This window comes from Schistocerca gregaria, chromosome 3 (assembly GCF_023897955.1).
Source record: "Schistocerca gregaria isolate iqSchGreg1 chromosome 3, iqSchGreg1.2, whole genome shotgun sequence".
Classification (NCBI taxonomy): domain Eukaryota; kingdom Metazoa; phylum Arthropoda; class Insecta; order Orthoptera; family Acrididae; genus Schistocerca; species Schistocerca gregaria.
The window spans coordinates 315,396,874-315,468,962 of NC_064922.1; the positions used below are offsets into that span (position 1 = coordinate 315,396,874).

A 72,089-nucleotide genomic window follows, 5' to 3' on the forward strand; every position below is an offset into this window, starting at 1 on the left:
TGTTGTCAGTATCGTCTCATTAGCTTCTGTCGTTCATTATGTTGTCAGCTATGGTGCGTCAGTTTCTTCTGTTCGTGTTGAAAGACTTGAGGGAAGGGAAACCGTTCCGCACCCCTCTAGAACCAGAACCGAAACCGCGACGTGGAAGTTACATGGAAAGAAGCAGTGGCTCACGAAGGTTCCGTAGCGCCAGTAGTTTCGGAGTACTGGAAGGAATTTCGGATAGGACGGATGGGAGTCCGTCTCCTGGCAGGGTACCTGTTACGCGGCGGAACCCGAAAAAGAAGCAGAGAAGTTCGCAACGACTGTCGCCCCGCACCGACATTGCCTCGGCGCAGGTGTCAGATTCCGGCCGCCGTCAGCAGCAAAAGGAAATTGCGGCGGAAAGCCAACGTGGAGTTACTGTTCGTCAGTTGAAGAAAATTTTAAATAAAGGAGTACAGGAAAATGGACAGGTCGCCGAAATTCACAGTGACAGTGTTCCAACTATGCATTCTACACAGCCATCTGCGAAAGGGACGACTGAGGATTCTTATGAAAGGCGTACGCACCCACAAGAACCTTTTCCTGGATCGGAGGCTACCTCCGGACAAGTCAGTACTAGGAGTGCGTAACCTGTAGTTCCACTTGATACGGATATGGAGGTGAGGCCTCCCCGTCCTGAGTTAAGGACGCCAATGAACAGGTCCGATGATATAGAATAAGCGACGGGCATCAAACCCCCTCGTAGCCCATGTTTTCATATACTTTATGGTAGCGTATCCACTATCAGTTGTCGCTACAATTAACATTAACAGAATTGAGTCAAACGTTGAAATTTTAGGGTTGGTTGCCTTTTTCAATTTGTTCTTGCAGACATCGTTTTCCTACTGTAAGGGGTCTCTGATTTGATTCACACGGTGCCAGGATACCAGATTTTGGTGTATTTTGATCCCGAATTTAGTTGTGGCACAGCGATTCTCGTTCGACTGGGGCGTGATATCTCAAACATCGCGGAAATTCCAAACGATAGAGGTGTTGCATGCACAGTCAACAAAGTCCGTTACGTGAATGTGTGTGCTCCTTCTGGGGCTGATGCGAAGCTGTTACTGAGTGTTTTTATGGCAGTGAAGTATGATCTCTTACAAGGTCCCCACCTCGCTGTGGTATTAGGTGACTATTTGAATTGTGTGCTACACGAGAGCGATCAGGAGCCGCGAGCTTACAAATGTCTAACTGCAGGACTTGGTAACGGAACTTTAATTGACTGATTCGTGGCGGTATTTACATCAGCATCCCACTGGTATTGGCCCGCTTGACAGGATATATATACAGGGTGTTACAAAAAGGTACGCCAAACTGTCAGGAAACATTCCTCACACACAAATAAAGTAAAGATGTTATGTGGACATGTGTCCGGAAACGCTTAATTTCCATGTTAGAGCTCATTTTAGTTTCGTCAGAATGCACTGTACTTCCTCGATTCACCACCAGTTTGCCCAATTGAAGGAAAATAATGTTGACTTCGGTGCTTGTGTTGACATGCGACTCATTGCTCTATAGTACTAGCATCAAGCACATCAGTACGTAATAACAGGTTAGTGTTCATCACAAACGTGGTTTTGCAGTCAGTGCAATGTTTACAAATGCGGAGTTGGCAGATGTCCATTTGATATATGGATTAGCACGGGGCAATAGCCGCGGCGCGGTGCGTTTCTATCGAGGCAGATTTCCAGGACGAAGCTGTCCCGACAGGAAGACGTTCGAAGCAATTGATCGGCGTCTTAGGGAGCACGGGACATTCTAGCCTACGACTCGCGACTGGGGAAGACCTAGAACGACGAGGACACCTGCAATGGACGAGGCAATTCTTCGTGCAGTTGACGATAACCCTCATGTCAGCGTCAGAGAAGTTGCTGCTGTACAAGGTAACGTTGACCACGTCACTGTATGGAGAGTGCAACGGGAGAACCAGTTGTTTCCGTACCTTCCACAGCGTGTGCAGGCAGAATCAGCAACTGACTGGCCTCAACGGGTACAGTTCAGCGAATGGTTCATCCAACAATCTGTCAATCCACATTTCAGTGCAAATGTTCTCTTTACGGATGAGGCTTCATTCCAACGTGATCAAATTGTAAATTTTCACAATCAAGATGTGTGGGATGACGACAATCTGCACGCAATTGTGCAATCACGTCATCGACACAGCTTTTCCCTGAACGTTTGGGCAAGCATTGTTGGCGATGTCTTGATTGGGCCCCATGTTATTCCACCTATGCTCTATGAAGCACATTATCATGATTGCATACGGTATACTCTACCTGTGCTGCTAGAACATGTGCCTTTGCAAGTACAACAACATGTGGTTCATGCACGATGGAGCTCCTGCACATTTCAGTCGAAATGTTCGTACGCTTCTCAACAGATACGGTGACCGATGGATTGGTAGAGGCGGACCAATACCATGGCCTCCACGCTCTCCTGACCTCAACCGTTTTGACTTTCATTTATGGGGGCATTTGAAAGCTCTTGTCTACGCAACCCCGGTACCAAATGTAGACACTCTTCGTGCTCGTATTGTGGACGGCTGTGATACAATACACCATTCTCCAGGGCTGCATCAGCGCATCAGCGATTCCATGCGACGGAGGGTGGATGCATGTATCCTCGCTAACGGAGGACATTTTGAACATTTCCTGGAAGTGTGTTTGACGTCACGCTGGTACGTTCTGTTGCTGTGTGTTTCCATTCCATTCCACGATTAATGTGATTTGAAGAGAAGTAATAAAATGAGCTCTAACATGGAAGTATGCGTTTCCGGACACATGTCCACATAACATTTTCTTTCTTTGTGTGTGATGAAAGTTTCCTGAAAGTTTTGCCGTACCTTTTTGTAACACCCTGTGTATGTATATCCAGTGACCGGAAGAATTGTATCCTGACGTCAGTGGTTCACCCCGTAACTTTCTCTGACCACTGCCCTTATGTTTGTCACTTCCACTCTCTGTTACCACCACCCACCACCCACCACCACCTCGCGTGTGACGCCTTTGGAAAATTAATACCCGTCGCTTGTCTGATACTACTTTACAACCCATAATTGCAAATGTGTGGCGGCGAGACCTGCAATATCGCGCCCTATACGTAAAAACTGTCTTGGTGTATGTGATATGCAAAGCCAGCTCTGCGGAAAACTCTAGGAATTTAGTTCCAGCTTCGCACTCTGGAAAAAATTCACGCTTGAATTTTATAAGCTCTGTTTGCAAGATGTTATTAACATGCAGACCTATGACCCTGCTCTCAGGGCAGCGCGAATTCACAAAATTAGGGGGCTTCTGTCAGCGGCTAGTGGTCTTGCGGGAGCGTTCTCGCTTCCCGCGCACGGGGTCCCGGTTTCGATTCCCGGCGGGGTCAGGGATTCTCTCTACTTCGATATGACAGTGTTGTGTGTCTTTCATCATAATTTCATCCTCCTTCACTCTGAAGTCGCCGTAGTAGAGTTAAAGAACTTGAGGAGTGGCGGCCGAACAGCCCCGCGAGGGGTCTCCCTGCCACTAATGCCATACGCTTATTGCAGGGGGCTTCTTATGAAACTGCAAACGTTGTCACTTTAGGGGTCGGTTGTGCTTTGCCAGGCTCCTGGATCCTCGACAACTTAAAGATGAAACACCTTCAATGTTCCACTTGCTACGGGAACGTCGGCGTGCCGGGCGCAGTTGCATAACGGAACTTCGATCAGCTATTGGTGAGCGACTCCGCACACTGTCAGTAATCCATAATCAAGTGCATCGTCACTTCGCGGATTTATTTAGCGACAAACGCAGTGATGCTGCAGTTCTTGCAGATCTTTTACAAGTGACATCACATAATGAAACAGCTACTGATTGCTGCCATCTTAATGCCCCCTTTACAGTGGAGGAAGTATGTCATGGTTTTAAGTCGTGTTCCAAAAATAAATCCCTAGGTGGCAGATGGTCAGCCGCCAGAAATTTATCTTAGATTTTGGCCTTTACTTCGTAGAACTATCACCGACATTTGTAATGAAATTTTAAACGGTTACTGTGACCTTCCTTGAAGGGATTATTATACTGGCACCGAAGGCCAGGGTGAAGTATAGGATGTCAAATCTACACCCCATTACTTGCCTCAGTGGGGATTACCAACTTTTCACGAAATGTGTTGCAGCACGTTTACACATCGCACTGTCCAATGTCATCAGTGACCTTCAGAATTGCTCAGTGCCGCATAGAACAATTTATGAAACTTAACTTAGACGTCAATGCTCACGCCACAGTGGCGGAAATCCGTTTCGGAATTCTGTCTATTGACTTCACTACGGCTTTTGATCGTGTCAGCCATACTTACCTTCGGCGAATCGTACATAAATTTGGTTTCGGCACAAAATTTGTGACGAAGGTTTTCAGTCTGTTTGAAGTCTCAACTTCTCGTGCTTATGTTAATGGATCAGGCAGTATTGACCTGAAATGTTCGGTTACAAGTGTGCCCGTTGTCCTCTACGTTATTGACCATTTCGTTAGATCCACTCTTACAAAAGTTGGACAGCTCCTGCATGGGAATACGCATCGCGGGAGTAAAACACGTTTGTCGGTCCTATGCCGATGACCTGGGTCTTTCCTGTCTTCGCCCTTCGATCTTTGATCTGGACACCAGCCACTCTGTTTTCATGCTCTATGTGCTCACTTCGGGGACTGAGATCAACCCCTACAAAACTGTTGTTCTGCCAATTTATAGCGAAATTCGTGGCTTCAAGCGCCCTTGGCTCGCTGTCAAACAGGAACAGATGATTTTTAGGTATCCATTTCCAAGCTAACCTTTTGGAAACGGCTGTTTACAATCGGCGTCTCACTTTACATGGAATTCGAGCGATGGTTCATTTGCTTGCCACCCGATACTTAACCCTGAAACAACGTTTTCTTTTGATAAATTCTTTCGTCCTCAGCAAAGCGTGACACCTCGCTCAGATTTTTCGTATGTCGAAGAAATTGGGGAGGGCCATCACACAGGCGGTGTACTGGCTCCTGTGGAGGAGAGAAATTTTTGACGTCTTGTACGCAACGTGTACTCTGCTGTGAGAAGAAGGGGCGGTTGGCCTGATTCACTGTGCTACGGAAGCTGCAGAATTACCCATTCATCGTACATGTCTCAGTTTTACGTGCAGGAAAGTAACCTCGACATTGACGATCTGGACCCACGATCGCGAACTGCACGAGTGGTATACCAAGGGGCAACCAGCCACACACAAAATGGAGGGTCTTTACCCCACGTGTACGTGGAAGGTGGTGTGGGCGAATATTCATGCTCCGTATCTGTCATCGGCAGTGAGCAGCTTCTGGTAAACGCTGGTCAACCGTCTTCTTCCCACCAATGCCATAATGAAACATCCATTTAATGTAATCCAGCCAGTGTGACAGCTGTCCGTAGGAAGACACCTTGCGGCATCGTTTTACTTGTGCACGTTCTACGTCGGTTTGGCAAGTTGCTGTGCGGATTCTCGCGCTGGTCAACAGGACTACCGTTGACTGATTTAGCGCTGCCATTGCACTCATCTCGGACTTCAGCCCCTTTCCTGCAACAGTATAAGACACCACCACTTGATTCTGGCACACACCATATATGCCATATATCACTTGCAAATTATGGACGCTGATCTGTATTTCGCGTATCTGTCTGCTGAACACGGTAAGACGCAACTGAAGAAGTAGTGCCATCAAACATTCGCCATTCTTTTTTCACGTCGACTTAGCTTAAGCGTCTCACAGACTGCTTTAACAGTGGACTGCGTACTCCACTTTTCTAGCAGTTCTCCGCATCTTTATGTGGTGTTAAGAAACGCACATAGGACTGATCCGCACACTGTAAAATTAATGTGGTGGTGGTGGTTGTTGGGATGTTTAAGGGGGACTAAACAGCTAAGGTCATCATTCCCCATTCAAAATACAGGCGAGACGAAACTGTGCAGAGCAGGTAAAACCCCAAGAGGAAGGAGACTCCCCCCAGTCACTGAAAGAACACAAATGCGGCAACAAACACTACAGACAAGAAGAGGACAGATGAACACCAGACAGAAACAGAAGAAAAGAAGAGGGCCGGAGACTGTTGACTGACCATGAGAACAAAAAGAGGGAAAGAGTCAACCATCCGACTACACACTTAAGTCTGCAACCAATGATGAGAGACTCGAGGACAAGAGACACAGAAAGGGAAAGGTGCAAGATCTCCCTAAATGGAACCATAAAAAGGACTACCACGGATAAAATTTACAACATCATCAGTCATGGAAGCATCGTCGCGTAAAACCAAAGGCAAAGTGCCCGGCAGATTAAAAGATTGCCGGAGGGTACGCAATCGGGGACACTAACAAAATGTGGGCGACCGTCAGCCGGGACCGACACCGACACAGGAGGGGATCCTCCTGACGCAAAAGATAGCCGTGCGTCAGTTAGGTATAGCCGATGCGGAGCCGACACAGAACAGCAGAGTCCCTACGAGAAGGCCGCAGGGAGGACCGCCACACATCGGTCGTCTCCTTAACAGCCCGCAGTTTATTCGGCGGTGTCAGGCTACGCCACTTATCATGCCACAGCCCAAGCACCTTACGGCGCAACACCAGCTGCAGATCATGAGCCGGGAGGCCGATCTCCAAAGCGGGGGCGTCGATCGCCCCTTTGGCCAGCCTGTCGACACGTTCGTTCCCCTGGATGCCAAAGTGACCTGGCGTCCAAACAAAGACCACCATATCACCAGAGAGGGTAATGGCAAAAACAGACTCCTGAATAAAGGATACCAGAGGAGAAGAGGTATAGCATCGGTCGATAGCCTGGAGGCTGCTCAGGGTGTCACTGCAGATGCCTGAGCAGGAGCGCATATGCTCGAGAGCGCGCAATATGGCCACCAGCTCTGCAGTAAAAATACTGCAGCCAGCCGGCAAGGAGCGCTGTTCAACATGGGTAGCGTGAGCAAAAGCGTAGGCAGTACGACCATCAACCAGGGAACCATCAGTGCAGACAGGCTCACAGCCTGAAAATGAGGCGAGGAGCACAAGAAAACGGCGACGGAGGGCCACAGGCGGGACCGAGTCCTTGGCTCCCCGTGCCAAGTCCAGGCGGACGGACGGACGGACGGACGGGTCATACACCAGGGAGGCGTGGGTGCACAGGCCCGGAAGGGCGGCAGAAGAGGGAACGACCCCAGTTCCGACAGCAGGGACTAGACGCGGACAGCAATGGAAAGCCCAGACCTAGGTCGCCGGTCGGCAGAGGGAGGACCCTAGCAGGGAAAAGCAGGCGACGATTGGGATGGCCCGATGAGCAATTCACGTGGACAGCATAGTCGGCGAGCAGTCGGTGGCGGTGAATCCGCAGCGGGGGAACCCCGGCCTCCACCAGTAGACTATCAAGGGGGGCTCAAACGGAAAGCGCCAGTTGCAAGCCGAACCCCACAGTGGTGTATGGGGTCCAACAACGTCAACACTGAGGGCGATGCAGACCCATAGGCCAGGCTCCCGTAATCAAGCCTGGACTGCACAAGGGCTCTGTACAATCGCAACAGAGTGCAGCGATCTGCACCCCAAGACGCGTGGCTCAGGCAGCGGAGGGCGTTGAGGTGCCGCCAGCACTTTTGCTTCAGCTGAGTAATATGAGGAACCCATGTGAGCCGGGAATCAAAGACGAGTACTAAGAAGCGGCTAGTGTCCACTTCCAGTAGGTGGCCATCGAGGTAAATTTCAGGATGAGGGTGGACCGTCCGACGCCTGCAGAAGTGCAGAGCTCGAGTCTTGGCTGCAGAAAACTGAAAACCATGAGTCAGAGCTCATGACGCCGCCTTGCGAACGGCTACTTGCAGCCTGCGTTCGGCGACTCCCGTAGTCGTTGAGCTAAATGAGATGCAGAAGTCGTCGGCATACAAAGGAGACACCAACGACCCCACGGCTGCAGCCAGACCATTAATGGCCACTAGAAATAGAGAGACGCTTAACACCGAGCCCTGCGGGACCCCATTTTCCTGTATATAATATGAAATAGAGGCGGCACCGACTTGCACCTGGAAGGAGTGGCGCAATAAAAATGTTTGAATAAAAGCTGGGAACTGACCACGAAGACCCTACTCATGCAACATAGCAAGGATTTGATGCCTCCATGTGGTGTCATATGCCTTCCGCAGATCAAAAAATACAGCAACGAGATGCTGACGGCGGACAAAGGCCGTACGGATAGCAGATTAGAGCTGCACCAAATTGTCCGCAGCAGACCGGCCCCGACGGAAGCCACCCTGGCGGGGAGCGAGGAGACCGCGTGACTCAAGGACCCAACACAAACGCCGCCCCACCATACGTTCGAGCAATTTATACAGAACGTTGGTGAGGGTAATGGGATGATAGCTGTCCACCGCCGGAGGGCCACACCGGACTTCAAGATGGGGACAATAACACCCTCTCGCCATTGCGACGGGAACACGCTCTCGCTCCAAATGCGGTTCAAGATGGTGAGGATGTGTCTCTGGCAGTCCATGGAGAGATGCTTCAGCATCTGCGCGTGGGTGCAGTCTGGTCCTGGTGCTGTATCAGGGCAATCGGCGAAGGCAGCGAGGAATTCCCTCTCGCGGAAAGAAGCATTTTATTTTTCAGAACGACGCATGCGCAATGATAACGGTGTCCGCTCAGCTCGCTCCTTTAGAGAGCGAAAGGCGGAGGTTAAGTTACAGTCGCAGAGCTCGTAGCAAAGTGCACGGCAAGGTGGCCAGCAATGGCGGCAGCGTCCGTGCAGACAGCGCCGTCCAGGGAGATTCCAGGGACACCCATAGGTGTCTGGTATCCATAAATCCGCCGGATGCGGGACCACACGAACGTGGGGGAGACACAGGAGCATAAGGATGAGACATACCTTTCCCAGCACTCCTGCTTACGCCGTGCAATAAGACGACAGGCCAAGGCACGGAGCCTCTTAAAGGCGATGAGGGTCTCCAGAGACGGGTGCCGCCTATGATGCAGAAGAGCCTGCCTACGGTCGCGAATAGCCTCAGCTATCACCGGCGACCACCAGGGGACAGCCTTCCTCCGAGGGAGTCCAGAAGAGCGGGCGATGGCAGTCTCGGCCGCAGAAATAATTGATGTGGTCAAGACATGGACCACCTCGTCAATGTCACCCTGTGGGGGAGAAGCAATGGTGGCAGCGGAAGTAAAAGCCGGCCAGTCAGCCCTGTTGAGAGCCCAGCGGGACAGGCGCCCAGAAGAATGACATTGGGGCAGTGAAAAATAGATGGGAAATGGTCACTACCACACAGGTCAGGATGCACTCTCCAGTGAAGGGATGGGTGAAGTCCGGGGCTGGAAAGAGAGAGATTGATGGCCGATAACGAGCCATGGGCCACATTGAAATGCGTGGGAGCACCGTTGTTCAAGAGGCTAAGGTCGAGCTGAGCCAACACATGCTCCACGGCACGACCGCGGTCACCGGAGACAGTCCCACCCCATTGAGGGTTGTGGGCATTGAAATCGCCCAGAAGCAGCAATGGTGGCGGGAGTTGAGCCAGCAACGCATCGAAGACATGTCGGGGGGAGCTCCCCATCTGGAGGTATGTAAACAGAGCGAACAGTAATAGCCGGCGGGAACTCAACCCTGACAGCGACTGCCTCTAAAGGCGCCAGAAGGGGTACGGGCGAGCTACAGACAGAGTGGTGAACAAAGAGGCAAACTCCACCTGACACTCGTTGACAGGCAGCGAGGTTCTTATAGCATCCCCTATGACCGCGAAGGGCGGGGGTCCGCATTTCTGGAAACCAAGTTTCCTGAAGAGCAATGCAGAGAACAGGGGAAACACTCAGAAGCATCCGGAGCTCAGGCAGGTGGCGGAAATAACCGCCGCAATTCCACTGGAGAATGGAAGCAGGAAGGGACTGGGAGGGCGTGAAGGCGACTAAGAGGCAGACGGCGCCTCAGAGCCAATAGCCGCCACCAGGGGAGAGTCAGCTGCGTCCATAGGAAAGGCCTCCGAGGGTTCCGTGAGGGCGAGATCCGTGGCAGAGGCGAGGATCTCCACCTCATCTCCAGAGCCAGAACTATGTACAGCAGGCGGTACTGAAACCGCTGGAACGTCCTTCTTGGACATGTTCCGTTCCTCCTCCTCTCATCTGTCCTTAGGGTTAGAGGGCTGGGAGAGCTTCTCTGAAGGACCGTCGGAGGCTGACGACGACGCAGAAGCCCTACGACCAGCAGGTGGCGGAACCTTCTGCCACTGGCTGACATCCGGCTGGGTACGAGAAGAAACAAAGGCAGGGAGACCCCGAGGGACCCCTTCCACGAGGGGTAGGGATCGAGCCCCCCCCCCCGGTTTTTGAGCAGATGTCACTCCTGAAGTATGCGTGGGGGGGGGGGGGGGGGGTGACAGAAGAGGGTTTGCCCCCAACTGCTAAGGGGGCAACAGAGGAAGGCTTGCTCCCAGACACTTGGGGGCAGACAGAGATGCACAACCCCGAGGGCCCACTGAAGGCGGCACAGATGAGGCGACAACTGCCGCCCGCGAGGACGACAATAACGTGGCTGCAGCATAAGATGTTCGAAGGGGAACAGGATACAACCTTTCAAATTTCAGTTTTTTCTCGCGATAAGTAAGCCGGTCCAGGGTCTTAAATTCAATTATCTTCCGCTCCTTATGAAGAACGGGGCAATCCGTTGAGCACGGAGAGTGATGCTCCCCGCAGTTGACTTATACAGGCGGAGGTGCACTTGGAGAATCGGGGTTAGAGGGGCGTCCGCAATCTCGACATGTGGCACTGGATGGGCAACGGGAAGACATATGCCTAAACTTCTAGCACTGGAAGCACCGCATTGGGGGAGGGACGTATAGCTTGATGTCACAACAGTAAACCATTACCTTGACCTTCTCGGTCAATACAGCACCCTCAAAGGCCAAGATAAAGGCACCAGTGGCCACCCAGTTAGTCTTGGGTCCTCTATGAACACAACGGACAAAATCCACACCACGTCGTTCCACGTCGGCTCTCAGCTCGTCGTCGGATTGTAACAATAGGTCACGATGGTAAATAATCCCCTGGACCATATTTAAGCTACTGTGGGGAGTGACGGTAACAGGGACGTCACCAAGCTTATCACACGAGAGTAACGCCCGTGACTGGGCTGGGGAGGACGTCTTGAGGAGGAGGGACCCATTCCTCATTTTAGACAACCTTTCCACTTCCCCAAACGTATCCTCCAGGTGTTCCACAAAAAACTGAGGCTTTGTCGTAAGAAAGGAGTCACCATCAGTCCTCCATCAGACAAGGTATTGTGGTATGTAAGGCTCCCGCTTGGCACTAGATCCGCGTCCCTCCCATGGCACAGCCACCGAGTAGAACGACTGAGGGTCACATTGCGCAGCATCAAATTCAATTCTGCCTCGCTTAGAGACGCTGGTGGCCGTGCGACCACCAGCTTGGGGTGATTTATTGCGCCACATCCGCCCAAATGCCACCTACTCCGAACGAGGGCTCTCCACAAGGGCACCACCCAGCCAAAGCAACGGGTACATGGCCGATATCCCGCTGCCCGGAGTCCCCGTGCCCCAGACAAGATGGGCACATGATCCTTGGCATGCATGGGGAGGAAAAAGCTCTGGCATCTGTAGTGCGATCCCTGCGTGGTCAGGGGGCTACCACCAAGAGGTACATGACGACCCCACCACAACGTACTGGCTACCGTGCTGGATTTTAGGAGCTGAAAAGGTCCACAGTTGTCGTGGGCGCTAAGAAGGGGATTGCGTACAAGACAAGGAGGCAACCCAGAAGACGTTGGGTGTAAATCCTGTAACACGACAAGAGGTAGCATGCAAGATGGTGGTTCATGATGGACCAATAGAAAAACACCACGTTAGGCATCCTTCCCCAAATGGCACGCACAAACAACGGAAATTTGGAATAATGGAGGCCAAACCCAAGAGGGGACCATCACATAAGGCTGAAACGTTTGAGACTTCTTTTAGTCACCTGTTACGACAGGCAGGAATACCGCGGGCCTATTCTAACCCCCGAACCCGCAGGGGAGATGTAAAATTAAAAGACGAAATGTCTCTATCAATGGATGGAAATGATAATTATATTGGGAATCTTACTTTATTTTGAAATTTATTTATATTATTTTATAATTTTACTGTTTATGATGGATATGGTGTAAGACGAGCACGAGTATGAGGAATGTTGTGTGTTTCGCCTGTTTCTTCGCCGTTGGTCTGTCATTTTGTTTTCCACAGATGATGGTATACAATGATTTAGCTTGAGGAGTGGCACTGAAATTATCACATTTTTGGAGAAGGCCTCTATTTAGATACATATTATTCGAAGGCTCCTGTATGGAGGCCATTTCGGTTGTGTTATTTGTCTTTTTAACAGTTGCCGATAGCCAACTTCCTTAACATTATCAAAACTAAGTTGGTACTTTTTGAGTAGCTTTCACGGTGGTAGTGCAGGGTTATAAATGACCCATGTGCCGCGGGGAGTCAATTACGAAGGGTGTGTTTTCTTTCCCAAACATTACGGACTGCAACGTTTTGATTTCTCAGTATTTTATTTTTGTACTGTGAAACCGAACTCTGCTCTTTATCTGTTTCTAGCGCGCCACCGAATGGACTTAAAAAATTAAGTGCCCGTAGTTATTTTGAAGATCACTTGTTTCCTAGCTACTTTTAATCAGGACGAAATTACTTTTTGTAGAGAAAAACCTTTGAACTTCACGTTACCACAGGAAGAAGTATTTTACGGAGATTAGTGTTGCGACGCATTCAATAAACCTCAATAGGATTTTGTTACGACTGATTTCCTTTCCTTTTACATTTCACCAAGCCCACTTTCGTGGTTTACTGCAGTTTGTCTCGCCTTCAGGGACAGACATATTTATACTCAAAAGGATTTTAACGTACGGCAGTTTTCATTTTTCTTTCACATACGGAGAGCGTCAGAAGTGGATAATTTGTTTCATTCATGTCAATAACGGCCTCCGGATGGGATACGATTTCGTTTCGACTACAAGACGGAGCCAACAGCATCAGAACAACGGGTAAATGTTCAAATATTACAGCCAGAGAAGCTCGCCGAAGGAGACGTGGCCGAGCGATGTAAGGCGCTGGTTTAAGGAGCCAGCCTCTTCCGAGTCGTGCCTATCGCGCGCGCTCTATGACGCGTCGGGCGGTGTTTGTGAGTGCTACGTTGGTGGTTCGGTTTGGGCGTCTGTTTCTTCGCTCCTGTGTTCAGCTGCACTGTGAGTAAAGATGGAGTCTGAAGACCGCGAAAACAACACTCAGTGCGAATTTGATAGGAACTTAACTCTGACATCTGCCCTTGAAATATACACGTAGCTGAAGGAAGACATGAAAATTCCAGAAAGTAACCTATGCTTGCAACTGGACGTCCGGAAATGTTTGATACACTCTCAACTGCAAACGGTGGTGTACGGAAATTTAAGCATTCTGATGGGACTGTTAGTAATGTGACTGTCGAACGCTAGATTTGGTCTCAGAAATGTTATGGTTTTTAATCTGCCGTTTGAAACCAGAAATGGAAAGATAGCAAGTAGCCTTATGCCTTACTGCACTGTTTTATCATTTATGAAAGAAGAATGGTCCTCCGCTTACATTTATCAAGTTGAAAAAGGTATCCACAGTGTAAAGATGATTGTCAAGAAGTACGTTACTTCTCGCCTGGTTATGGCAGGCCATCGGGCTTCCATCTCCTACAGTGGACAACCGCAAACCTGTTATTGTAATGCAATGGGTCATGTTCGAAAAAATTGTCCTAGGCGTAGGCACCCTGTTCACCTGCCGCCCCGTGAGCAATGTCACGACGCGTCGTATTCGGCTGTTTTGTTAGGTGTTCCCATTCACCGGCACGCCACCGACAGATACAGAATCGACGGTAGTTGATGCGGTTGCGACGGATACTGCTATCAGCGTTCCTAGCATTGATTCTATCCACGAAATGCCTGCAACCTCTCAGTCACTTCCCGCTGTTGCTGCACGAATTCCAAAACAGGCTGTGTATTAAGTTCCGCAGCGGACCGAATCAGAAGTCTCTCAGGTGGATGCGTCACCGTATATGACTGAAATTCAAGGTGGCTAGGTCGGCGCTACTGCCCCTACACCCCTTCCCCCAGGAACCCAAGTCACGGCGTGAATGCGCTTCGGAGAGGCGTGGCATTACTGAAGTGTTTCACAGTGCGAGAATTTAGAAACACGGTCTTTTTCTCGCGGAGAGCGGAGCCAGTCACCGGAATGGTAGTCTGTTTAATGTGCCAAGTCGAAGCAAAAGTGAAAGTCTATGCAAACAACGGACGCAAACGCCACGCCCCGCCCCGCGACGCGTCCCAGTTGAATCCCGGCCGTTGGCAGCTGCAGGGCGTCGTCAACAATGTACTGCGGCCAGCAGTCAGCCCGCGCCTCCAACAAGGTAGTCCGACAATAAAGGATATTCTGCACCACCCTGATGTGAATTTAGCGAAGGACACAAACGGTTCAGGCAACAAACCCGGCCCAACTTTCGGTCAAGCGAAAAGCCGATGACACCCCTCAGAAGCCCACGCGTCCGCCGTTGCAGGATTCCGTATCTGCACCTCCTACACAGTAAAGACCTATGTCGGCTTCACCTTCTGCGCAAAGTGACCAGGTGGAAGATATGGAGGAGGCAGGTGGGTCTTTTAATTTGTCTCATTTGTTTATCATATAATGTATGGTAGCACGCCCACCATCCGTTGTTCCAATTGTCAGTCCTTGGTGCTCATTCAAGCTAATATCTACCTTTTTTTGCTTGGGCGGAAGACAGCATTACGCAGAACCATACAGGACTTCAGCCAAAATGTTGCTCACTGGGAGCGATCTACATTACAATTTTACGATAGCTGCTTAAATAATGCAGTCCACCTGCAAACCGATACGCCAGCTCTCCGGATGGCGACAATTCGTCAAATAAAAATCCGTCTTCTGGACTTTAAGACGTTGTCAGTACGCGGATCTGTCGTACGGAGTCGGGTGCTTGCACAGCTTAACGAGGAAGCGCCCTCCGTATTGTATCAGCTGCGCGAACGCTGGCACTCTGCGCGACGTTACGTCACATACATTCCTGGAAATTGAAATAAGAACACCGTGAATTCATTGTCCCAGGAAGGGGAAACTTTATTGACACATTCCTGGGGTCAGATACATCACATGATCTCACTGACAGAACCACAGGCACCTAGACACAGGCAACAGAGCATGCACAATGTCGGCACTAGTACAGTGTATATCCACCTTTCGCAGCAATGCAGGCTGCTATTCTCCCATGGAGACGATCGTAGAGATGCTGGATGTAGTCCTGTGGAACGGCTTGCCATGCCATTTCCACCTGGCGCCTCAGTTGGACCAGCGTTCGTGCTGGACGTGCAGACCGCGTGAGACGACGCTTCATCCAGTCCCAAACATGCTCAATTGGGGACAGATCCGGAGATCTTGCTGGCCAGGGTAGTTGACTTACACCTTCTAGAGCACGTTGAGTGGCACGGGATACATGCGGACTTGCATTGTCCTGTTGGAACAGCAAGTTCCCTTGCCGGTCTAGGAATGGTAGAACGATGGGTTCGATGACGGTTTGGATGTACCGTGCACTATTCAGTGTCCCCTCGACGATCACCAGAGGTGTACGGCCAGTGTAGGTGATCGCTCCCCGCACCATGATGCCGGGTGTTGGCCCTGTGTGCCTCGGTCGTATGCAGTCCTGATTGTGGCGCTCACCTACACGGCGCCAAACACGCATACGACCATCATTGGCACCAAGGCAGAAGCGACTCTCATCGCTGAAGACGACACGTCTCCATTCGTCCCTCCATTCACGCCTGTCAACACCACTGGAGGCGGGCTGCACGATGTTGGGGCGTGAGCAGAAGACTGCCTAACGGTGTGCGGGACCGTAGCGCAGCTTCATGGAGACGGTTGCGAATGGTCCTCGCCGATACCCCAGGAGCAACAGTGTGCCTAATTTGCTGGGAAGTGGCGGTGCCGTCCCCTACGGCACTGCGTAGGATCCTACATTCTTGGCGTGCATCCGTGCGTCGCTGCGGTCCGGTCCCAGGTCGACGGACACGTGCACCTTCCGCCGACCACTGGCGACAACATCGATGTACTGTGGAGACCTCACGCCCCACGTGTTGAGCAATTCGGCGGTACGTGCACCCAGCCTCCCGCATGCCCACTATACGCCCTCGCTCAAAGTCCGTCAACTGCACATACGGTTTACGTCCACGCTGTCGTGGCATGCTACCAGTGTTAAAGACTGCGATGGAGCTCCGTATACCACGGCAAACTGGCTGACACTGACGGCGGCGGTGCACAAATGCTGCGCAGCTAGCGCCATTCGACGGCCAACACCGCGGTTCCTGGTGTGTCCGCTGTGCCGTGCGTGTGATCATTGCTTGTACAGCCCTCTCACAGTGTCCGGAGCAAGTATGGTGGGTCTGACACACCGGTGACAATGTGTTCTTCTTTCCAGTTCCAGGAGTGTAGTTGGAATCATCTGACGGCGCGAGACTTCGCAGCCAGGCAAAAATTCTTGCCCAGGCACACCGTCACTTCGTCGAACTATTCACTGAGAAAAAACACGGACGCAATTTTCTATTTTCTCCACGTCGTTACATACGTCTTAACCGTAACGGATCGACGTCATCTCACTGCACAATTTCAATTTACCGTGGAGTAACTGTGTGATGTGTAAAACAGTGTTCCACGAATAAATCTCCAGGTGCTGATGGGCTGCCGCCAGAATTTTATCAGCATTTTTGGCATTTGTTTGGCAAAGTTCTGTTAGAGGTCTTTAATGAAATTTTAAGTGGAGTGGACATCCCTACTTCCTTTCTTGTGGGTGGTTTGATATTGGGCCCAAAAGTTAGACGTCACATAAAGCTGCGCAAACTTCGATAAATCACCCTTCTCAGTGGTGATAAGCTCTTTACTAAATGTGGAGCGACTCGCTTGAAGCTGGTTATGCCAAAACTAATTTTTTTCAATACTGTGTAGTGCCTCAACACACTTTCTATGGTGCTGAAGCTGTTGTACCGAGACGCCATTGCATATGTTACAACGAACAAAATTCGTTTTGTTACTTTATCCATCCATTTCGCCATGGAGTATGACAGAGTTAGCCATCAATATTTTCGGCGAGTGCTTCAGAAATTTGGTTTTGGTGCGAAGTTTATTACTGCGCCCTTTGTCAATGGCACTTTACACAATTTCCTTACACCATTTGTTGCTTAGGTTGCATGTTTCTTGCAGCGAAATGAGTAGTGGGGATGACAAGTTTGTCGAGCTTATGTTGACGACCTTGACCTCTTGGTCTCCTCGGCCACCTATTTCGACAAAATACGCCCTGTTCTCACCGAATAGGAATGTGCCTTGGTTGCGAGTATGAATACCCGTAAAACGGTCTGTCTGCTAATTTACGCAGCGTCATGGGGCTTCAAACGCCCTTGGTTTGCTGTGAAAGACTAACACACAAATTTTGGGTGTCCGTTCCAAAGCCATCCTCCTGCACACTGCGTCATAAAACTGGAGCATTGTGAAAAATGGAATACGATCCATGGTCACTTGTTCACTACTCGCACCCTCGCTTTGACACAGAGTATGCTTTTAATGTTTTCTTGTTAAGCGAAGCCTGGTACCTTGCCCAGCTATTTCAGGTACCGAAGGATTTGGGCAGAGCAGTAACACAGGCGATCTATTGGCTTCTGTGGAGGGGAGACATTTTCAAGGTGGCTTACACCACTTTTAAGTTGCCGCGCGAACAGGGAGGACACAGCCTCATTGACTTTGCCACGAAAGCTCTTTCGTTGCTTATCCATCGGACAAGCGTCACCACTTAACAGAATCCGACGCCCTTAAGAGCTTTTTTCTTGAATATTCTTCGTCCTTTGAAACGGTCCCTCTCGATTCGACTGCAGTACCACTTCAGCTGAGGTATGTTCGGGAATACTTCATCCAGAATAGTTACCGCGCCTCTGAAGATCTCGACCCTAGACCGCGGTCTGATAATAGTATCTGCCACGGACTACGAGGACGGCCAGTCGGCAACAAACTGGAGGCGCGCTACCCGAGGACGGTGTGAGCTCCCGTTCACGCTGCTTTCTTGTCAGCGGACGTCAGCAGCCTTACGTGACGTCTGTCGACAGGATGACACATTCGAACATCGTTTCGTGTGCCTGGGATCACAGTCGATTTGGAAAACTGCAGTCCGGATGCTCGTACTTGTCAACCGCACCAGCGCTGCCACTTTCTGCCGACACGGCTTTGACCTCGGACTTTAAACCACCTACGAAGCGTGCCGCCACCGCATGGATCGTGGCTCTCACTGTTTTCACAATCCTGCATTTGCGGCTTTCGGACGAATATACTTATTAGGTCTATTTGTCCACACAGCATGACATTACTGAAGCCAGGAAATATTATCTGAAGCTTTTTGCCACTTTTCTGCATATTGCTCTTGCATTTGCGTATGACAAAATGTTATAATGTGAATTTAACTGCTCCATTCCTCCTTTACTTCTGTGATCTGAATTGTCTTAGAGAACGAAAACATGGTAAATGAAACTTTAATGCTGCAGAATGAGTGAACATTGAACACGTATGACGTTTCCTCTTGTGCAGGACTTCAATATGGAAGCTACGACAAATGCTTCACACATTTTTATTCCGTGTTAGTGTGTGTGTTTCGTTGTTATTCAGTGGTTTATTTTTCAACGTCTGATTCTTACGTCTTAGGCTTCTAATCACGGATGAGTTGCGCAAGGGAAGTGAATTTTGATACATTATTATTAACACGTCGGGAAGATGAGTTTTTTTCTTTTTGCTTCTATGACTGACAGTAACGCTAGAGCGTTTACTGCTTCCTTTGACTTGTGAGTGGCAACATTTTCTCTTATTGGTTCCCAAACCGTTATTTGCCGCGACGAAGCATTTTGATAATACTTTCATGGAGCACGCGAAAGGTATTTCTACCCACTGCCTGAGAGAGCTTAATCGGGCAGTAACTTGAATTTTTTCGTGGATTTTTAATTTATAGTTTAAAAGCGTAAAGCATTATCATTATTATTATTGGCATTCAATTTTACTGTAAAAAGGTTTTTCGTTTCCCTTCTATGCTTCGCTCGCGACGGACTACCCAACGGATATTCATTGCACGGATTCAGTATCTTCTTTTCCGTCACTGAACTCAAGCTACGTCGTCCCTTGAAAATAGTCTTCCAAAGGACGTCGGCACTCCAGTAACTTTTAACATGTAGTTTCCTCTTTTCAGTCTTGCAACGCAGTGCAAAAATGCATCGATTCTGTTTGGAAGAAGCAACGTTTTATTTTATAGCTAATGAGGCTCGCCGAAGAAGACACGCTTGGGGAGAGCAAGACATGTTCCCGAGACAGTACCACTCATTACTCGCAAAGTAAACAGCGCAGCAAGGCGCGAGCATTTCTTTCGTGAATTATTGTAGAACAGTGCGTGGTGTAAAGACAGTCGTGCTGTTGCCTGTACTATTCATCGAGTTTTTTCTTTGAATGTTCATGCTCCCTCCAGTGGAAACATACTGGTGAGAGCTTTTTTTTATGCACAAGTCTCGTGCTATCTATTGCATCGAAATGACGACGCTTTAATCTTTGACATTGATTTTAATGCTGTATTCGATGACAGAGACCAGCAACCGCGACCGAACAAGTGTCCCGAACTCGGCACTTTAGTCTTAAGCTCCTTGATACGTGGCGAGTGATCCATCCGAACGTCATATACTTCACACATTTTTACCCCAGGAACGCAGCCGGACAGTTATAATTTACGTGTCCAAATAGCTCTCGGCTCGAGTCTGTAGGGCTGAGGCTGAAACCGGTGATATTCTTTGACCATAGTAGTTATTCTTGTCGGATTCTTACCTCGCTTGTGTGCTTCCCGCCGCAAGAATTTGTGGAAGTTTAATTGCAGTTTTCTGCATGACGAACACTTTTTCAATACCTTTACGATTATCTGGCAGAAATTAGTGCAACACAAGCGCGTTGACAGCAGAACCCTTGAATTGTGGGTGAGGTTGGCCAAGCCGGCTGTCAGACCTCTTTTAATTGATTTTAGCCGCTGGGCGACATGCTTGATTCGGGCGACAGCTCGTTTCCACCAGAGCCGTTTACATGATCTCGCGCAGTGTATGACGTCACAGCCCGCCTTATTTCCTGAATATGAGAGGTTTCAAGCCACACTCTTCGCTGACTTGCAGAGACTCAGTGCCGGTGTGACTACGCGCAGCCAACCTGTGGGTGCTGTGGATGGGGAGCCGTTGTCGATATATCACTTAAACAGAGATCGGAAGCGGCGTCAGCAATTATGCATCTCTAGCTGGCGGAAACAAGACCTGACTACGATTTCTGCTCTGGGAGACATCGGAAAAGCAATTTACCAACATCTCAGTACTCTTGTCCGTGATGACGTCGATCCTGCGGCGATGAGAGGCTTTTTACAAACTCTGCCTCGCTTCTTGAGTCGCACGGAGAGCCAGTCTTGAAGTATTCACATCCGATGAGTTAGCCGCCGTCCGACGGAGCCCCAGAGGAAAATCTCCCGGATCCGACGGGATCCCGGCCGATTTTTATTTAAAATTGTTTGATCTTTTTAGTGATATCTTTATAACGCTTGCCAGTGACATCAGGAATGGCGCCGTCATTAATGCTGCCTTTGAGGGGGGGGGGGGGGGGTTATTAATTAGTTCTTAAGACTACTGCCGCGCCCAGTATCGATACTGTTGGGCCTATCATTTTGTTGAATACTAACTTTAAAATTAATACCCCATGTATGGTGCAAAGACTTCAAAATGTTTCTTAACGGTCCCTAGTGAACACCAAACATGTGCGAAAACCGATCAGAACATGCCAATCTCGCATACAGAGACTGGTTCAAATGGCTCTGAGCACTATGGGACTTAACATCTGAGGTCATCAATCCCCTAGACTTAGATTAGTAACATCTACGTAATTCTAAGGACAGCACACACATCCACGCCCAAGGCAGGATTCGAACCTGTGACCGTAGCGGTAGCGTGGTTGCAGACTGTAGCGCCTAGAACCGCTCGGCCATCCCGGCCGGCAACATTTTTGTCGTTAATGCCGACAACATGAGTACTATTAGTGGCGCAGATACATCCACCGTTGTGCACGCTTATTTATTTCTTGTGTATGGCTGTATGGTGTGTGCCACCCGTCGGAGGAGAAGTATAACCGTTCATGCCAACGAACTGCGTAGAATCGTGTAAGCAGCGCACATGCATTTTTGTTCCGCACATTTCTCTTGCTATTTCACCTTTTTGTTATGTCTGACACCTGATGGCGGCCTAATTTAACCGATGCTGTCAACCAAACGTGTCGTTTGGCAGCGCACATGCCTTTTCGTTGTGCCAATTCCTGATGTGTGTATTTCATTTGTGTACGGCGTCGGCCGCTTGTCTTAGCCGTTCCTGTAACTGAACCGCGTCGTCCTCGCTGTGCCAAAGCACCTCTTGTTGTGAATATTTATTTGCTGGTGTTTTAACTGTGCGTTGCGTGTAACACCCGTAGGTGGACCAATTTCGCCGTTCATGTTAACAAGTTGAGTCATTTTGGCAGCGCATTTGTGTCCATAAATGTGCGAATTTATTTCGTGTGTATTCTGCGTATGGTATCTGCCACCTGTCTGGACAGTTTTTTTCAGATCCTGTCCAGAGCACACGTCATTTTAGCACTGCTCCTGCTAGGTTACTTGTGTACATATTGTGACTGGCACTCGTCAGTGGCACATTCTTACCGTTAGTAACAACAAAATGCGTAGTCCGCGTAAGGTATTTGCAATTAACACTTATGTGCAACTCTTTGCCACGTCACCTTTTTGCAAAAACTGACATGTGAGGCTTCGATGTTTCTTAACGATTTTAGTGAATTCGTTGAGACGCCCTGCTAAATCGCACGACAGGACGGGCAGTTTAAATTGTGGAAAGGGGCTAAAATAAGCGACTGTCAGTCACACTCGAACATACAGCTTTATTATTTGATCAAACATTACAAGAGCACTTAAAAAAATTTTCTAACACACAGCTTTAAACTTTGGGACTTCATTACCGGCTGAAAGTCACTTATTTAAAAGTCCTATAACTTAAAACGCAAGCATAATCAGAAATTTAAAAAGCAAAGCCTTATCTTAGAACCGTTCTTTAGTTAGGCTGAAGGCCTTAAGACTAAAACAAACTCAAAATCGGCTAAAGGCTTAACACTTCAAATTCAACAACACTAAAACCTTTAAAACGCAAAAGGTATTACGTGCAACAGTTCCTTAAATTAGGCTGAAGGCCTAAATCTTACGCCTTAATTTGAAAAATCAGCTAGAAGCCATACAAGTACAAAAAACAAGAACAGTTAAAAGACGGGTCGGTGCTCCCAATGGCGCTCAGATTTTCGACGGTCGGCGTCGAATTCAAACACTAACGCTCGCTGACGTGTGACAGGCAGTCGGACCAACGATTCACAATCCGACGACTACCCAACCGACCAATAGTCAACGGACCCACGGACAACTTTACTTCTACTTCACCCGACCAGGGCACAACGGAGTTCAATTAAGCAACGCAGATGATGCTGGCGCCCACAACCAGTTGTACATGGAGCTGTCAAACTATACACCGTGCTGGACAGCACCAGCACGATGAGGAAACTACGCTGCTTTAAATTTACGTCAACGGCCAGGGCAGGTAACCGGAACTTTAACGGCCACAAGGCAGAAGATTCCGCTGGTGCACTTCAATTCAAATAACCAAATACAGTTTAAGTCCATCGGAGGGTGGCTAGAATTTTCCAACTTGAAAACCTCATTGTTGTTCACGGGAATATCCCAACAGCCGATAACGAACTCCAAACGACACAATGTGAACAGTCTTGTCTTGCTGGTAGATTAAATCAAAATTCAACTTTCGTGTCCAGAGTCGGTGAGCCACGGACCTCGTAGCGATGAGAGCAGCCCAACAGACTACGATACCGTGTAGAGAAGCCAGCGGCCCCCGCCAAACTAAGTCCCGCGGAGAACGCCTCGCTGCTCCACGCCAACTGACCGACTCCCAAGCCCCGAAACGGTGAAGGGACTAAGTATACGTCGGCCTATAGGACGACCAACTGAATGACCGACCAACGGTCGTCCCGTACCAGTCTCCCTCCGTCGGAGAGTTCACGTGTGTCGCCAGCGGTCGGCGAGCAATGGCTGTCGGCGCCTCACCGGCGCTCCGTCCCCTGACTTCACTGCTGCTGCGTCCCTACTGCACTGCTGGTCCGTCCCGAACTGACTGCTAGACACGACGACGACGACCCGGAAATACTATCGGTCGCTCCAAAGTTGGTACGACAATGCGCTTATCGATAAGCGCTGCTGCTGCTGCCGCTCACGGGCAAGTGAGCCAAGAAGTTAAAGACGCCAATAAATGGAATAAGGCAAGAGGCGGCAGTACAGTAATAGAGGATGACAAAAAAATAAGTTGCAGGAACACGAGCCGTGCACGGCTCATCATTATTGTCGATAACGCGGTGTCATAAGATGTCACCGGCACTACTATTTTAGTATGGCCCCAGGGCTGGGAGTCACAAATATTGAGTGTTTGCCCAATGGCCGCGCAATCGCGTGCACTATTGGAGTCATTGTTTTTGTGAATGTTTATGCTGCTTCCGGCAGCGACAGTGTAGCGAGACGGCTTTTTTATGGTCAGGAGCTTTGTGAGATTTTGCACCAGAAATGTCATTTAATTTTAGGCGGCGATTTTAATGCGGTCATTTATGATCGCGACCAGGAGCCGCGCCCCAACAAGTGTCAGGAACTCAGTATGTTCCTCACTGCTTTCAACTCAAGGATACATGGCGAATGCTCCACCCCGTTGAAACTGCATTTACCTATTTTTATGCAACGTGACAGACCGCTCGATCGCATTTCTGTGGCATCCTCACTAGCAGCCCCAGTGACTAGATCTGAGATGAGACCAGTTTTTTTCCCCATCACTGCATTTATTATTGCCAACTACAACTTCCACTTGCTAGGCCTCCCCACCGCAAAAAGCTTTTGAAGTTCAACTGCGGCCTGCTAGGCGATACTAATTTTACGCAGTCTTCTACTGATGTGTGGCATAAGTTCCTGCAGACTAAGAACGCTGACGGTAGCGGCCTCGAGTGGTGGGTTGGCACTGCCAAACCTGCAGTCAGAACTTTTGTGATTAATTTTAGCCGCGAAGCAGCGCACTGGCGTTGGTCGACGTCTCAGTTTCATCAGACCTGTTTGAAGGAAGTCACGACCCAGCGACGTATTCTTCCGATTTTTATACAATTTAAGGCTTAACTTTTGAACAATTTGCGACGGTAGAGTAGAGGGCCGGTTACACGGAGCCAGCCTGTGGGTGCCCTGGACGGGGAACCGCTCTTTATCACCTCAGCAGAGAGCGAAAGATGCGCGAGGGAATGGCCATCGATGCGTGGATCACGCGTGGTGGTACAAAGACTTCCGACAGGGTGGCAATTTAGAGGCAAATTCTCGCGCATTTTGCGCCTCTTTTACATGGTGTAGATGATATCGCTCCGCTGCGCCGTCTTCTACGGAGGATTCCTCGTGTTTTAAGTCGCATAGACCGCGTTCACATCAATGAGACTTCTACGTACGACGACTTTGATGCAGCTGTCAAGCGAAGTCCTAGAAGGAAATCTCTTGGAATGGACGGCATTTCCGCTGAGTTTTATCTGAAGTTTTTTAATCTTTTAAGCGACACTAATTGCTGTCGCCAATAAAATTCTTAATGGCAATCCTGTACCACCGGAATTTGCAGTGGGATGCATGATGCTGATTGCGAAAACGAATGCGACGCGGAACATAAATACTGTTCGACGCATCACTTTGTTAAACGCCGATTATAAGATCATGGCTAGATGCGCCACGCACAGGCTGCGCAAGTCCTGCCGCGAGTTGTAAGTGCTGTGCTGTGCTGTGCCTGGCGAACATTTTTCATGCCGTCCTCGCATCACGGCGAGTGATGGTTGCGATGGGATTTGGCCGTAAGTTTACTCACATGGTTAATAATTTTTTGCGGCTTGACACGTCGAGTGTTATTAACGGCTCTCAGTCCACCAATACGGCTTACTCGCTCGGTCAAACAAGGTTGCCCATTATCTATGACGCTTTACGCTTTGGCGCTCGACCCGCTGCTACGATACTACTGCCAGGTGTGTCCGGAGATCCGGTTCGGGGAAGATCGTCTTATTTGCCGGGCCTATGCCGACGATCTTTTAGTATTCTTTGAGCGGCCGGCAGATGTCGATAACCTTCACTCTGTTCTCCAGCAATTTGAGAAGGCTACTAGGGCCATTGTGAATATTCACAAGACCGTTTTGTTCCCCCTTACTCCTCGGTTGAGACATGTGCGTCGCGATTGGTTCCGTGCGTGCAGCAGCACAAAGTACTGTGTGTCATTTTATCTGACAGTCCTCAGCGTATGGAGCATCTCAAATGGCGTACCACCTTGTATAAAATTAGGGCGGTTGTAAAAATTAATGCGGCCCGGCATTTGGGTCGTTACGAGAAGGTGAAGCTTATTAATACAACCATTTTAGCTAAAGCGTGGTATCTGTTTTAAGTTCTCCAGGTACCGAAGCAACTTGACCGTGCTATTGAACAGGCCGTCGACTGGCTCCTTCGGAAAGGTGACCTCTTCAAAGTTTCCCTGGCCACCTTTACGCTAAGTCCGGCAGATGGGGAAATCGATTTGATAGACTTCTCCGCCAAATGTGCAGAACTACTCCTGAAACGGACTAAGCCTGGCGAGTGGCGTGGCGTGGAGACGTGTTCGGCGGGCGCTCCGCTTGCTTTCGCGTTTGTGCTGGGAAGAAGTGGTCGGAGTGCAGTGCAAGTTTCAGCGTGGATAACTGAAGGCGTAATCTGTCACGTTACGCAATAAAGACTAGTTCGGAGACCTTTAGTTTCACCGTGAGAGGGTTTTCTTTTCTTTGATAGTGAATGTATTCTTGCGTGCCGTGTGGCAAGTATCGTCGGCGGAACGGGAGGTTACTGTCTCCTCTGCGGGCTGCAACGCGTTGCGCTTTCTGCTGACAGCGTGGAGTGCAGCAGGTTGCAGGTACGTCGGACGCGGACAGTACTGACAGCGCGGATTGCGGCGGGCTGACCGCGCGATCCACAGCTGTTCGTTGCGTCAGGCGTCCCTGACAGCAACGGCCGACTCAGCGGACGCCTTCTACGCAAAGCTGACTGCAGGTACTGTCAACTGGCGTGTGGCGTGTGGCTCATTTCCTGGCGTTACCGAGTAACAGCGCGGCTAACTGTGCAACACATTAGTTAACAGAACTGGTTGCACTCGGTTTAGAGACGAACTAGATGCACAACGGATCCAGAATTTGGGAATCGGCTGCCGTACAGCAAATTTCGTCCAGTACGCACTCCCTTTGCCTCACTCTGTGGAGCATTTGGGACGAGTGCATCGGCTTTTAATTAAGTTAAGCTCAACGTCCGCTAACACTGGGGCATAGAATCTGGTCCACGCTGGTGGGAGCCCCTCCCGCTTTAGAAAATGCCGAACGTGCTCCCGGAATCAGCGTGAGCTACTTATCAGTCGGAGGACATCGAAACAATGACGGACTCCGACGGGCGGAGCACGGGGGCAGTAAGACGAGTGGTAACCAGGGAAGAGTTTAATTCCCAAATGAATGAAAATGGAAACTAAAATGATAAGCGCTGTAGATGAGATCTTAGCGGAGTTCCAGAATGAACTAAAACAAGAAAGGGCGTCAACCACAATTACATCGCAGGTTAGAGATAAAATTTGGGCACTCGCACTAGGTCAGGCAAGGCTTTATGGACAAAATGAAGAGCTCAGAATTGAAGACGCCGCACTCAGAAAACAAGTAGCGGTTGCAAACGCGCCACATGCCCAGGAACGCATTCAGCGCCTGGAACAAGAAATAGCGGAACTCAAATCCGAAAATCAGAGACTCAGAGACTAAAGTCAGAAAATAAACCCCTCTCACTCATTTGCAGCGGTTGCGGCTGCCGGTCCGATTGCAAAATCTCAAAGGAAAATGCAGGAACGCAATTAACAAACAGCTAATCAGTCCAGCACACTACTTTAAATCTGAAGCCAACCAAGATGCGAGAACCATTAGAAAAACCATCACTAAAACAATTAATCCCAAGCAATACAAATTAAAAATAAAATCAATCTGGTCAACAGTAAACACCGTATTAATTGAAACAGACTCACAAGTAGACAAGAAAAAGCTAATAGAAAAAGCAGCACAGCTTAAGGACATCAGGTGTGAAGAACCCAAGAAGTTCAGAACCCTACTGGCAGTGTTTCATGTCTGAACGTGGTTAACCGCCCAGGAATTCTTAGAAGAGTTCTACAAAATAAACCTGAGTGAACAAATTACTAAAGACGGGTTCGATAACGAGGTTAAAAAGATTTAAAACAGGACCAAAGGGCAAAAGAACAGTAAACAATATTCTAGAAGTTTTGCCAAGAGTACCATTCCTGCTGCTTCAAAAAGAAAAAAATTTACTCAATTTGAACCTTTGTACGTCAACGACTTCGTTGCTGTACAGAAATGTTTTAACTGTTGTGTCTTCGGTCACCCATCGAAGCGTTGCGATAAAGCTCGAATATGTGGAAAATGTGCAAAACCGGAACACAGAAAGTCAGCATGCAGGCAGGAGAATCCTGTAGGATGTATTCCATGCAAACACAGAAACAGAACATGTCATAACGCACGGAAGTGGGGGGGGGGGGGGGGGGGGGGGGGGACAGACTGACCTACATATGAATATAAATAGCTCTACGAAAGACAAATAGAGCGCACCCAATACGATGTTCTGTACAATGTCCATTAATAACGAATGCTATTGGAACTGTCAGACCACCCCCCCCCCCCCCCCAAACACACACGCATGATCAGGCGCAACTAACAACACTAACGAGAAAATGTACAAATCGACGTCGGCTAGGACGAGAAGCTCGCGGCGAGCCGTTGCCTGGCGGCAATACATGGGGATGTTACAACCCCCAAATGCAGACACTGATATTAATGTAATGCCTGAGTTCTGGTAGGCAATACAGTGTAGATACTTCAGCGTTAACGACTAGATAGACGGTATGAGCATGCAGGGTGCAATTTAATATGAGGTTGCCACCCATCTGTAACATCACGTGTTTGATTGGGCCATCTTTAAGACTGGTCTCCTTTTACAAGTTGATTAACTGGAAGACGAAATACTGCTGGATAGTACAGAGAAATTTAAAGACGTCCTTGAACATCCTGAGAATGCAGTTGTCACTGAGTTCACAAGAAATCCAACACCACAGGCAAACACAAATACAGTTGCACACTACTCGCGCTACAAATAGAATATGATACAACTAAATGTAGACCCTACATTACACCAGTTTTGTCTATGGGGGTAGCGCACACAGTCACTGAGAAAAACAAAACAGTAACTTAGCTGAACAAAAAGAAACATTCTGCACCGGGTCGACACCAGACAGAACACCAGACACAACCACCCCAGAAATAGACATACGACAGTCACATTTTAGGAACAAGTCCCCGGTAGAGATCAAAAACAACTAGCCAAAAAAAATTGTTCTGAGCACTACGGGACTTAACTGCTGCGGTCACCAGTCCCCGCCGGCCGCGGTGGTCTAGCGGTTCCAGGCGCTCCGTCAGGAACCGCGGGATGTTAACTCCCATAGTGCTCAGAGCCATTTGAACCATTTGAGCCACCAGTCCCCTAGAACTTAGAACTACTTAAACCTAACGGATCGACATATCACACATCCATGCCCGAGGCAGGATTCGAACCTGCGACCATAGCGGTCGCGCGGTTCCAGATTGTAGCGCCTAGAACCGCTCGGCCACAACTTCCAGCCCTTACATTTCAAGGCGGTGGGTTACTCTGTACCGTTAATGAAATAAATAAATAATACGGCCGTGTCAGAGAAGGGTACTTTAAGTGCCCTGGTCTCCGTCAGTCACATACCTTATTCGCTGAATTAGGTCAGGCGTTTTTATCTTCATAACAGCTATCTTGCGTATAGTGACTCCAGCGGAGGCCGTGTCGGCAACATTATCCGTGCTCTGTGGGGATCACCGGCCAGGAACAAGTGGGAGTACCGCATGTCACACTGACTGGCGAACAGTTTGGAGAAACATAGCCACACCCGTCCTTCCTGCACATGTTCGAGCGAGGTGGTATGAAGTCTTGAATCGTACGGTTCCTACCAATGCTGAACTCCATTCTACTCATCTCAGTCCGTCCGACGCCTGCTTAGAGTGCAATGACGTGGATACCACCGAATATAGCTTCGTGTGCCGTTAGTTACATACTGTGTTGATGAGGCACACCATATCCCGAGCAGTTCCCCACAGAGTCACTACAGCGCAGGTGACAATGGATGACGCAATTTTTCCCCAATGTAAGGCTTTTACGATCGCCAAACGCAATGCCACCATTTGGATACTCGGACAACCTGTTTATTCTTTGTTTTTTCCTAACTAACGGATCATCTGGACTTTCTTACATAGTTATAGACTGATCATGACAAGTACCGAGCTAGTACAGCTTATACTATGACTTTTACTTAATTCTTGCGTATCGCCTTGGCGCATGCATTTGCTCATTTGTCGATATCGCCCTAATTTTCTTAAACTTTCTTGCTTAATTCTATGAAGTAACAGTGGAAGAATTCGTGGTGCAAAGAGTGCATAACCAGTAAAAAGAACGTAAAAGAAAACGTAAACCAGGGATATTTATCTCTTTGGGAATCGCCTACGTATATGTACTTACACGAGGGTTATTTTTTTGTTTCACCTTCATTTAATTTACCCATTAGTTTCCAGTATGCAATGTATTGGATTAGGATGGTGATCGCCGAAAAGCGGCGTAGCATAAAAGTGTTTCTTTCTTGCGGACCGACTCACGTTGACTATGAGTCATGCTAATTTCTACACTTATTTCCACGTCCGCCCGATCAACGGACATTCAGTTGTGTAACTGATTTGACCTGATCCGAAATCTTTTTTTACGTATGGATTTATTTATTTATTTAAATTTATTTATTTATTTTGGGCGGGGGGGGGGGGTCGTCAATGTGTAAGTTCTGCATTGCCGGACGGCATTTTCATTTATGCGTTGCTGGCCGGACTTTTTATGGAGTATTTCAGGAGGATTACATTTAGTTTTAATTATTGTTTTATCAGTTCAAGGTGCCCCATTCTGCTTTGCGATGATTTGACGTCAAGATAAATCCATTTCTGAAATCTCTTCTGAACTGGAATTTATGCCGAGGAAGATGACTTAATTTGGAACCATTCTTTGAACGCAGGTCAACTTCATTTGGAGGAGGCCACCAGCACTGACTATAGCTCACGAAGCTCGCCGACGACGGCGTTCCTTGGAGAGAGAGGCCGGGCTACAAGGGGAGTTTGGGGGCCCGTCAAAACAGAAAAAAAGTTGCCAATTTTGACGTCTCGTTTTTTGCGCCACTGCAGTGTGTTCTCGTAGGGTAGGACGCTGCTCACGTAATAGCTGTGTTGCGTAGGTAGCGCGGCCGAGCGGTTTAGTTCCGATTGCGACGCCGTGCATATCGCACGTGTTGTGCTTTCGCTCCACCGTAGCGTGTGCAAGCCGCGAATATTTTCGTTGTTTACGTTGTGTTTTGGATTTTATGTCTACTGCTTACGTCAATTCACTTCGTTGTCAGTGTGTTGTGTATTTATTTTAGCGGTCTCGACCGCTTATTCCATGGATATGTCTTCGAGATTGTTCCCAAGGAAGTGTACCCTGTGTTTCGCATTTGATAAGTCAGCACGTTCAGAGTTCCATCGAAGTTCACGGTTTCGTAGTGGATGTAATAGGCATTACGTCTGACCAAGTTCATACTGCCTATTATGACACATATCTATTGTTTCTTCGTCAAGTTCTTACACCCTGTGTTACTGGAAAGGATTCTGTTAAAACATGGGGTAAAGCTTAGTTCCGTCATCGCGACGCCACGGAGAGTACTGTTCTCATTTCCAGTCCTGACGAAGAATACAAAAATGTTTGTGTGTACAACCTTCCACCGGATCTAGAAAGGGCTTTTTTACGTCAGATATTGACGACGTATGGGGAGGTCAAGAAAATACGTAACGAACGTCGGTCTAGTTAACATCGGTTACAGTGTTTCAGTGGCATTAGGTCTGTCGAAATGCACATCAAGCAAGATATCCCCTCCGATCTTATTGTTTGTGAGTATAAAGTGCATGTCACAGATAGTGGGCAGCCGTACCTGCTTTATTTGTAATGAAACTGGCCACTTGCGAACGAACTGCCCTAATTGTGTATTTGTTCTAAAAAATACGTTGGAACAGCGTAAAAAGTTGACATGGGCCGATCTTGTTAGGGAGGCACCAGTTACGGACATCTAACGCCCTGGTCATAGAGAAATATTGCCACCGGAGCCTAGTTTGCCTGTTTCCGACTTTCCGCCTTTCCCTTCAGACCCGGTTACTGACACGCCTGCATCCAAACCTGGCGTGCAGCTGCTCTGTCACAAACGGCGACGAACGTGTGGTGATTATAGCCCGGTCGAGGACGTACAAGATTTAGAACACAGCGTCCGGAAAGAGATGCCGGTCACGGTAACTAACAAGTTTTTCTGAACCATGGCAAGCAGCTGTCCACGCTGCAGCCCTTTACGTAATCCCTAGCGACGTACAGGCAGCTCTGGCACCACAACAGCACAGCACGCCGCCTGAAATCGCAACATCAACACAGGCCGAATCACAAGTGCGCGCTTCCGATAAACATAACGAGGAAGGCAGTACTTCTATACAAATTGAAGACAGAGTCCGTTCACAAATTAAACGTTCGCGTCAGTGACAACAAACTTCTCTTAAGAGAGAAACCGAGAGCAGGCCGCCTCCTGAGGATGTCCATTCTGCAAAGCAGATAGGCGGGGCGTCTCGTCTAGTTATGGATTGCGAAGTCACTCAGGACCCTCCCACACCTCAGTCTGCCGATGTGTTACCTAGCAGAACACGTAGTCGGACCAGAGTTCAAGCGAACGTCAACGCAGTGCGGAAGAAAAATAAACAACGAATCACTAGTGACCGTTCGTGATACTCCCGACAATGAAACCCATTCCGACGTTTCGATGACATTTTAATAGGAACAGTATTGTTTAGTGAACCTTTACGTACCTCACTAATAATGGCACAAGCGTACAAAGTCGTCTCGCTGAACACAAAATTAGATCTGATCTCAAAATTGCGGCACTACAGCAGTTTCTGTATCGATCTGACGCTGATATTGTGTTGTTGCAGGAAGTTACCATTTTGAATCTATCCATCTCTGGTTTTAAAACCATATCAAACGTTGCTCCAGAGGAAAGTACAGGCGCCGCCCTTTTATTACGTGAAGGTATTCCAGATAGTGAACGAGTTTTTAGATTCCGATCGAGGAGTAAGCTGTGAAATTTTTTATCTAACCCTCGTTAACTTATATGCCCCGTCAGGCAACAGCAACAAATTCGAATTATCACGTTTTTATAAAGAGGATGTTACGTATCTGTTGAGGAGAAGTCCTCGAGACCTGATAATAGGAGGTCATTAACTGTGTTTTACACAAATAGATCAGTCCCCGAATTGTAATTACTGTGAAGAACTGCACGAGCTCGTTAAGAACGTTAAGCTGAAAGATGCCTGGGAACTAAATGTCCTACTTTAGTAAAATTCACTTCTCTCACCGCCACTTCATGCAGTCGCCTGGATAGAATTTATATATCTGACGCAGAAGACGTAATCCCGGCTAGTTTTACAGACCATTGTTCTGTTACAGCGACTGTTAACTGCCTACCGAATTATTTCGCTCCCCGTGTATGTTAAATATTTCGCATGTGGCGGACGCTAAAATAATTGGAGATATCAGGCATGTATACTTGTTTGCGTTCCATCACTTCTTATCCGAATAAGGCGATGTGGAGGACCACTGTTGCGAAACTGAAGCTTCGGAAAAAGTTTCAGTTATTATAGTGTTCAGAAAGCAAACGCCTACAAGAAGACTAAGTTTTACTACACTGTGCTGCGAGAACTGTATGATAAATCTACTGTGACCAACACTAACTTTCCCTCCATTCAACGTGTCAAGGCTAAACTTTAAAGCTTGAAACGTCAACAACTGGAAGGTCTGAAAATCAAATCTAAACCTAAACCTGTTGCGGACAACTAAATGTCATCTATGCACCATTTATTCAAGCATTTATCTCGCCGCCGCCGAGCTTTCATTGATGTTTTGGAAAGGGATAATGGGTAATTAATCAAGCGGCCATTATTGGTGAAATTCACCAAGATTTTCGAAGACTGTATTCCAGTGAGATTATTAAATTAACCGCTGTCAGCGCAGTGGTCAGTATTTTTGATGGGGCGATTACTCCTGCTGAAAATGAGGACTTGTTATCGGATTTCACTCCCGAGGAAGATTTAGCTCTTATCTCCAAGTCGCCTTTCTTTAAATCACCGCGGCCTGATAGTTTGCCCAAGGAATTTTATATACTGTTGTGAAATGTCCTTGGCGGTACTTTTACTGAAAGTGTTAATGAAGTCATGAGAGGTGGTTCTCTTCCTGTAGAGTTCGAAGTGGGTAGAATTTTTTTAGTACCGAAGAGAACTGGTCAAAAGAGACTTGATAATCTCCATCCAATAATATTATTGAACTTTGATTATAAAACGACTGCCAGAGCGATTAATAGCAGAATGACCCCCATCATTGAGAAAATTATTCAATCGCATCAGCCTTGCCTTCCAGGGAGATCCATTATGACTCCGGTTGCGGAGTACAGAGACGTTATTTCCACAGCGGCCGTAACCAATAGCAAATGTGCTTTCCTTTTTCTTGACTTTCGCAAGGCTTTCGACCGCGTTAGTCATCATCACTACTTAGAACGCATCCTGCAACGAATTGGACTCTAAGAACGAGCTGTGGCAGTAATTCAGAGAATGACAACAGGCATTACTGCTAGGATCACCGTTAACGGTCAGCTGACACAAGCTGTTAGTGTACAACAAGGTGTACCGCAAGGCAGTCCGTTGCCGATATCGCTCTGTTTTGACGGTCGAGTCATCTCTGCAGAGATTGTGTAACACACTAACTGGACACACTGTCTTAGGGGGCAATGATACTGTCAGAGCATACGCAGATGATGTTGCTGTTATCCTACGACGTGAGGCCAAAGTTGGAAAACTGCGAGCTGAGATTGGTGCTTACAGCAATGCCTCCGGAGCGAAACTGAGGGCAAATGTAAACTTCTTAGCATACGGGGCTTCGAATCTCTTGTTATAGCGTAGGCACAGATCGTCGACCATCATGTTGCTCTGGGAATCATCATCGATAGTTGTCACTTACGAATGGCAGCTATAAAGTGGAAACATACTGCAAATAGAATACAGGGAACTATAATGGGAAACACCTGGCGATCGACAAATATCATCCAGAAGATCAGGCTTTTGAATACGTACATATTATGCGAAGCTTGTTATGTGGCTCAGGTGTTCCCTATTCCAAAAAATGCAAGTCATAAAGATAACGCCTTTGTCCAGCAGGTTTGTGTGGCTAGGCCATATTTTCAAGTTAACTTACACCACATTGTAAGAGTCAGTACAGGCTGGGGACCTGCAACTAAATTATACCCGTCGAAAGCCGACAACACTCTATATAAAAAGAACTGTGATAATTACCACGACACCCCATACTATTACATGGAAGCTGTTTCGCATTGTTCGCCCCAAATGTATGAAACCGCCAATTGACATAGGGAGACTGAACTTTCAATTGCAACATGTCAGTGCATATTATCTCGAAATCAGTTACTTAGGTGACACTGTTTTTAAGAAGACCTGGTCTTACGACGAAGTCCTTAATTGCCAAGTGGCAGATTGCGATGGTCCAAATACCACTGAAATGCACTTCCCGCTAATCGTATGTACGGCAGTGTCCACCAATATCTCTCTCAAAATTCACTCATCCGACGTGCTTTCCGTCTGGTATACAGTTGTTCACAATATTATTCCAACAAACGAAAAACACAACGGCGTAGGGTTAAGTGATACTGACAAGTGCCTCAAATATGGATTAGCAGACACTGAGACACTGGTTCACTTGCTGCGGAGAAATGTTCAACTGTCATTGGCTGACGAAACGATTGGCGCTCCTCATAAGAAGCACATGAAGTACTTATACAACTGATATACTCCTGTGGCCTGATACTGAGTATTACCCCCAAAACGAAAATACAACACTTAAGTGGATGCTTGGACATACTGTCAATTATGTCTTAAATAAACACGGAGAAGTCAACGTTTTTGACTTTACTGCTTACATGGAAACAGTATATTGGCGAAGAAAACAGTTTCCACAAATTAAAAGGGATTTTGGGAATATGCTACGAAAACTGTTTCAGAAACAGGAAATTGGGTGATCCGTAAGTAAATACGAGAATACTTCAGACATTTTCACGGCGGAATTACGAAGTAAATACTGGATATTATTTTCGTTATCATTCCGCAAACGGCGCTCTTCTCTTTATTTATTCCTCATTATTTGTTCTTTCCGGGAAAAGATATTTTCTTGTTTTTGAGAATTTTTTGTTGCACTTATAACAAAAAAAGAATTCTATGCCACCCAGAAGAATACTTTGAGTACTACCGTACGACGCCAGTGAGACTTTAGCATTTGTTTTCTTATGAAAATAGCTAAAGTATCTCGCTAAGGAAGGCCTTGATGGAGAGAGCAAGGAAAGGCTTTAAGGGAACAAGGGAGAAAAAAAGAATGGAAGAAAGGGAGGTCTAAGGCGCTGGTGTAAGGCACCAGTCCCTTCGGAGCCGTGGGTTCGAATCTCACAGCTGCCAAATGTATTGTGTTTTATGTTTCGAAGACGGTAGCACTCATTACCCGTAAATGAAACAGTGCAGCAAGGCGCGAGCGTCCCTTTCGTGAACTGTTGTATAACAGAGCGTGGTGGTGCAACCACAGGATTCACTGGCGCAGTTTGGTCTCACGATTGCTGGTGTTTGTCTCCACGAAATGTGTCACCGAGCGAGGTGGCGCAGTGGTTAGACACTGGACTCTCATTCGGGAGGACGACGGTTCAATCCCACGTCCCGCCATTCTGATTTAGGTTTTCCGTTATTTCCCTAGATCACTCCAGGCAAATGCCGGGACGGTTCCTCTGACGGGGCACGGCCGACTTCCTTCCCCATCCTTCCCTAATCCGATGAGACCGATGACCTCGCCGTCTGGTCTCTTTCCCCACACAACCCAAACCCAATCCAACCCCAACCCAACGAAATGTGTCCGGATTTTTACACTTGTCGGCTCGTCGGTTAGTGGGTGGGTGGTTGCTGGCTTGCTGCATACCATATGGAGGCGCTTGCCTCGTTATCCCCTGTAGTCTGGTGGGTGGGATGCCTGGCTGAGATTATTAGAATTCATTAATCTATCTGCAGTAGTACTGTGTATTTGAAGCTAAGGAGTGCGACAAAATGCGGCCAACTTGTTGAATCCTGTGGAGGTACTTTCAAATTTAAGAATTCTGATGGCAATGTGGGCGTGGTAAAGGTTTTCATGCTGGTTTTGGTGTTAGGACCTTTTGCGTTATCGAACAGCCATTTGAAATATCTGCTGAGTAAATTTATTCCGTTTTGGAACAATCATCAGTAATGTTGCCAAGCGGTGGTCCACTGCACATAAATTACAAGTTTAAAATGTTGTTTAACAAATCAAAATCGATCTGGTAAAGCATATTCCATCTTATGTAAGTGCCTGTGGCTATAGTGCTAACGTGATATACGAGGGGCAACCGCGAACGTGCGCAGGTTGTGGTTCTGCAGGACATGTTCGTGCTCAGTGCCTGCAAAGGCGAGTAACACAATTACCGATAGGTATGGTAGCAGCCCCAAATGCCTTGTCACAGCTACCGCTGATTTAGGTTGCGGCTGTACGCACGACCTCGGCCGCGTACGTAGCGGTCGAGAGACCTGCTTGCTAGACCGAAATAGCTGACAGCCGAATGGAAGTAACAGTACCTGAAGCCAATGAAGAGGCCATCGTATCTGAACAACCAGCGCAACAAGAACATTGCAGCTCCGCCGAAGTTGCGCGTAACAGCTCCCAAACAGGCGCCCTGAACACGATCGTCGCTAGTGAAAACGTTATGTGCCTGATCTCGGAAGTGTAGAGAGAACTGATAGAAAAATAGACTAACATACGAAGGACAACAAAAAACTCAGGATTTCTCACCAGCGAGCGGACGAAACTACCCCTTGTCAGGCGAGACAAGGCCAAACAGGTGCGACAAAGAATGGACTATATACACCACAGCAACACAGGACAGCAATAAAAAACCGTTGAAGTCACGAACAGGGGTATAGTCAGACAGTGGAAATGACAACTTAGTGGCCTCCGCGCGTACGAAGCTGACTGCGAAGAGTGAAACTTTAACTGAAAAACAACCTACAGTAGTACAACCGCGAGCAACTGGAAACCGGAAGGACACTCATTCCTAAAACTGGGCTGTGATAAAGAAAATGAGGACCGCGACATTGACATGACTGAAGCCGCTGATGCACCGATCCTTGTAATTAGCGAAGAACAATCTAACCAAATACGACACTCTCCGGCACGAGAAACAGGCACTGATGACCACGAAGAGTTCTATTAAGTTACCAGGCGAACACTGGAATAGACTATATATATATATATATATATATATATATATATATATATATATAGTCAGGAAGCTAACGATTGGTCAAGCTTAAATGACATCTTTACAAGCGTACAGGATTGCAACATTTAATATTAACTAGATACGGTGTGCACTGAATTTGCAGAATCTAAGACGTTATCTATAAAGCCGACACCTGTATCGTATTGTTACAAGAAGTGGCAGATATTGACCTCTAACACATACCGAGCTGTAACGTCGTTGTTAACCCCGGTAGCAACAAAGAACTTTGGTAGTTTCTCAACGTTACTGATTATAATACCTTGTTTAAGCAATAACGCCGTTCCGAGTGTAGAGGTATACCACAGCAACACAGGACTGTCATTAACACCAGAATCATCAATGTTTACGCACCTTCCGGAACTGGTAACAGACAGCGGAGAGCCATGTTCTCGAAAGAACAGTACCACTTCTCTGAACGGGCCGGAATCACATTATTTGGCGGGGATTTTAACAGTGTTATTCGTTTGAAAGACCAAACGTCGAAATTTACTAAATCACTGGAGCTTGAAACCATCATCACTGTGTTAGGACTTGTTGACACGTAGGAACATCAGCATGGTGGCGTTGCCGGTTTCACGCGCGTCACTGGCCGTTCTGCTAGCCGCTTAGACCGGATCTACAGAACAGCTAATTTTAAGCCAAGTGTCATACAATCGGAAATATGGCCCACCGTATTTTCTGATTATGTGGCGTACATTTGTATCATAGACTCCAAGAAAGAAGGAACCTGCAAAGCCAGGGGACAGTGGAGAAACACTATACTGTCTAGTTCCGGCGTGTCGCGCAGCGTTTAACACTACGTGGGATGAATGTGAAAAACGATTCCTGACGTACAACTGACCGCTTGTGTGGTGGATCAAGTGCGCCAAACGTGCAATAACAATAACTATGAGAAACTACTCTCGCGAGAAGACTGCCTGGCAAAAGGGAACTGTGGAATTTTGTTTTCAGTGCCTACCAGAATTACATGAAATGGAGGCGACGGTAATTGAAAATATTGCACAGAGTAAAAGAACACAAGCGAAAATATTATCCTGAAAAAGAAATTAACTTTAAGGCTGCCGACTTACGCCACGTCTGCAAAACTCTGTCCACAACGAATCGACATCTATGTATCATGTGATACAAGAAACTAAAGGAAAACTAGGAAAACCACAACCACTGACGTACGATTATTGACTAAACAAAACGAGATAAAAGATTAAATCCACAAACATTTCGCAGAGCTGTTAGCCACCAAACCACTGGATGACATGGCGCAAAGAAACATCATTGCAATGATACCAGGTAGACCAAGTCCGGAGGAAGCCAGCACCATCATACTGCTAGAACAGAGGACGAAATAGCAGACGCCATACTCAGCAGTCCATAGAAGAAAAAAAAATCACCTGAACCTGATGGACTACCTGCAGAACTGTATCAAATTTTTAGACAAAAATGGCAGTAAAGGTAAAGTCATACGCAATGAAATCATGAATCCCAATCTTTACGTTCCGAAAGAGTTCTGTGAGGGGACGGTGGTCCTTGTACACAGAAAACCAAGAGGCAAGGGCACTGGCAATCTTAGGCCTATCTCTCTAGTGAACAGTGCTTACAAAACCTTCACACGAGTCATTCAAAGACTGCACTCCATAATTAACACGGTCACAGGGTCATACCAGGCAAGTGTTGACAAACATAAAAGGTTTATCAAACCTTAAGTGGCTACGGAGATATAAAATGCGTAGCCAAACTTGCGGAAAAAGATGCGCCATAGTGTCACTTTATGTCTAACAGGCGTCCGACAGAGTAAGCCATTCATACCTTTTCAGCGTAATGCCGACAACGCATTTTCCTCCGCTATTTCTAGCCATGATCAACACCATGCTCACGAATGGTACCTCTAAAATCCATGTAAACCAAGTAGCCCAGTCAAGATCAGTAGCCCGCTAAGACAAGCTTGTCCAAAATGAAGATGGTGTATGTTCTGACATCTTCATATAGTAATGGCTAACCGGCCATTGACCTCCTGCTCCTGTGCATATGCACACGTATGGCCCGAACTCTTACGAGTAATGAGGGTAGTGGGCAGGGGCAGTACGAATGTAGTGCGTGGACATTCTCTAAGTTGGGACTGTGGGTCCCACCAGGAGCGTGCAAGGTCTAAGTCCCTGTAGTCGCACTATCGAAAGTGCCCTCGGTGGCTCAGATGCACAGAGCGTCTACCACATAAGCAGGATATCCCGGCTTTGATCCCCTGTCGGCGCACACATTTTCAACTGTCCCCGTTTATGTATGTCAACTCCTGCCGGCATCGTAGGGTCTTTATCATTTCAAGGTTGTCAAATGTCCATGGTATTATTTTCGATAGCAATCGAACCACTCCTGTTCAATATAACGCAGGTTCTGCAAAAATTACAAATACACGACCAAAAAGTAACGAGTAAATCATAGGCTGATTATTTCGGCTTCCTGGTAAACACTGCACTCCAAATTAGAAAGTAAAAATGGCTCTGATCACTATGGGACTCAACTTCTGAGGTTATTAGTCCCATAGAACTTACAACTAGTTAAACCTAACTAACCTAAGGGCATCACACACATCCATGCCCGAGGCAGGATTCGAACCTGCGACCATAGCGGTCTCGCGGCTCCAGGCTGCAGCGCCTAGAACCACACGGCCACTTCGGCCGGCTAAATTACAATGTAGTATGAACTTGCTTCCGGCGCTGAACTAAATATGGTAAAATCCGGAATTTGGACGATTGGCCGTGGAGATAACATCGCAGCTCAAGGACACCTGAAAATACTTGACACATCGAAAAGCCTCGGCAAAGTATACACAGGCAATATATGACGAACAGTTGCTATCAACTATGTAAGAATATTGACGACCATGTGAGCGTGCATTCAACAACAGTCAACAGAATCTAGACGAAATACAGAAGGTACAGCTTGCGAATATATACATCACATCCAAAGCCAACAGCCGGCCGGAGTGGCCGTGCGGCTCTAGGCGCTACAGTTTGGAGCCGAGCGATCGCTACGGTCGCAGGTTCGAATCCTGCCTCGGGCATGGATGTGTGTGATGTTCTTAGGTTAGTTAGGTTTAATTAGTTCTAAGTTCTAGGCGAGATGAGCTTGATGAGAAAGTAGCGCGAGCCTGGCAGCAAGCTCTCCGGACTAACGCGATGCCACTCAACGCTGAACTGCTGGCTCCAGGTTGCTAAGCCGAGACTAAGATCCACGATTATCTCCTATGGCCAGGAAAGAGTTTTGGCGCAAACAAGCAATTGAAACCTATTTTCAAGGCTTACGGGAACTGTACAATGACGGTTGTCTCCCTTATGACTGAAACTGCACGCAATATCAAAAAGTGTAAGGCGCGAATAACGGCCCTTCAGAGAAGGAAAATGGACGGCTACATAGTCCGCACACGGCCTCAGAACGTTGCAACTGGAAAAATTGCGTCCCTATATCACCTCCTTCGGGCATTCAAGCAATTGAAGACCCCCTTTATGGAAGCCATCACCGATGCGGAAGGGCACAAACTCACCAGCACCCGCGACGTACTTTAACATGCCCAAGAGCATTGTAGTGACCCTTACTGAAGTAGCCTATAAACGTACAAGCTTGTGCTACGCTTGTTCGTCATCTACCCAACCGTCTTACGCAGGAGGATGCGCAACACCTAGACTCTCCATTTGATAAGGAGGACATCCACGATGCCGTTCTTGCAGCAGCGGAAAAGGAAACACCAGGTCCAGACGGACTCTCAGCGCTCTATACACATTATTGGCAACTTCTTGGTAACATTACTCGCCATTGCCGACGAACTTCCCCTGGAAGGCGATATACACCAATATTTTAAAGAAGGCATCATTGTCCTTATACAGAAAAAGGGTCATAGCCGGCGTTTGGCCAAAATTCGCCCCATCACGTTACTCAACGCCGATTTCAAGGTCACGACTCGAGCTGTCAAAACGCGCGTGCAGAAAGTCTTAGGCACGATTCTAGGGACCCATTAGCATAGTGCTATTCCAGGGAGGATCATCATCATCATCATCATCATCATCATCATCATCATCATCATCATCATCATCATCATCATCATCATCATCATCATCATCATCATCATCATCATCATCATCATCATCATCATCGCCGCCTGTACCCTGCGAGACGCTGTTACCACCTATGCAGAGTCCGACAGATCCGCTGCTCTTCTCTTTTTGGACACTTACAAAGCGTATGACCGTATTAGTTGTGACTACTTACACATGGTACTGCAGGAGACGGGGTTTGCTTTCGGTTTCTGAATACCATCCCGATAGCGCACTACAAATGCAACGTCGCGCGTTCTGATCAATGGTCTCTTAAGCCAGCCAGTATTAATTGAGCGATCCATCAGGCAGGGGTGGCCCCTATCCATGTTTCTCTGCGTCGTCGCTGTAAAACCCCTTTTGGCCAGGATCACTGAGAACGTCAGGACTGGTGATCGGTGGTATTAGGCACCGACGTATTGCTTATGCAGACCATCTCTGCGCTAGTCTCTTCGGAGTCGTTGGCTCGTGCAAACTCGCTGCGGTGTTAACGGGTGCTTCGTGGCGGCGGCGGTTGCTTCGCGGCGCGGTTTTCATCTGTGATATATTCTTTAACGGAGTGAGTACTATGGATCACGGTGATTCCGAGGATCGTCGAAGTATCATCCAGTGCACCTTTGATTGATCAGTAAATCCACCGGCCGCCCTCAAAATTCATAAATGGCTTCGCGACGATTTGAAATAAACGGACAGTGACGTTTTTGGTTTACAATTGGATTCCTTTTTGAACTCTGTCTTGGAAGTTGCAAACTCCCGAAATGTGACACTTATAACGGCCAATGATGGTGTGCGACAATTTTAGCACTTAGGTGGCAGGATTAGTAATGTGTTGTCTAATGCCGGTTTTGACATACGAACTGTGCGTGTTTTCAATTTACCTTTTGAAATGAGGAACGAAATGATCTCCAGTGCTTTGACGCCTTATGGTACTGTCTTGTCGGTGCCAAAGGAAAAATGGTCAGCTGCTTATCTTTTTCAAGTGGATAACGGTATCCGAAGTATAAAAAAGATAGAGAAGGAACATATTCCTTCTTTTGTTTGTATTAAAGGATAACGCGCGTTCAAAACGTACAGCGGTCAGCCGCAGACGTGTTCTTTTAGTAATAGCACTGGTCATTTCCGGCAGGACTGTCCCGCGCGTAGGCGGCCGGTACAGCTGCCACGGGGCAGTAGTCAAGACGAGACGACGTGGGCCGCAGTCGCCATTGGTTCCACCCCCGCGATGCACGACGCGCTGAGGACAAGGCCTAACGGGGGACGCTTCTGGAATGGACACCCTCTTTGCCAATAAATAGCGTTGTATCAGAAGTGACTGTCCGTTCTCCTTCGGAAAATGTGACTGCGTCGCAGGACGTTTCCGTGAGTGCGCAACAGTTTCCGAACTCGTTCCGGAGCGCGTGCCATTAACGGAATCTAGCTTAGTCCAGGAAGCTGGGATACATACGGCTTCATTGTCTGTTCTGGACGTTGCGACGCCAACAGCATTGGAATCCGCTACAGTAGCAGGGTCTGCGCAAGTATCGGACTCGGTCGTGGAAGATGTAACTCTCCCACAATCAGAACCCGCCCCTTTGTTCGTCCTAAGTGCTGCGTCCGCGGGAGTGGCTACTTTCGACCCTGTTTCTGGCCACCGCAACGAGTGTGTTTTACGAGGACCCCAAACCGCGACGCGAGAGGAATACTGCCGAAAATAGCAACCCTCGGAGATTGAGCTGTGCCAGTACTTCTGGTCGGTTGAATCTAGTTCCTTTTTCGGACGGGTTCGCAGGCCGTCTCCGGTCCGTCGTGCCCTCCAAGTCCCAACCGACACAGCAAGGTTCGCAGCGAACCACGGTGCGTGTTGACGTTGCTTCGCGGTCGGCGTCGACATCGGGCCGCCGCCAGCAACGACACGTTTCTCGCAGTCAGCCCGCAAAGAAAACCACTCCCGCCGACAGTAAGCGTGACGTAGCTGTTCGCCGGCTTGAAGACATTTTGAGCACGCAGGGTTCAGAAACGGACGTTGATTTGGCCATGTACACGGCCTGTTATGTACCATCTGCTCAAATTCCTGTCAAACGGAAATCTGACGACCCACACCCTCGGCGCACCGTTACGTCGGTGCTTGACCCTGGGTTGACCCCTCCGCCACGACGGCGTCCACGTCTCCAAAAAACGCGCCTATGGAGTTGGAGTGCCCAAGCACCCTCCTCCCCGTGACCGGCTGTACTGGTCGGAGGATGTGGAGGAAAAAGATGACGGGACTCAATCCCGTGCAAGAACTGTCCTACGTGGTGCGGCACAGAACCTAACTGGTGATGCAGGTATCCCTGTTATCTGTTTATTTTGTGCTTTTTCTCTCCTTATGGCGTCTGAACCCGGCCGGGGAATGTTGTACTGACTACCCATTTTATTTACATTAACAGTAAATAGGTGTCCGCCCTGCACACTTTTTTACGCGCCAATAATTATCATTTTGCTTTTTTTAGAAGAGTTTACGCTAGACGCCTTTTTTTGCTAATTTTCCAGATATCACCGTTATTGATAACTTAGTATCATTGGAAGAAACAGGCACAGTAGTCCGTTCTAATGACGTCGTACGGAGTATTGACTGCCGAATGGCCGCGCTATTGCGTGTATTGTTAATGGTTTTGTATTTATTTATGTTTATGCCCCTTCTGGCAGCGTACCTGCAAGGAACAGATTTTATGCTCAAGATTTCTGCCATTTTCTACATCGCAGTCAGGACAACTTAGTAGTTGGTGCAGATTTTAATGCTGTTATAGACGACAGGTACCAGGAACCTACACCCAATGGATGTCAGGGACTTTCTGCTCTAGTTGATGGCCTCAGGCTCCTGATGCGTGGCGTGTGCACCATCTTCACACAACAGAGTTTACTTATTTTACCATACGGGCCACAGTCATCTGGATAGGATGTGTGTGTCATCGCCGCTTGCGAGTAATATTTTAGGGACAGAAGTTCATCCAGTTATTTTTCTGATCATTGTGGTTATGTATGTCGACTAATTTTATCCCTTCCTCGTATTCCTTGTTGGAAAACGTTGTGGTAATTTAACTGCATCCTTTTAAATGATGAACATTTTAACTGATAGTTTGGCATGTGGCACAGGCTCTTGCAGGACAAGCCTGCAGCACGTAGCACCCTTGAGCGGTAGGTGAAGGTTGATACAGCGCGCTTTCATCAAAGTCGTCTGGGTGATCTCACCCAGCGCGTTACAGCCCAGCCCGCACTTCTTCCTGCTCTCAAGCAGTTTAAGGCAAAACTTTTCCACGAGCTGCTGCAGAAAACTGACGATCCGGTTATTCGAAGTCAGCCGGTGGATGTCGTGGACGGGCAGGTATTATCTATGTACCACCTCAACATGAGAGGCGGCGGCGCGCGAAGTTACGGATTGATACTTGGGTCACACGCGATGTCACAAAAACCTCTGACGCGGGCCAAATCGAACGGGTAATTTATGCGCACTTTGTGTCTCTTTTTAACGTTGTCGCTGTGATTCCTGGCGCGATGCTGCGGCTCCTGCAATGGACACCCAACGTTTTGAGCCGTACCGATAGAGCTCATCTTAAGAAAACCTTCACCCTTGAGGAACTAAGGGAGGCTGTTAACGGTAGTCGGCGGGGAAAATCTCCCGGTGTGGACGGTATACCGGTAGAATTTTATCTCAAGTTTTTTAATGCCCTCAGCGATACTCTACTTGCGGTTGCCAACGAGATTCAAAACGGCATCGCTATACAGGCAGAATCTGAATAGGGCTGTATCGCCCTCATTCCAAAAACGACTGCTGTGCCGAGCAGTGACAACGTCAGGCCTATAACTTCGTTAAATTCCGATTACAAAATTGTGACACGGTGTGTCAATTAGGATGAAGCAAGTCATGTGGAACGTTCTCAGTGAGAATCAGACGTGCGCATTAAGAGATAGAAATATCTTCGACACTATTTTGGCATATAGAGAGAAACTACGTCGGCTATGTGAAAAGCTCCAGGGTGCGGACTGCTGTGATTTTATTGGTAGACTTTAAAAATGCATTTGATCGGATAAGTCATTTTTTCCTACAGAAAGTCATGATCAGAATGGGTTTCGGGCGGAAATTTAGACGACTGATCTAAAATTTTTTGCACAATGCCACGCCACGCGTCATCGTTAATAGCCGCCTCAGTGATACGATCCGAATAGGGCGTTCTGTGCTTCAAGGCTACCCTCTGTCGATGGGCCTCTATGCCATAGCTTTGGACCCTCTCCTTCGTTCCATTTGCCATGAATGTCGGGGCATCAGAGTGGTTGATGATCGCCTGATCTGCAAAGCCTATGCTGATGACTTGGGGTGTTTATTGAACAGGAGGGCGACATCGATAGGCTCTACAGTGTTTTGAAACAGTTTTGAGGCAACGACTGAGGCGGTCGTTAGTACTCATAAGACGGCTCTACTCCCTATCACGCCGCGCATGCGCGCTGTCCACCGTCACTGGTATTGTATTGAACATCAGTACTAAGTCCTGACGGACGGACGACCACCAAAGGATGGCGGCGCTAAATTCATCAGATTCGTGCGCTGGCGAAAATCCACACTGTCAGGAACCTGGCGCTTGGCGAAAAAGTGTTCCTCAAATACCTGTATACTTGCCAAAGCGTGTTACTTGGCCCAGATTCTGCCACTGCCGAAAAAACTTGAACGTGCCATAAAACACGCAGTCTGCAGGCTGTTGTGGAAAGGCAATATTTTTAAAGTGCCCATGGCCAAGTGCACACTGAGCGTGACGGAGGGGGGGAAGGGGGGGTGGAGGGAGGCTGGGTCTGGTTGATCCCCACGCTAAATGAGCGGCGTTGTTCTTTCTTTTTTCTTAATCGTCGAGTGGACGACGTCCTATTGCTTTTTTGTTAGCGATGGACGCTTTTTGCTTTCCATTATTTTATTGAGTGGCACCGACTTCCCCTTCCAGTATAGTGTTTCGTGTTCTCTTATGCAATTTACTCTTGGCATCTTAAAAAGAAAAAAGCTGCCAAATGTATAATTTTTGTGTTTCACTCATAATATTATGTTTTGTGTTTCACTGATTACCCGCAAGGTGAACATCGCAGCAAGGCGCGAACGCCTCTTTCGTGAATTATTGTACAGTGTTGCGTGGTGCAACCACAGGATACACTGGTGCATTTTGGTCTCCTGATTGCTGGCGGCCGGCCAGAGTGGCCGAGCGGTTCTAGGCGCCACAGGCAGGAACCGCGCGAACGCTACGGTCGCAGGTTCGAATCCTGCCTCGGGCATGGATTTGTGTCCGTCCTTAGGTTACTTCGGTTTAAGTAGTTCTGGGTTCTGGTCCGGGGTACCATTCCCGGTACCGGAAGTGCGCATTTTTCTTGCTTCTATTCTGCGACTTGTCTGGACTTTGCTCGACTGACACTTCGCTGTCGCTTGCAGAAATGTAGATTACGTATGATACACGGGTACAACTGACAGCGAGGGAGATGCGACATCTGTCCACTTCTTAACGAGGCACATACCTATAGTCAACAGGCTTGGAGCACAGCTAGACATTGCCTTTAACCAGACTTGTTAGCTGAGTTACCGTGCCCAAACAGCGCAGGCACGTTCATTTGCTCGTATACGTATGATGGAGACCGCGTCTGACACTGCTGTGGCGGGACACTGTGGGCTGAGCGTTGCTGCGTATCGCCAAGTGCAATCTCGAGAGCCGCTTCCCTGTGTGCTTCCGTGTCCGTGATCGTCTAGTGGTTAGGACATTGCGTTGCGGCAACAATAACCCATGTTCGAATCCTGGTCACGGCAATTTTGGAAGTTTTGCCTTGTTGCCGCTGTAATGAAGATATCGCACCTGTGTTCGAAATCACAATATTCTCTTCAGTTTTCACTCACGTCCGGCAGGCCACAGGTTGCACTGCCATTCCATTATTAACAGGTAATGCTGCCGGCCCGGTGAGTGGACAGCTGTGTTAGAGTAGTCTGTATTCGAAAAGGGCAGTTGTTTAAGATGCGATGAATGAGCAGCCAGTCGCAGCAGAGGAGGAAGCTGTGGCGTGTACTGTTTCTACGGAAGGTAAAAAACACTGGTGGCTGAAAGTGTCTGTATGGTGCCCAAGCAGTAGCTGTGGCAGACCTTTATTCTTTGATTCTGATCTCATTTAAATAATGGATATTTAGAGACTAAAAGGTGTTTTGATGAATAATGTAAACAAAACCCTCAGAATATAGAGTCAATGGGGATTTTAAGGACATACGCTGTTTCTAATTTATGGCTGCTAGAAAGAAACAGAAGAAAGGAAAACCAAAATTCCGTCTTAAGTGCTCTGAACAATGTCATTCAGATATACTTTGAGCATAGACGCAAGAAAAGCTAAAAGTACTGTATTCGAGTCAAATTTATCCAGGAGAGAGTTGAGATAACTATAGAAGGTGTCAGGGTACTCAATAGAATATAGTGCAAAAAAGAAGCTGATAGCTGGTGGGTGGAACAATCTACTTTACCAAGCAATGAAGTAACAGAGGCGACTGACATTTTATTGAAAGAATCAAGGGAACAAAGAGACCTTTACTATGGAACCCACAAGGAAATGACTGCCATCAAGTTTTGACCTTTAACCTTATCAAGACAACCAGTTGCAACGAGCTATGTCCAATGTAATATACCCTCTGGTTTGAGATCTGCTGTTCTCAAAGGAGCAGTGTTTCCAGAGGTGGTCCCGCCAAATCCAATAGTATCTCAACACTTTATAATTCAAGTTAAGCACCTAATTAGCATGTTGCCAGAAGGGAAACTACTGCTTCTATCCCGCATTCGAATCTCATTAAACAACATCGACCCCAAAATTCGTTTAACGCCAACAACATCAGCTCTTTCCCCAAACATGGCTCCAATCAAGCACGATATTACACCTAACGATTTCGGTATGATTAAGGTGAATGTTACTAAAGCGTTATCAAAGAAATTTAATGTTAGACCAGTACGCCTGTTCACCAAGAATCAAATTCGTGTAGCAAGACTTGGTAATCTTGACGTAGATGACCTTCAAATGATAAACTCTGCGATAATTGAAGTAATTCCTCTGTTGAACATAGTGAAACACACGGTAGCTGATAAATATATCAAATGGCGTAAGGCTGTTTTAGGAAACTGATGACGCTTGTACGATGCTTGATGTCTTTTCACTCATTGGATCTTATATCCCGTGGGGAGGTACAGTAATTCAAGTGAAGACTGTGGGAGAAGCACTATCATGTATCGAGAGGGACATAAAAAATCGTCCTTTCAAATTTTTGTGAATTGAAAGAGAAAGAGTGTGAGTGAGTGAATATTAAGTTCAAGACAAGGAGGCCCACCAACCATTGATTGCAGAGATACGAGACTACTTTACTGCTACACCTCTGAAAGTATGCTCAGGCAAATGAATCAACTATTTCATGATTCATCGAAATAAAGTAAAAGCGAGTGTGAACGAACCAAATTTTCGCTGGAACAACAACTATATGCCTAAGCACTCACCATACCAGTTCTGAAAGATATCAGAATTAGCAAGAGAATTTAACATGATAAATGTCATTATGTCTATTCGGCTTTCTTGTATTGTTTGACCTATTCTGATCCAATGAGTCAATCTTTCACAAATTATACTTTTAAAGTGGGAATACTGAGGTTGACCTAATTGGAAGAAAAGGAATATTCAGATGTGGAAAACATCACTAAGTTGAACAGGTGCATCTGGAGGAGCGATACTACACTGATACTTTTCCTCTTCACAATTTCCTAGATGTGTTTGAGATACATAAATTTGACAGGAACAAAAAACCTTTATATTCTGTAAACAAATTGGCGAAATGAGATAAAATTAAGGTGGGGACTCATGTGACCACCTTCATTGCAGGAGAGAAGATGGATGTTATCAGGAGCTCTTATTAGAAGAACCAATCATTTGTCACATTAAATGTTAGAACTTAAGAAGGGCAAAAGGCACACTCTGAAGCAAAGTTAAAGGAGATTTTTGGGAAACAGGAAGAAACTGTGGCTGTCTTGACGCTATCTCTCTCACTATCACAGCTACAGCCACGTGGCGTCGTTATCATACGGCGGGCACAGCATTTTCTAGTTGCGGAAAAACTAAAGCGACGCTTCCTGTGAGAGTATGGGAAATACAAGGCACGGCGATTGCCAAGACACTTCCTTTCCAAAGAGCTCGTTGTACTTTAAAAGAAACGGTTTTGTCGTCGTCGTTCCTAAGGTAACGTGGTCAAAGGGTCTAAGGCGCTGGTTTTAGGCACCAGTCTCTTCGGAGACGTGGGTTCGAATCTCACCGTTACCCATTTTGACGTCTCGTTTTTGCGCCACTGCATTGTGTTCTCGTGGGGCAGGACGCAGCTCATGTGCAGGCCGTGTTGTGTATGTAGCGTGGCCGAGCGGAAATTCATTCAGTAGCTCTGAACACGTCTGCTGCTGCTGCTGCTGCTGCTGCTGCTCCGTTACGTGATCGCTAACGCCGGTGTCTAGTATTTACTTTGGTTGTTTGTGAATTTCTCTGTTTCTACAAGTCTGGTAATGTTTAAATTTGTCTGCGTCTTTTCGTCCGTTAAAGCGGTTCTGGTTTGGAGGAATGTCTTATTTACCGGAATCTCCTCGCCACTGAAAAATAATGGCTCAAATTGTGCGGACAAAGTCCCTGGTTTTCTCCTTCGAGAAGGAAACGCGTGCAGTGCAACCTACGGCTTGGAAATTCATGCCTGGCTGACGTAATTAGTTTAAGTTCTGATTTAGTACATACGACTGAATTAGATGCCGCCAAATACTGTGTCTTTGAAAAAAATTTAATTCTGTGTTTGTTGAGAAACTGTTGGCGAAGTGGGGTAGCGTAGCTGATTTTGCACACAGAGGTGAGTCTGAAAGTAATGTTTCAATTCGAAAAGCGACTATCACGCCTAGATTTGTTAATTAAAATATGCGAAGATCCAGTCCACTGTCAACTGTCAACTGTCAACTGTCAACTAAAGGTGGTGTAAGTTGTACGAATTGCAGTGTTTCAATGGAATACGATCCGCACAAATAGACGGCAAGGTCACTACACCGTCTTTTATTTCCATTGCTGGTCATAAATCGCATATCGTCTGTTCAGGGCCGATCCAGACGTGTAATATTTGCGATGAAACGGGTCGTTTCCCTGAAGAGTATCCCCGTCGCTTAAAAATAGTTTAACGCAGCGTCAGAGGCTTACGCTTAATGATGTTCTGCCAAACAATAATTAGCATCTCCCATCTGTAATGATGGAGCTAGTACGTCTGATGTAAATGCCGCAAATGTCGCTGATTTTCCTCCCTTGAATACAGTAACTGCTCGCATTTCTTCTACCCACGAATGTGATCTGCTAACTAAGTTAAGACCTTCGGACGCAACTGAAAACTGCTCAGATGATACACTACAACCCAACAGTAAACAAAAGCAGTGTGGTGAGGGCGCGAATGAGGACATTGACAGTAAACACGTGGCAGTGACGTCAGCAGCAGAGGCCCCCCCGCCGCCTGCTGCGGTTGCAATTGTGTTAGAATACATGGACTCTGAAACACGGGTTCAGACCACGGCGACGAAGGAGTCGAGTTCGAAGGAACAGATAGCGACGGATGGTACTCAGCTTTGCGAACCTATAGACGAACGGCACTCCATCCCAGTAGCTCCTATGGAGGTTGCGGAAGTAACTAAAACTGGAACTTGCCAACAGGACTGTTGAGGCCACCTCCACACAAACGGCTCAAGACGAGCATCACTCGAAGACACACACGGTGGCTGCAGAGGTTTAAAGACGCAGGATAAAACGGCAGCCGAATCTCAAAGCATCTCATCACGCAGATAAGCAAAAACTAAGGGAAAGGTGACTTGAATGCTAAAACTGTATCATATGAAATAATTACTCAAGATTTCCACAAGAAAAACCTTAAAGAAACTTGATAGTGCAAAACCTCACTGTAAAGTTAAATATGACCCGGTTAAGAATCCGCTATTTAATTGAGACAGCCTAATCAAACTCGTGAAACACGACACGACATGTTCTTGCAAACTTTCGGTGACAACATCATTTATGATTTGCCGAATACGTCGGTAAATGTTTTTATGTAGTTTTTATATGGTTTTTTCATTTTATTACTTCCAGGAGCATTTACTACTTTCCTTAGAAGTAGATTTCTTATTTTCGCATGGAAGCTGCATGTGCGAGGCATACAAAAACTACAAACATTAAGAAGATTAAGTCAACCGAAGATTGCCACTCTAAATGATTTCCTTTATTGATCAGGAACTAACATTGATTTGCTGCAAGAAGTCGCAATGTTTGACTTTAAAGTTACAGGCTATGTAGAAGTACTCAATATCTGACTAGAAAAAAATATAGGGGCATAAATTTTAATCCGGGAACGGAGCCCAGTAACCTACCACTCACTAGACTCGGGCAGAGCAATAGAAATCAAAGTTTTCAACGTTTCTCTTTTTAATCTGTATACCCCGTCAGGGACCTCCAACGGACTGAAGGGCCAAGTTTTTTTAAGAAGAAATAATTTATATGTTACGGAAAAACCCACTACAACTTTTAACTGTAGGTGATTTAAACTGTGTCCTAAATAAAAGAATCAGGCTCCTAATTTTAATTGCTGCAATGAATTGAAGCGGTTAGTCACCGATTTGAAACTCAGTGATGCTTGGGAAATTGAATATCCCACTGTTGTTGAATTCACGTACGTAGCTGCACAGTCTTGTAGCAGGATTGACAGGATGTGTTTGTCAGAAGGTATGGAAATATTCTTAATTGAAGTAGAGACCATTCCTGTATATTTTCCGACCATTATAGTATACTGGATACCATCAATTTAACGGCACAACCACCTCGTCCTTTCGAAAGTAAGTAGAACCTGAAATATAATTGCTGCAGGACAATGAGTTAGCAGACGTTGTGAAAGAAACGTGGGACATGTGCTTGCGCTCAGCAGATCGCTACGTGACTGACGGACTGGTAGTTCAACAAAACCAAACCCATAATGAGGAACGTTTTAATTCAATAAAAATTTCAACGCTCCAGGTAACTCAAGAACACTATGGAATTTTATTACGCAATGTTGCGGAACTTCTATGAACAGGCGAACACTTCCAGCATTCGTCTGGAAGACATTAAAAAAAGTAAGGCCAAACTACTCCGCACTAAATGACAACAGATGGAAGAACTAAAGGTAAAGTCAAAGGCCAAGACATTATCAGAGGACGAAACTGGTTCCTTGTATCACTTGAGACACGCAAAAAATAGGAGACGAACCTTCATTGACGAGCTCAAACTCCAACCCGGCCTGGCCATTACATCTCAGAACGAGATCGTCAACAATGTGTATGAACATTACCACGATCTATATTCTGAAAGTTATGCGAAGAATCTTTCGAAGACTTCCTCGGCGGCAAAGCCCCACAGTTGTCAGAAGAAGAAAATGAACTTCTTACTGATTTCACTGAAGAGGGTATCGCCGAAACCGTCCTCAAGTCCCCTTTTAAAAAGTCGCAGGGGGCCGGATGGATTGCTGTTGAGTTGTATATAGAATACTGGTCACTCATTGGAGCAATGTTTACTCAAATGGCAAACGACATGATCCAAGGAAAACCTCTGCCTGCTGCTATGAAAAAATGTATCGTACTAGTTCCGAAGACTACATCGAAGCGAAATCTACGCAACTTTCACCCTATATCATTGCTTACCTCCGACTACAAAATATCAGCTAAACTGTTGAACAACGGACTTTCGCTTTTGGCCAAAAACATAGTCAACATCAGTCTTGTGTACCTGAGAGAACTGTTTTCAGAAGTATAGCGGAATACAGGGATTTAATTTCCTTAGTCTCCGTGACGAAGAACAAATGTGTCCTCTGTTTCATCGATTTTCACAAAGCTTTTCACTGGATGGATCACAGATTCCTTCTTGCAACTATGAGGAAAATAGGCTTTGACGAATGAGCCATCAGTGTGGTTACGAACGTCGTTACGGTTATCAGCATAAGTGTGGCTGTCAACTGCTAGTTAACTACGCAGATCCAGATATGACGTGGCGTTACTCAAGGAAGCCTGCTTTCCATGCTTTTATTTGTTTCTTCCTTAGAGCCGCTACTCTGCACGCTTCACGCCAATCCAACAGGAATAGCGTTAGCGGGTCAGAAGAAAGTCATCAATGCCTACGCTGATGATGTAGGTGTTGTATTACGGAACACTGATGACGTTTCCAAATTAGAAATGCTCATTGGAAAGTACAGGAGTGTGTCGGGAGCTAAAACCAATGACAATAAGAGCGGACTTTCAGAGCTGGCATGCCTCTAGATTCACAGTGACTTGCCCCCTCTTATGTTTACATCTTACTCTGAGTAATTCGATTTGGCGAAGTATGGCCGAGTATTGTATTACAAGGGTAGTATTGAGAACTAAGAAAATACGAATATTTTCCTCTCTAATTGCATGTGATGAAAAGTTGCTATTACTTTACACGCGGACTTCCCACGCAGCATCTCTCGTCACCCTGGTGGTCTGGTGACGGGCGGGTTCCGCTAATCTTGAAAGGGTTATGCCGACAGGTGTGAGGGAGTCGAGCGGATGCTTTTCAGACGCCGACGTTGTCGTGAGAGCGGGGGCGACACGCCCACAGGGGTCTGAAGGAGCGGCTGGGGCTAGAGATTCCGTTACTTCACAGAAACTTAGTGAAAACACTTTCTGACGGACTTCCAGCGAGGCGTGGGAATGACTTGCGTTCCCAGGCAGTCTTGGCAGGCAAATTTCTGCGTTTTCTGCAAAATCCTAACTGTGCTTGGCTTGCTCAGGGGATAGCTCTGTGACATAGCAAAATCGGCGCAGAAATCTGCACCAAGAATCTCCATTGGTGGAATAGTGCTCCAGCAACAGAGTGCAATTTTCCGCCGGTTTTCGAGTTTGATTTACACGTTTTAACCACGGCCACTGTCGTGGGGACGGGACTGTTCTGTGTTCGGCTTGAACGGGTGCTCTTTATAGAGTAGACTCTCTTCTTTCGGTCACAGTACGTTACAGGAGTGAGCTCTCACTACTCTGCACAGCCTGCCTTCCGTTGGCTGTGATTTACTTTCATTTAATTCTAACTGTTTGACGAAGTTGGTGAAGTTTCGACCTCAGCATAACTTCCCAAGTACAGTTGGCACATGAACGTTCGGCATACAAACGGCCTATGTGTCCGTCTTTAACAGTTTTGGCTGAAGTCTACTGTATCAGTTACTGTGTGACTTCGTTTGTTAAAATCAATCATTGTAACCTCAGTGATTGTGTAGCGAGCCTCCGTCTCCCTCAGAGGCACATTACTGTTGCTAGGCAGTCTTTAGTGTGGAACAACCAGACCAGGGTAATTTGTTTTGAGCTATACTCCAGACATTATCACCACCATGACAGAACGTCGAAGCAACCAGCCATCGCCTCCGGTACGCCAGATCGTGTCCTTGCAGTTAAGAAGGCAGCTAGGTAATGTATGTCCGCAGCACCTGCATATTAGGGCATTTTGCTGTGTGATAATCAGAGCTCAGCAGAGCGCGCCTGTTCGTCTTTTCTAATGTGGTTCTGTCTTGGGTGTTCATTGAGTTTTCACTACTGCAGCAGAAATTAATGTTGAGTTGGCTGGGTGTTTCTCTTAAGATTTGAGTTGCAAGGAATTGGCTCCACATACCACTTGGTCATAAGTGTCACCAGCTGGTTTATGGGCAATGTCACCTTCACGGCTTTTATTTGAGTATCCAATTTGACGTATTGTAAATTTTTGATGTGTTTTGTTTATTATTTTGAGTTTAGTCATAATAAATCAAATTATTGTTTTGGACAGAACTTTCATTCTGTTGGTCAGTGGATAAACACTTTCCTTTATCACTGCGTTAATGAAACTTCCCTGTATCAAATTAATTTCTATCAAGTTTAATTAATTTCTATCAAGTTTAATTAATTTCTATCAAGTTTAATTAATTTCTATCAAGTTTAATTAATTTCTATCAAGTTTAATTAATTTCTATCAAGTTTAATTAATTTCTATCAAGTTTAATTAATTTCTATCAAGTTTAATTAATTTCTATCAAGTTTAATTAATTTCTATCAAGTTTAATTAATTTCTATCAAGTTTAATTAATTTCTATCAAGTTTAATTAATTTCTATCAAGTTTAATTAATTTCTATCAAGTTTAATTAATTTCTATCAAGTTTAATTAATTTCTATCAAGTTTAATTAATTTCTATCAAGTTTAATTAATTTCTATCAAGTTTAATTAATTTCTATCAAGTTTAATTAATTTCTATCAAGTTTAATTAATTTCTATCAAGTTTAATTAATTTCTATCAAGTTTAATTAATTTCTATCAAGTTTAATTAATTTCTATCAAGTTTAATTAATTTCTATCAAGTTTAATTAATTTCTATCAAGTTTAATTAATTTCTATCAAGTTTAATTTCTATCAAGTTTAATTTCTATCAAGTTTAATTTCTATCAAGTTAAATTACTACAGGTGCCAAACTCTTCTACTCCACTTGCAGGGTCAATTACAGTCAGTCCGCGTTTTTCTTAACCCATTTGCAACAGCAAACGTCGGAATTAGGAAAAAGGGGGGGGGGCTTAGAGCATCATTTCCTGATGAAGATCCTAGAATAACTTAGTGTTAAATACACTGCTAGCCCAGCACCTCGCAACTTGTAAACCTGCGAGGTTCTTAACACATTTCAGTCACCTGGACAACACCAGTCACTCAGTGCAAAACACTTGGGACGACTGACTACGTGTGCAATAAAAATAGCGGCCATTAATTGGAAAGCTACATCCGGACACATTCAAGGAGCCAGCAGAGAAAACCTGCACCGAACTTTAAATCAACTTCAGGGAATTAATTTAATTAATAACTGCTTTCTATTAAAGGCTTATTATTCGGTGCACGTGTTCCCACCCCCCCAAAATGATCGCTGGAAGTAAGTCAACCGTCACTACCTACCTATGAAGAGGAAGAGTTCGGAGTGTACGAGAGAGAGAGCAGCTACCCTAAATCCCAGAAATGGAGGACTGGGATTAATTGACATCAAGAACAACGCCTCTGCTCTTTTCCTCGTAAGGACCGCTAGTTTGTCAACGACAATGCTACAAGCATTACTACTAAGTTATTTGAAATTCTTAGACCTGGAAGACTCGATGTGCCAGTCGACGAGCAAAAAAATCAATCGCTGTCATGTGCTAACATACTTCATCGACCTGAGTTACATCAGCAGCGAAATAAGTAATTCGCGGTAGTTAGCCCGAGCCATTCTGTGTTCAGAAATAAAAACGAGGGCAAGAATAAAATAGAGGGAAAACATAGGAATTTCGACGGATAACTATATGGAAGAATATTAACCTGCGTAGTCTATCATCCGATGCAGCTTGGTACAAATCCGTCAACAACATAGGTAGCACCAACGAGCTCTTACACTCAATCGGGATTAGCCAGACTAACATCTCAGATGTAATCTCCTTGACACGACAGTACACAGATTCACTTGTGCTGGGCATATGGAAAACTGGAAATGGTTAAGAGACCAATTGGCTTTCCTGACAGTATCATCCATGGACAATTTTCAGCCTCTGTTACTTCTCAGATCACAGATACAGTATTTTCCTGCAACTAAATTCAACTCAAATCATTGGTTAATGGAAAATACGTTAGCTATATTATTAATGACTTAGGGACCGACAACGTAATTGATTTTCATATGCATATGAAAAATGAATAATAAAATAGTTAAGTATCCAGGCAATAAAAGACTTATGGGAACATGCTCAAAATTCTCTGAACGACTGGGCGTCGGCTAACCAGAGTGAACAGACGCCTCTAATTTACGTAACAAGAAAGGAAGAAGCAAGATGTATCACTTCATCTTTCAGTTTTAAGCACATATGAGTCAATAACTGAAGGAAGTATTGAAATTTATTTTTCACATTTACTAAAGGAAGAAATTTATTTATTTTGTAATTATACTCAAAAACGTTTCAATTACGCTTGTTCTAATTCTGAAGCCTAGCCAAGACAGGTAATAAATAATAAAAAAAAATCAAGCAACAAACATAAATACCAATATTGGCAACAGGTAGAGGGGGGGGGGGGGGAGAGCTTTGAGGCCAGGCCTCAATTATTGACCTCACACGTCTTTGTCGACACTTACCTGACACTGAAAGCATAAAAAAGCGGTCTAAGGCGCTGATTTCAGGCATCAGTATCTTCGGAGGCGTGGGTTCGAATCCCACCTCTGCCAAATGTATGTTTTATGTTTCGAAAACAGTAGCACACATTACCCGCAAATGGAACAGTGCAACAAGGCGCGAGTCTGTCTCTCGTGAACTGTTGAACAGTGTGGTGCAACGACAGGATTCACTGGCGCAGTTTGGTCTCTCACAATTGTCGGGTCGTCAGTCAGTGGGTGGGTGGCTGCTTGCTACGTTATCCGCAGTGGTATAGTGGCTGGAATGCCTGGCTCTCACGCTGGAGGCTCGGATTCCATTCCCGGTACCGCAAGTACGCATTTTTGTTGCTCCTGTTATGTGACTTGTCTCGACTGACGCTTGCAGGAAACTACGTTAAGCATCACTCACTGCTACAACTGACAGCGAGATAGATGCGACATCTGTCCACTTCTTATCGGGGCACATACCAGTAGTCAACGGGCTTGGAGCACAGATAGTTATTGCCACGGAGGTTATTCAGCTAACCCGTCTGGTTAGCGTCCCAACATCGCAGACAGACATTCATTTGCCCGTATACGTATGACGGAGACGGCGTCTGACTACTGTTGCGAGGCACATTGGGCTGAGCGTTGCTGCGTATCGCCACTTGCAATCCCGAGAGCCGCTTTTGTGGGTGCCTCCGTGGCCGTGATCGTTTAGTTAGAGTGTGTGTGTGTGTGTGTGTGTGTGTGTGTGTGTGTGTGTGTGTGTCTCGTGTGTGTGTGTGTGTGTGTGCGAGCGCGCGCGCGCTTCATTTTGTTAATATACCCGACTTGTTGATGTCCTTCAACGAAAATTTCGGATAAAGTATCATGGCTGTGAAATTGCATTAATAGCCTTACTAAATGTGTATATGCGGAGAATTTTCGATAACAAATCAGCTGTTTACTGCGTGGTGTTCCTGCCATTTTTCTGCACATGGTAACAATTTGTCCTTTCGCAAAGCGTTTTTGCCATAGCACTACGATAAAGCTCGAACGTGGACAACTTGGGCCTTCATTTGTGTTTAGAAACCAATATCTTCTGATGTGTTGGCAGCTGGAGTAGGAGTCATAAGTTTGTGATTATATCAAGATCAACGATGTTTCCACTGTTGTATGGAAACATGATTGCGTATTTACAATGTAGAGCCATTAGTAGAAAAAGCCCATTTAGATTTTATCTTGTCGGGAGCGTTTGTTCCTGTGAAATGTTACATCGGACAAACCTGTTAGCTGTTGTCGCTTGGGATCCACGACTGAACTTTGCCGAGAACACCGTTGTTGTTTACGACGATACTTCCAACAAGTTCGTTATGGAACTCACATTGCCTGTTCATTTGCGGAGAGACAGCATGTCAGTTACTACTTGTAATCAAATGCATGGATTCACCTTCCCGCAACCTGGTCACCTCATACTCTGTTATTATACAACTGAACGTGGAATATGAGGGATGGGTCCTACGGCTACAAATGAACAACGTCTACTCATCTTCCCAGGACACAAACTTAGCAGTGTCTAACAGGTGGATCTATTTAGTACCGAAGCAGGGACCTCAAGTGCACCTATTACAGTCAATGCACACCGTCTTGCATTAGCATGCTTGCCACTGCACAAGAGAAAGGCACTCTTACTCGTAAGTGGGACACTGTTCGTCGAACTCTCACAGTGGAACTTCGGCGTGGTTCTGATCCAGCAATCCTGTATTTTCTCAACTTTAGTCGTGATTCAGAATTTGCGTTGTTGGAAAGGCAAAGGAACGATCCACGTATTTGTCTTCAAGGACACCCAATTCAAGTTGAGCTCAACTTTCCCCAAAATGGGCTTCCTTGGTAACTAAGTAGAAACGCAGCGGGCACTTGCCAATTTCACAGTATAAAGTTAATGTGCGTGTATGTGCGGCTTCGGATCACGTACATCTGTTGTTGCTGTGTCCTTGGATGGCACATTCCATAAATATGTCTTCAGTTCTGATAGTAATTGCAAATGAAGCATTTGATGTCGTGCTTGATTTATGTGAAGAGGACGACACTTGCTGACAGCAGCCAGTGGCTCACAAAAACAGGAAAACAACTTCTGTTCACAGTACACAACAGACAGTGTTTATTGAACTGCTTGAACTCCCCTGCACAAGTATATTTACAGCTATATCTTACGTAACTCATTTGGAAGTGAAATGTCCTTTTGTGCTTGCTATTTATGGCTATTTGCTTTTGTACAAATATACTATAAATTTATACTTAATGCGTTTATTGCTGTCCAGAAACGTAAAATAATTTTTTATTTTGTGTTGAGATGTGCTTTCGGAAAAGCATTATTTCATCTGTATACAATCTCAAAAAGTTGCTATGCACGAGTCGTTTTATTGTAAATACATTCAAGGGCTGTGTGTACTAATTCCACTTCCCAATTTGTACATCAAGTGCTCAGAAAATGGAGTGTAACAAATAATTTGATATATGGGGTATCTGGATATTGTGTGAGAATGTGTTCATTGTTAGCCAAGGAGAGAGAGAGATTTGTCTGAAGATTTTGTGGATTGTGATATGGACAATGTGGTTGTTTTTAGGGTAGGTGGATCTCTCCAAAGTTTGTAGTTTTTATGTGTAGTCCACAGTTCCTTCTGTGCTGGAATACAGTTGCTGGTTTTGTTAGTATTTATATGGATTCTGTTGTTTGTGTTTCAGCATGAAATAAATTCTACAATAAGCATGAAAAAAGTGGTTAGGATATTGCGTTGTGGCCGCAATAACCCAGGTTCGTATCCTGGCCACGGCAATTTTTAAACTTTTGCCTTGCTGCCGCTGCACTGTCGATAGCGTACCAGTGTTCGACATCACAATGCTCTCTTCATTTTTTACTCATGTCCGGCAGGCCACAGTTTCCACTGCCATTCTATTATCAACAGGTAATGCCACCGCCCTATAGCGTGGACAGCTGCCTGAGAAGTAGTATGTAGTCCCAAATGGCAGTTGTTGGAGATGCCGTGGATGAGCAGCCAGTCCTAACAGGAAGCTGTGGCGTATACTGTTTCCACAAAAGCTAAGAACACTGGCGTCTAAAACAGCAGGTCTAAGGCGTTGGTTTAATGTAGTCGTCTCTTGGAAGGCGTGGGCCCGTGCACATCGCGCGCTATGAGCGGGGTGTTGGGCAGTGATTCCGAGTGTTTTGGGGCGGCGGCGGCTTTCATCTGTGCTGTCTGCTTTAAAGGAATGAGTACCATGGATCACGGTGATATCGATAATCGTCAAAACAGCAATTAGTGCTCCTTTGCTAGATCTGTAAATCGTTCGTCTGCCTTCGAAATTCATCGACGGCTTCACGAAGATTTGAAATTAAGGGACAGTGACGTACTTGGTCTATAATTTTAGTTTTTTAAACTCTTTGTTTCTGAAACTACTCACTCCGAAATGTGTGACAATCTTGTAACAGTGGAAGACGATGTGCGACAATTTAAGCACGGTGACAGTACAATTAGTAACGTTGTGCTCTAGAACGTCGGTTTTAGAATACAAACTGTACGTATTTTTAATTTACCATTTGAAATGAGTAAGAGATGATTTCCCAGGCTAGCCTTATGGTACTGTGTTGTCGGTGACTGAGGAAAAATGGTCACCTGGGTATATTTTTCCAAATGGATAACGGTATCCGGAGTGTGTAAATGGTTCTGTGAGAATATATTCCGTCCTTTGTTTACATTAAAGGCTATCATGCTTTCGTAACTTACAGCCGTCAGCCGCAGACTTATTCGTTTTGTAACGGAAATTGACATTTCAGACACGACTGTCCCGCACCTAGATGGCCCGTACAGTTGCCGAGGGCCGCCAGTCAGGAAGATATGACGTGGGCCTCAGTAGCAATCGGTTCCCCCAAGACGTGCGACGCGCTGTGGAAATCGCAGTATCGGCAACTCGTCTCTAGTGGACACCTCCCCCGCTATGCCGCATCGCATCTGAAATGATTCTCATTCGGGATGTGTGACTGAAGCGCAGGATGTTCCTGTAGGTGCGCTACAGACAGTTTCAGACAGCGCGACATTGGCAGAATCAAAGTAAGTACAGCAAGCTGTGTTACTAACAGCTTCATCGTCCGTCATGGAAGTTGCGACGCTAATAGCATTACAATCCGTTACAGCCCCAGCGTCTGTTCGAGTATCAGAACCCGTCGTGGAAGATGAAACGGTGAGACGATCAGAACCCTCCCCTGTGCTCGCCCCACCTGCTACGTACGCAGAAGTGACCATTTCTGAACATTTTGTTGGCCACCGCGTAGAGTTTTCCCTTTCTCGAGGACCTCAAACCGCGACGCGAGAGGAATGCTGACAAACAGCGAGCATGAGCGATTGCGCTGTGCCAGTACCTCTGGTCGGTTGGAATGTGGCTCCTCTTACGGAAGGGTTCGAAGCCGGTCCCCGACACGTCGGGCCGCCGTGCCCCCAAGGTCCAAACCGACACAGCAGGGTTAGCAGTAGAGCAGGCAAAGGACTAACGTCGCCTCCCGGTCGGCTTCGGCCTCGGGCCGCGGCCAGCAGCGACACGCCTCTCGCAGTCAGCCCGCAAAGAAAAGAAATTCCGCCGACAGCAAGCGTGACGTGGCTGTTTGCAGGCCTAAAGATCTTGAGTACACAGGGTTCGGAAACGGTCATCGACTTTGCCATGAATACGACCTGCACTGTGCCATCTGCACAAATCCCTCTGAAACGGAAATCTGAAGATTCACACCCTGGACGCACTCTTAGATTGGTGCATGACCGCGGTTTGACAACTTTCTCAGCTTCCTCTGCCCCGACAGCGTCACGTTCTACCACAGACGCGCCTGTGGAGTTTGAGGGCGCGCCCAAGCACCCTCCTTCCCGTGAACGGCTGAACTGGTCGGATGTGGAGCGGCACAAATTTCAACTAGTGATGCCATTTTAACTTTATCTGTTTGTGTGTTCTGTTCTTTTTAACTTACTACGGCGTCTGATCCGCGTCACTGGAATGTCATTACCGTTAATGACAAAATACGCAGTCAGTGTAAGGTGTTCGCCTTGCACGCTTTTTTATGCGAAAATAATTGTCATCTAGCCTTTCCACAGGAGGGTACCCTAGAAGCCATGTCGTTTTTTGCTGATTTCCCAGATTTCACTGTTACTGATAATGTATCAGTGGAAGAAACAGGCACAGTTATTTAGTCCGTTCTGGTTATGACGTGCAAAATATTGACTGTTAGCCGAAAGGCATACACTGTTAATGGGTTTGTTTTTATTAGTGTTTGCACCTTCTGTTTGCACACCAGGAAGGAACAGAGTGTTTATGCTCAAGATTCTGTCATTTTCTGCACCGCAATGAAAACTTAGTTACTGGTGGAGACTTTAATGCTGTTCTGAGGACAGGGACCAGAACCCTAGACCAAATAGATGTCAGGGACGTTCTGCTCTAGTTGATGGCCTCCGACTCCGTGATACGTGGCTTGTGCTTCGTCCTAGCACAACAGAGTTTACTTATTTTACCATACGGGCCACAGTCATCTCGACAGGATTTTTATGTCATCGCCGCTTGCGAGTAGTATTTTAGAGACAGAAGTTAAACCAGTTATTTTTCTCATCATTTTGGTTTTACATGTACACTAATTTTCTCTCTTCCTCGTGTTCCATGTCGGAAAACGTTATGGAAATTTAACTGCAGCCTCTCAAGTGATGAACATTTCAGCCGAAGGTTTACAGACACGTGGCAAAGGCTCTTGCACAACAAGCCTGCTGCACGTAGCTCCTTTGAGTGGTGGGTGAAAATTGCTAAGCCGGCTATCAGGACATTTTTAACTTTAGCCGCGAAGCTGCGCTTTGGCTAAGTGAGACAGTGCGCTTTTATTAAAGTTCTTTGCGTGATCTCGCCCAGCGCGTTACAGCCTAGCACCAACTACTTCCTGCTCACAAGCAGCTTAAGGTAAAACTTTTTCACGAACTGCGGCAGAAAGTCACGGTCCGGTTGCTCTGGGCCAGCCAATGGGTGTCTTAGATGGGGAGGCATTATCTGTGTACCACCGAAACAGGGAGGGGACGTGGTGCATTAATACTTGGCTCAAACGAGATGGCACAAAAACGTCTGACGAGGCTCAAATCTAACGGGAAATTCATGTTCACTTTACGTCTCATTTTCAAGATGTCGCTGTGAATCCTGGCGCGATGCGCGGGTTCCTGTAATGGACACCCCTACCGATAGAGTTCATCACAATGGAGCATTCACCATTGACGAACTAGCGGGGTCCGTCGTAGTGTTCGTATGGACTTCCGCCAGCACATACCATCCTACCTAAATATTGCCAGTACGAAGGCACAGATCACCTATATAGGACAACCGCAGACGTGCTCCACCTGCCAATCCACGGAGCATCTACGGATGGAATGCCCGCGCAGGCGCCCTGTGGAACTGCCGCGGGAACGCACTGAAGGTGACAACCTTGTACCCCTCCTCAGCGAGATAGTGGCAGGTGCTGTCCAGCGAACCGCTGACAGAACTGAAGAACCGACCCCTGGCCCCTCTGGAGAGATGGAAACAGTACCCACTGCCTCTGTTGACAGCCCTGTTGAACTAATTGTTTCGGAACAGACTCCCGCGGTGGCAGTACCGCCAGCGGCGCCCAATGTGCCCGCTGTGCCCAGTACAGTTCCCTCTGTGGAACGGATGGAGATCGTTATTCCCACCCCACCCCCACCGGCAGATGACCATGTGGACGATAAGCCCCCCGGCGTCGTCACAGGCGCAAAAAGGCCAGTCAGGAACAGTAGGCGGAGGAGGGGGGCTGACGACGAAGACTAGATGCATGACTGAGCGGGCTCGTTCCCGCATGAGCTGTCTCGTACCAGCTACGCATGCGCCTCAATAATATTAAGGCGACAACCCTCCGTTTCTCTCGAGAGAGGGCTGATGGGATGGTGGTGAGGGGCCGTTCCCTATCCCCAGTGCAGGGGGAACGTCCCTCCACCTTTCACCTAGCCTCTGAAAGAAATCATGCTAAGATCAACACCATTCCACGCCTTAAAACAGACGATGGTATCCGACCCACAAATCATCTTGAGATCCTCAAACATCTAACAGACTATTATGTGCACCTCTTTCAGGATGTTGAGGTGGACGTCGCAGCCCAACGAGCTCTCATCGGCGGGGTCCCGACTTCATTGGATGGTCGAGACCGCGACTGTCTGACGGAGCCTCTATCTCTCACCGACCTCACACCTGTCCTCCGTGCATGTCCGGGACAACAGTCACCCGGTCCTGACGTCTCCCTTATGAATTTTACCAACAATTTTGGGACCTGTTAGGAGACCGCAGCTGCAAAATGTGCGCGGAAATTTTTGCTGGTTGCGAACTACCCGCAGATTTTCTATCTGGTCGTATTGCCCTTATTCCGAAGATCACAGGTCATTGTCGGGCTAAAGACCTACGTCCCATCACTGTTCTTAACACCGATTATAAAGGGGTGGCACGAAGCGTGGCCTCACGTCACAAGCAGGTTATGAAAAAGGTGCTTTCTCCCACTGAATCGTGTGTCGTTTCGAGTCGAACCATCTTTAAAGCCGCTTCTATCTACCATGATGCTGTCTGACTCACCGCCGACGCTCGAACCCCGGCTGTAATTCTTTCCCTAGACTTCGCCGGTGCTTTCGATAGTGTCTCCCATCCCCATCTGTTGGCCGTCATGCTGCGGATGGGTTTTGGGGAGCGCTTCTTAAGGGTCATCCGGCACTTCTTGGATGGAGCAAATTCTACGATCGTTGTGAACCGCTGCAGGTCACGACGGTCGGTTCGACAGGGGTGTCCCCTGTCGATGTATATGTTTGCTCTGGCGCTGGACCCAATGTTGCGTGAAATCCGACGAATGGTCGATGGTGTCGCCTTCCCGGGCGTCACCTTCCGCAGTGCAGCCTACGCGGATGACGGCGTGCGCGTGCCGCACACTCGGGACATTGACTCTTTCCGACGAGTCCTCAACCTTTATGAACGAGCCTCTGGTGCTGTGTAACTCCAACAAAACGGTGCTAATCCCGCTGCGGCCGCGGTCCCTGTCAGTCGAGCGACCGTAGTACCGCATTGTGGGGGAGCAACGTATCTTAGGCCTCTAAGTGACTGAGTGCCCGCAGCGCATAACACTCATGTGGAGGCGAATTCTCACCCGCATCAGAGGGCTTTGCGTTGGTCACGCTCATCGGCGACTCGACCTCCACTGAAGAATCTCCCTGATCAATACTTTCATCTTGTCTAGGGCATGGTACGTAGCGCAGCTTCTTACGTTACGTAAACTAAACAGAAGAGCTATCTCACAAGCAGTATATTGGCTCTTGTGCCGGCATGCCATATTCAAAGTCGATGCACAGACCTGTACGCTGCCTAAAGTAGACGGTGGTCTTGGGCTCATCGATCTTCCCCGCCAGTGTGCGGCTCTCGTGATACACCGTACCGGCAATTTGCGCGAGATTGACCCGGGTGGGACGACGGCGGGGCTTTTCGACCATTACCGCCCACGCTCGGCGCGTGCACCTGTGTTCGACACACATTCCGTTCCGGATGGAGACAGTCAGGGGCTACTACCTCCACCGAAGCAGTGTCCTAACGGTGGCCACCGACAAGGCACGCATGTCGAAGCGCCTTTACCAGGCACTTCGTGGCCAGCCCACACCTCACGAACTGGAAGACAGATGGCCGTCAATCGCCTGGCGCCAAGCTTGGGCCAGTATCAACCATCCGGCCCTTCCCACGGAAGTTTCAGCGCTGTGGTACCGCGTGGTCAACAACGTAACACCCACAAACCACCGCCTGGCGGCCATCCGCCTGAGGCCCTCGACTGCTTGCGGGCGATGTGGACACCAGAGAGCATCGTCTTATGCCCTGACCTCACGGAGGTCTAGGACCTTGCGCGTGTCCTGTTGGCGCTGATAGGTGTGACTATACCGTACAATGTGTCGATCAACTGTTTCTCACCCGTGACATTCAGAAAAGCCTCCGAACACGACGTAGCGCAATGGTGTGGCTCTGTGGCCAAACCGTTTTCACGATTTATGACCTTCGCCTAACTGATGCTGTCTCTTTCATGGACTACCTTTGGAGGCAGCATCGTCTGGCGGAAACCAACGGGCAATATACCACAACCTTTGCAGGGTTTCGTGAAGTGGCAATGATTCATGGCTATCAAAGGGTTTTCCGGGTTGGCTGAGGCGCCTCGTACGGGGATTGCCTGAGAGTGGCCCAGGATGTCTATAACTCGGACTTTCGAACTACACTTGATTTGACTTTGGCCAAGAGGGCATCACTAGAGTCTATCCTCTTACGGTAACGGCAATGTTGAAAATTCTGTGACAATTCTCGGAAAATTGGAAAACCCGTAATTTATCTTAGAGGCTTAAATTGGTTTATTCTTATAGGCGATGTGCTTATCTTGCCAGTTTCGTTCAATTTGAATGAGCCGCCCTCCAGTGTTTTACTTTGTTTTCATATCTATTTCTTTCTTTCCTCTTAGTTTCTAAATTCTTCTCTTGCCTCACACCTGCAGAAGGAGGTGTGTTTTCCGAATAGTGTGTCGTCGCCCCCTGAGCCATAGCAGAGTATGCCTACTCTTTTATTCGTTTTGGCAATACGTCTTGCCACTGAAAGCACCAAGTTCGCGTGCTGCGTCGACACTAGTGCATGGCGGCATTCTTGGGGTGGAAACGGCAAATAAAAAAACAAAAACAGAGGCTGTAAAAGGCAGTCCGCGGGAAAATCTCCCGGTGTGGACGAGATTCCAGCAGAATTTTATCTGAAGTTTGTGTCCTCAGCGATACCCACTACTTGCAGCTGCCAACGAAATACGAAACGGCATAGTTATACTGAAAGAGTTTTAAGAGGACTGTATAGCCTTCGTTCTTACAATAACTGCTGTGCCGAGCATTGATTGCGTCACACCGAGAACTGTATTAAACGCTGGTTACCGAAGTATGGCACGGTGCATCGTCATTAGGATGAAGCAACTAATGCAGCAAGTTATCAGTGTAAATCAGAGGTGCGCAGTTAGAGATAGAAATATATTCGATGCTGTTTTGGCATACAGAGATTGCATGGGCTATGTCAAAAGTGCTAGGTTGCGAACTGCTGGAAGTTATTGATCGATTTTAAAAATGCTTTTAATCGATTTAGTCATTGTTACCTGCGAAAGTCATGATCAGCATGGATTTTGGTCTGAAATTTACACGACTGTTTCAAAATGTTTTGCAAAATGTCACATGTCAGCATTAATGGTCGCCTCAGCGACACGATACGAATTGGGAGTTCTGTGCGTAAAGGCTGCCGCCGCTGTCCCTCCCCGCCTCCCCTCTCCCCCCCCCCCCCCCCCCCCCCCCCACCCTGTCTATGTCTCTCCGTGGTATAGCTTTGGACTCGCTCCTTCGTGGTAAAAAAATAGTGAACGTATTGCCGTCTGCATTTTTTTTTACTATTTCTGATGGCTTATTCTTTTGCTTTTACTGCCGCGTGGTCATGAACGAGATGATGATGTGTTACAAGTCCCAGGTTTGTTGACGTGTTTTGCAGACATGGCTCCAAATTAAAGTAGCGCCATCCATTCGGCTTATAAAAGAATCACGTTTAGAAACCTATGTGTGCAACATCATGCTTCTCGTAATGGAGTTCAGGATTTGTGTTTCTTGCTACAAATCGAAGAACGTTTCTCTTGCATAGTGTTTCTCATCAAGTTCTCCTACAATGCTTATAGTTTCATCCATAAGAAGAAAGTTTTTCATTTTTAATTGGCATATTAGTCTTAAAGCGTTGCTTCATCCCAATTTACCATTTTTTCATAGCCAGAAGAATCTGGGTCAATGGGGGTTACATCACTTTTACGTACAACCAGAGAATCTCGCCAAAGAAAGCAATTACGGAGAGCGGAAAGCCGGGCAATAAGGGATGAAAGCAGGTCCGCTTGAAGAAAAAACCCAAAAAAACAAAAAACTGCGAGATGTGTGATGTTTTATGTCTGTAATACAGGTACGCTTATTACCCGCGAAGGAAACTGCGAATTTTCGTACAACGGCGAGTGGTGCAACGAGGGGTTCATGGGCGCGATTTGGTCTCATGACTGCTGTCGATCGTTTCCACGAAATAAATCGGAAGAATGCCGATCTACAGGGTGAAAGGGTGAGCTTCTACAATTGCCAGTTGGTGGGGTGGGTCGCTACCGCGTTCGGGTTAAGGGGGGGGGGGGGGGAGGGGCGGAGAGGACGGGTTTGTGATTGTGAGCCCTGCATAGTGGCTCAGCTTGCTCGCTGTCGGGGTTGAGGAAATTGGCAGCCATCTATAATAGCAAGAACTCAGTTCGTAACTATTAGGGCGCCCTGCTGTAATTCCCCTTACTCCCTGCTGTAATTTTCCTTAGACTACTCACTCCCTGCTGTAGTTTTCCTTAGACTACTCGTCTGGACACACCGCAGTTTTATGCCTGCGTAGTACGATTTACGGACACGTCTGACAGCGAGAGAGATTCGACGTCTGTCTTCTTATCGAAGCTCATACCTATAGTAATCAACACGCTAGGAGCACAGCTAGACATTGCCACGGAGGTGACTCAGTTAAGTCCGATTAGTGTCCTAACAGCGCACGCACGTTCATTTGCCCGTATACATATGATGTAGACCGCGTCTGACACTGCTGTGTCGGGACACTGTGTGCTGAGCGTTGCTGCGTATCGCCACTTGCAATCCCGAGAGCCGCTTTCGAGGGTGCCTCCGTGGCCGTGATCGTCTAGTGGTTAGGACATTGCGTTGTGGCCGCAATAAGCCAGGTTCGAATCCTGGTCAGGCAATTTTGAAAGTTTTTCTTACTGCCGCTGTAGTGATTATAGCGCAGCAGTGTTTGAAATCACAACGCTTTCTTCATTTTTAACTCATGTAATCTGTAGTGGAAAGGGGCAATTGTTTGAAATGCGATGGATGAGCAGCCAGCCGCGGCAGAGGAGGAAGACGTGCGTGTACTGCATCCACAGAAGTTAGGAACACTTGAGTCTGTAACAGCGCAGGTAGCATGGCCGAGCGGTGTAAAGCACTGGTTTAAGGCAGAAGGCTCTTCGGAGGCGTGGGCTCGTGCACCACACGCGTGTCGGGCAGTGTTTAAGAGTTTCGCGGGAGGCGGAGGTTCGTTGCGGCGCCTGTTTCATCGTTGCTGTGTTCAGCTGAACTAAGTATGGGGTCTTAAGATCGTGAAAATAACGTTCAGTGCGAATTTGATATGAACGTAACTCGACCTTCTGCCTTCGAAATTCACACATGGATGAAGGAAGATCTGAAAACGTACTTGGCTTGCAACTGGACGCGTTCTTCAACTCTCTGTTTGTTAAGCTGAAGTCTGGAAATATGTAATGCCCTCGTAACTGAGAAGGGTGGTGTAAAGAAACTTAAGCACTCTGATGGCACTGTTCATAATGCGCCTGTGTCAAATGCCAGATTTGGCATGGGTGACGTTAGGGTTTTCATTCTGCCATTTGAAACCAGAAGTGAAACGATCGCACATAGCCTTGTGTTTTATGGCACGGTTTTATCTGTGACCAAAGAAAAGTGGTCCTATCAAGTAAAAAACGGTACTCTTACCGTAGAGATAATCGTCAGGAAGCAAGCTGCTCCTTTCCTCGTTATGGCCGGCCACCGGGCTTCCATCTCGTGCAGTGGACAACCGCAAGCCTTTTCTTATTGTAATGCAATGGGCCATTTTTGGCAAAATTGTCCTAGGCGTAAGCACCCTCTTCAGCTGCCGCCTCGTGAGCAAGAAGACGAGGCGTCGTATGCGGCTGTTTTGTTAGGTGTTCCCGTTCACCGGCACGCCACCGGCAGATACAGAAGCGACGGTAGTTGATGCGGTTGCGATGGATACTGATATCAGCGCTCCCAGCATTTATTCTATCCACAAAATGCCTGCAACCTCTCAGTCACTTCCCGCTGTTGCTGCACAAATTCCAGAACAGGCTGTGTATGAAGTTCCGCAGCGGACCGAATCAGAAGTCTCTCAGGTGGATGCGTCACCGTATATGTCTGAAATACAAGGTGGCTAGGACGGCGTTACTGCCCCCCCTCCCTCCCCCCTCCCCTCAGGAACCCAAGTCAAGGCGTGAAAGCCCTTCGGAGAGGCGTTGCATTACTGAAGTGTTTCACAGTGCGAGAATTTAGAAACACGGTCTTTTTCTCGCGGAGAGCGGAGCCAGTCACCGGAATGGAAGCCGGTTCCATATACAAATTCGAAAGAAAAGCAAAAGTATGCAAAAACCGACTCAAACGCCCCGCCCCGCAGTTGAATCCCGGCCGTTGGCTGCTGCAGGGCGTCGTCAACAGCGTACTGCGTCTAGCAGTCAGCCTGCGCCTACAACAAGTGTGTCTCAAGACGGGGGGGCGCGCAAGAGGTAGTCCAACCATTAGAAGCCATTCTGCACCACTCTGACGTTAATTTGGCGATTGACATTGCAACGGCTCAGGTCACAAACCCTGCCCAACTTACGGTCAAGAGAAAAGCTCAAGACACCCCTCAGAGGTACACGCGTCCCCTTTAGCACGATTCCCTGTCAGCACCACCTACGCAGGGAACACACACATCGGCTGCACCGTCTGCACAAGTGGCTGCTATGTTTACACTGTCCAACTGGTGGCTGTATCTCGTGCTCTTGAGCACATCCGTTCTTGCCCTGGGGAGTCGTTTCTTCTTTGTACTGACTCCTTGAGCAGCCTACAAGCTATAGACCAGTGCTACCCTTGTCATCCTTTGGTAGCGACCATCCCAGAGTCCATCTATGGGTGGTTGGTTTGTGGGGGTTAAAGGGACCAGACTGCTACTGTCATCGGACCATTTTTTCCGAAAGGAACTAAAATCACCCACAGAATAAAAAACGAACAACAGACGACACAGGACAAGACAGACTCAGACAGAGG

The 72,089-nt window shown here is 47.1% G+C and overlaps 1 pseudogene; it reads left to right on the forward strand.

Annotated features, from left to right (window-relative positions):
- Positions 1-14,253: 14,253 nt before the first annotated feature.
- Positions 14,254-60,213, forward strand: LOC126355351 (WD repeat domain phosphoinositide-interacting protein 4-like; annotated as a pseudogene).
- The last annotated feature ends 11,876 nt before the right edge of the window (positions 60,214-72,089 follow it).